Here is a 72,089-nt window from a genome sequence, read left to right as displayed (position 1 = left end):
TGCACGATGCTGTGGCCCACCAACCAAATGCGCAGTCTCGTGGGTTCTGAAAAGCAAATAGAAAAGTGGGCGGAGGTCAGGGGTGCAACACGCAGTCACAAGTTGCTTCTCACATAGGCTTTGTACGCGTTAGATTTCCACCTCCCCAGGTCCTTAATCCTCTCCGTGGGGAGCCCCATATGTACTGCAGTGGTGGCTGCGCCAATACGAAAGGAGTGAGCAGCGAATTCTGATGCCGGGAAACCACAGGCCGACAATGCCGACCGCATAACCCTAGTGAACTGGTGTCTAGTAAGGCGGGATCCGTCCGCATGTATCAGCAGCGGACCAGGGCCGCTAGGCCTTAGGTAAAGAAAACGCCTCGTGTCCCGAACCGGACAAGGGCCCTTCCCGTGGGCTGCCGGCAGCTGGAGCAGGGCCCCCTTGCCTTGCTGATCTGTCTTTGAGCTCCGCACCCGCACTATGAGATCGGTTCTAGAAAGGGTCAGGTCGCTCATCAAAATTCCCCTCTGAGACTGGCTGGCATCCCCTTCACATACTACCTCGCCTACGCGTAGGGCGCCGAAGAAAGCAATGGAAAACGCTGTTGAGAATAAGCGCGCTTCGTGCTTTGACCAGCAAATTTCACGAAGAACTTTGTGAATCTTAAACAGAATTTCATAAGTTACAGGCCGCCTCCTGTCCGCACATGGGGGTTGCTGCCTACGCCATCCCTCCAGAGTTTTGCGCACGATGAAGGCTGCGCAGGGGTCCTTCTCGAAAAATGTTTTACAAAAGTACGAGATCCCTGCTGAGTGAATATTGAGTGTCTTAGGAGCCCGGCCTAACTCCCTCATGTGTGCCAAGTAGCGGAGGACCTCCCTGGTTGAGGGGGTGGTGTGACTACTAGAGCCAGGGATGCGTGCGCGAAATCTTAAAAAATCGACCCAAGCCTTCTTATACGATCTCATTGTGGACGGGGCCACTGCACCGAATACTCCCTTCATTATATCTCGCTCCCAATCCTCCAGAGATGCTCCGGGAAAGGCATCGATGATTGGTCCGCTTCTGGCGCTAACGAGCGGAAGCGCTCCATCTGAAAACGAGATAAAGCGTCCGCGATGTCATTATTAATGCCAGGCACGAATTTGGCCGAAAAGTAAATATTCTGTTCTAAACACAGAAGGACAAAAGCACGCAATAGGTTTCCCACTCTGGTGGACCGAGCAGATTGCCTGGCAAGGACCGCTACTACTGATTGATTGTCGGTGTTGAAGCAAACCCTGCGATTACGAAATTGATCCGCCCACAAATGCACGGCTACGACAATCGGGAAGAACTCCAAGAAGGTAAGGTCCCTGGTAATGGGCTGACCTTGCCACTCCGCGGGCCACCTTTTGGCACACCACTGACCGCGAAAATAAACACCGAAACCTGAGGACCCGGCTGCATCTGATTGAACTTGGAGGTCAGCATTAAGTAGCAGGGTATCCTGCCATAATGAAATCCCGTTGTACTTTTCTAGGAATTGTAACCAAACCCCCAGGTCAGCTTTTACCTGTTTTGAGAGGCGCACCCTGTGTTGCGGAGCTCTGAGGCCCGCTGCCAATCGAGCCAGACGGCCGCAAAATGGCCGCCCTGGGGCAACAACCCTGCACGCGAAATTCAAATGGCCTAGCAGGGACTGGATCTGTCTCAATGTTATTTTCTTTAGGGGTAAGAGCTGTTGTATGAGTGTCTTGAGCGCCACCAATTTTTCCATGGGTAAGCGGGAAGTTTGGGCCACGGTGTCCAACTCGATACCCAAATAGACTAAGGATGTGGCTGGGCCCTCTGTCTTGCCAGCGGCTAGGGGTACCCCTAATTCGCCGGCTAGGGATGTAAAAGCCTTTAGCATAGAGGAGCACCGTGATTTACTGTCTGCGGCCAAAATAAAATCGTCAAGATAGTGTGATACGCCAAAAGACCCTGTTCTGTTGCGTAGAGCCCAGTCCAGGAATGTGCTGAAAGATTCAAAGGCTGCACATGCAACGGAGCAGCCCATGGGCATAGCCTTGTCAATGAAATACGCGCCGTCAAATTTAAAGCCCAGCCATTTAAAGTCATCCGGGTGAACCGGAAGAAGGCGGAAGGCGGACTCGATGTCGCATTTTGCTAGAAACGCCCCCTGACCGAATCGACGGATCATCTTTACAGCCTGATCGAAGGAGGCGTATTTCACTGTACAAAGCTCCTGAGGAATTGCATCATTAACAGAACCCCCTCTCGGGTAAGAGAGGTTGTGAATCATGCGGAATTCCCCCGGGGCCTTCTTTGGCACGATGCCCAGCGGGGAAAGGTGAAGCCCCTGAAAAGGCGGTTCAAGAAAGGGACCTGCGACCCTGCCTGCCCTGATTTCTTTCTCTATTTTCTTTCTGACTATGTCGGGCCGTTCCCTAACAGATTTTTGGTTATCCGTCTCCCTGGAGTTGGGTGGGGTGGCCACCGGGATCCTAAATCCCGTGGAAAACCCCTCCCAGAGGTATTTTCCCGCGGTTTCATCTGGGTATTGTTCCAATAGGACTTTGAGGGGCTGCAGGCGAATAGGGGAGAATGCCAAACCTAGGTCAGTGTTACTGGCGATTGCCTGGACCTTGACGGGATGCGCCGGGGGCACCTCTGGGATTGTTATGGAAGTACCCCCTGCCCCCCCGAAAGGGCTGAGGCTTGTTTTTGAAGCAAGCGGAAGCAGGGTGATTACCCCAGCATTGCTCGCATTCATGCAGATACTTACAAAAGGGGCGAGAGCACACGCCCCTGTTGAACTCCCAGCATTGTCGACGCTTCTTTGGCTCAATCTTACCCACTTTTGCAGCCTCCTGACTCTTCTTCTCGATGTAAGGGTTTACATCCTCGCCCCAGTAGTTAGGATCTGTGAGGTCCCATCGAGTGGTGGGGTGGAGAGAGGCATTCCTCCGGAAGTTCTCGTCGTACGTCAATGCAGCGTTTTCACCTGCCAGGGCCCGAGCTCGCCTCACATGAGCCTGATAAGCCACTAAATCCATGGCCCGGTGGGGGTAAGCTGCGCAAACTACACCCATGAAGACCTGGTACCCGTCCAACCAGTTCTCAAATGTGCGCTCCGCCCTGGGCGATCTATACTTCCTTCTACCATAAGAGCGTCTTTTCTCACCTTTTCCTGTCATTTTGGTTGGGGGGAGCAGGGTAAACATATCCACGTAATCCCCGTTGAGGATCTTATTCCTCTTCCTATGTGACAAGTGGTTTCCCAAAATGAAGTCTGTGGGCTGATTGGTCGCAACCTTAACGTCCTCTACCAATGTCCCATCCTTCCAATACAGCACCCCGTTAAAAACCTTACGGTGGGAATTGGCCCTCCTTTCATGAGCCCATAGGGGGATCCCATGATTGGACTCGCCAATACCCCAATAGCCATCCATTGGCCCTTCAGAATCGGAATCTGAAGAGGACGTACCTGATTCCTCCTCCTCGGTGTCTGAATGCCTGCTCCTCTTCTTCTTGGCCGATGTGTGCTTCTTTTTGGACTTCCTCTTACCCCCTTGCGGCACACTGGCAGTGGCGTCGGCCGCTGGTAGAGATGGCTGATTCACACCCGTTTCCCCTTCGGAGCCAGAACCCGCGCTGTCCTCGGTGGAACTGTGCGTCTGCTGCTCCTGAAAGGCACTTGGGATACCTATCGCTTGAGAGATGGTGTTACTGCCGTTCCCTTTCTTGGGTGCCTTCCCCTTACCTTTGCCCTTTGCTGGGGCCTTGGCTTTACTGGTAGCTTGCGTTGCCTTTTTTGGGCGGGCAGACTGCGCCCGCGTACTGGGTCGGCCACTAGCTGTGACGGCGGCCTGAGTACTGGCTGCCGATGCAGCCGCCTGGGCACCGGCTGCCGATGCGACCGATTGCGCTCCAGCCGTCGCTGCAGCCGATGAATCTGACAGCCCTTGGTTGGGGGGGGAGTGTCGGGTATTACGTCCTGCGATGGCTCCAGCGCGGGCAGCGCCGAGGACCCAGGTCTACATTGCCTATAAAGAGTTTCGAACATCCTGAAAAACTGATGTAAAGTTTGAGGATCACAAGGTAAGGCTGTAGCCTGTGCGCCACCATTACTTGTGGAGGGGACCGGCTGGTCGCCGCCAGTGGAGGACTGCTGGTTTCCACCGGAATCCATGACTGCTGAGCAAATTTAGGATGCGTAAGCAAATGAGACACTACCCGCAAAACCTGAGGGTGTATACGGCTGCAGGGATATTATTAACTAACTGCCTCCCCGCAGATGGGAGTCAGTCAAGTTCAGTACGTTCTACACTGGCTGGAGCTCGGGAGAAGGGATCCGACTTCTAAACAATTGCGACTTGTCTCTTTATTTATTTATTTATCAAAATCTTTATTTATTTATTTATTTATTTATTTATTTATTTATATATTTAATTATTTATTTCCTTTTTTAATTTTATTTTATTTTAATCTATATATGTATGTTATTTATTTATTTATTTTTATTTGTTATTTATCTGTTAATCTCTCAATTTATTTATATTATTTCCCAAATTGAGACCACATCGGACCCTGCTTAGCTTTGCAAATGTGCTAGCAGTTTTCTTGATGCACCACCAGGGGGACTCTCCAAACTTGAGGGAAACAGGAGCTTAACTTCCAAGAGGTAACAAAAGCTTAGCTAGTATTTAAGCTGCTAAAGCCAATATACTATCTAGCACTACTAGGCAAATAAGCAAACCTGATAGGTACACAACCACAGAATAAAATAACTAGGAATTAAATCACAAGCTGCTGCCAAATTAAAGGAATAAAATAACTAGGAATTAAGTAATTAAAGGAACAAAATAACTAGGCAAATAAGCAACCTGATAAGCACACGACCACAGGCTGCTGCTGAATTAAAGGAATAAAATAACTAGGAATTAAGTAATATAGGGAACAAAATAACAAGGCAAATAAGTGACCTGATAAGCACGCAATTACAGGCTGCTGCCGAATTAAGGAACACAATAACTAGGAATTAAATCACGGGCTGCTGCCGAATTAAAGGAATAAATTAACTTAGAATTAGGTAATCAAAGGAACAAAATAACTAGGCAAAGAAGCAACCTGATAAGCAAACAATCACAGGCTGCAGGCAAATTAAAGGCATAAACATAACCTTCCAAAAAAGCTGCTAATATCACTCCTGCCGCTAGATGGCGATGTTCACCAGGAGTTTGCGTGCAAACGCTGGAAGAAAAGCTTACAAACGCTCCTCAAATTGAAAATAAATGTGCAGCCCTACGATAACCGGCAGCATCCCATGAAGCTGCAATACCCAATGAAAATATCTATAAGTTCTGAGGAATAGGAAGGCAAGAATTTAATGATCAAAGTAATTGCCAGGCCCTTGCCCTTAAACAAAATGGCTGCCCCTGTCCTCACACGTGGTTTACCCAAAATGGCCTCCACACGTGTCCCTTCCCAAGATGGCGACCGTGATCTCTTCCCCTTCCCTCAACAAAGATGGCCGCTCGCACTACCACCACGTGCGCCCACAAAGATGGCGCCTGTTCTCCGCCCTTAACAGGTCCATCTGATGCTCTGAAAATGCACCAGGTGTTGCGAAGCACCTCCAGGTGGCTCTCCTCTAGCTGGGTCAGGTCTAGCTGGCACAACCTCCCTTCCACCTGCTTTCCATGGGTATAAGACTTCATGTGAACCCCCCCTACACCTAGACTTGATTTCTGACTGGGTGAACAGTAAAACATTGGTCCAAAAGCTTTGTTGAAAAGGTATCTATTTCCACCCCTTGCTCTTCCTTTGCTCCATGAAGTCTTTGTTTTGGGAAAGGCTCTGTAAATTCTTGGGTTGCTATTGTGGCATCACATTAAATGGACATGACCACTAAACTCAAAGTGCATTCCAGCTTGCGGTGGCGTGAACAGAAATCCTCTAAGTAAATTATCAGCTGGTGCTTTAGTTTCAGACCTGCCACCTTGACTTTGAAGAGGTCTGCTCACAATTCTGGTGAATAATTCAGCGCTCTGCTGTAATTTAATTGTGAGAAGAAGCCAAGATCATCACTACTGTTGGCTTTATGACACCCTGTGAAATCCCACAGCTACACAAATTTTTTTGAAAACCCTGAATTTTCAGCTCTTTTCTGCATGAAAAGAATGGATTTTCAATTGGCTGGTATGGGGAGAGGAGAGAGTGAGTGATCAAACATTTACCACACAGGAAGAAGCTGATAAGAAACAGAACGTGAACCTGAAGGCAGCATGTTAGGATTTTAGATGCACAACTAAGACGAACAAACCTGAAAAGAGTGTGTGGGAGGTGCAGAAGATATAGCATGTAATGAAAGGTGTGTTGAAATTGCCTTTTCAGTGTTTGGAAGCTCAGCAGTTCAGCTGTCGGGGCCTATTTTTCTTCAGACAAGGTAAATAAACAGCAACTCAAATGTACTGCTGTTTATTTTTGAGATAAACAAATATAAACTGGATTATCTCATCTGTCACTGCAGGTGCTTTCAGACTGTTGTTATATTTGGGTGGCCTTGAATCACATACCAGCACATTCAGGTTTAAACGATTAAAGGTGATTTGGAGCTCTTGTGCAACACACCCATTTCCCCCAAAGACCAGACTTCTTTGTAAAAAAAGAAGTAGTGGTGATGGGAAAATGCAGTGAAAAGTGCAGAAACACCTTTGCTTTGATGAAAGGTCTATCCATATAGACTGAATATTGATGTGGGTTTTAATCTGTTTTTAGTTCATTGCTGATTTTGATTCTTTTGATTTTTACTGATTCTTTTTTTTTTGTAAACCACTTTGAGGTTGGGTGTTTTGTTTTGCTTTGAACAATCAAGTGATGTATAAATTTTAAGAAATAAATAAATGTCATTTAGACTCCCCACTAACAAATCAGCATGATTGCTCATTAAGTAGCCAGCTGTTGCAAACAAATCAGGATGAACGCTCAGTAATGCTCATTTTCAGAGTTGAGACATTACTGTTATAGGCAATATGGGGTTGAGGGGAAAGAGAAGTGGGAGGGGGGAGGAAAGGGGGAGACAGTAACATTTCACTCTTTTACGTAATATATGAGCAAAGCTTTTGTGTCAGCATCACGTAAACAGGTACTTTATTTTTGCTGGCAGTGTGAGAGTCCTGAGGGTCCAAGGCGTGGTTGGTTGCAGACAGTTGGTTGCTGTGTGTTTTGTTTCTGTGTGCCAGGGGTGTGTGTTGCTGGAGCTGCCTGACTTTGACTTCTCTTGCATTCCAATCCTGTTTCCATCCTTTGAGTGGATACTGTCTTTGCCTGTCCATCCCCTGCTCTTGTTCCAGACTGCTACCTGACCTGTTTTCTCCAGAGTCCACTGGGCTCATATGTGCCATGTTTGGACAGATGGGGGAATGGGGTATCTGCTCAGCCAACCCCAGGAGTACAGATGGCTGCATTCCTAAGGCACTGCAGAGAAAGAAATGAAGCTGGTAGTGCTGTGAACTTCAAAGGGAAGGATGATCAAAATTAAAATAATGGAGAAGTTTTGCCAAGAAAAATCAATTCACAAAAGCACTTCCATAAAATAAAGGCATATTATTAAGACAGCTCATTATATCAAAGAATGTTTTTTCAATAATACAATGGGGGGAGGGAACTATTAATGATTAAGAAAAAATAAATAGTGAAAGTAGAAATAAGTGTGTAACTGCTTTGCCAGTGTAACTGTTATTTTTAAAATAATATATCATATACATATGCTACCAAAAAAGAAACTTTTAAATACTGTACTTTAAAATATTCTTCCTGTAAGCAATGAATTGAAGATAATATCAATATTCCAAACAGACTGTTGTATTTAATTTGCAGTTAAAAACAAAAAAGGTATTTCCATTATAATAAAAAAGGTAGGAGCAAAATGTGCTAACCTTGACCCTTGAACATATGTATTGTTTGTAAATAACTATTACTGATGTATATATTGTCTCTTTTTTTGTCTTCTGTTAGCTGTTTCCAAGGCTACAAATCATTACTTTTCCAGCTCAATATATAGTAGCATTTTGCTGAGACAAACATAAAACAATCAGATACAGTGTTTAATTCTCCTGGTCCCGCATTGCCTGTCCTACAAGAAAGGGCAGCACGAGACTCGGAAAATATTAGCATAGATAAATGAGCCATAAGAAGACATGTAACTATATATAATAGTTAGCAAAACAAATTCTTTGTGGTCTTAAGGATTTACTGGCCTCTCCCATAACACGGGTGGCGCTGTGGGTAAAACCTCAGTGCCTAGGACTTGCCGATCTCATGGTCGGCGGTTCGAATCCCCGCGGCGGGGTGCGCTCCCGTCGTTCGGTCCCAGCGCCTGCCCACCTAGCAGTTCGAAAGCACCCCCGGGTGCAAGTAGATAAATAGGGACCGCTTTATAGCGGGAAGGTAAACGGCGTTCCGTGTGCTGCGCTGGCTCGCCAGATGCAGCTTGTCACGCTGGCCACGTGACTCGGAAGTGTCTGCGGACAGCGCTGGCTCCCGGCCTATAGAGTGAGATGAGCGCACAACCCTAGAGTCTGGCAAGACTGGCCCGAACGGGCAGGGGTACCTTACCTTACCCATAACATGTAAGTTGTGTACTGAGTTGACTCATAATTTGGTATACCTCAGCGGTGTTAAATATAAACCATGGCTGAAACTCTTTACATGCTTATATGGGTATAGGTCCCATTAAATCACTGGATTTATTTCTGAGTATACATGCACAGTATTGTGCTTAGTTGCATTTTTACACTAGTTCATGTTACATCCAGATGTGGTGGGTCATTCTTAGGCGGCTTCAAATATTGCAATAATTGCTTTTTTGAAAGGGTGCATGAGTGAATCTGCATTTCTGATCTTTCCACCATATATGTAGCACGCAGCAGGTGATTCCTTTAAAGGAAAGGACTTCTTTTTCCCAATGACCAGTAGGCAGATGTGCTTCCAGTATAGTGACAGTGGCAGCATCATTTTTCAGTAATGGAGATTGAACTACAACCTTGTTTACAGGCCTTTCATTGGCTGGAAATCAGGGATGGGGAACCCATGACTCTTTGGGTGATATTGGACTCTGACTCCCATCAGCCCCAGTTAGTATAGTCAATGGTAAAAAATGAAGGAAGTGGTAGTCTAGCAATATCTGGAGGGTTACATGTTTCCAGTCCCTGTTGCAAAGGATACTTTTGATTTAGAAAATTGTGGGGAAATCTGTGAAATTGAAGATCTCCTTGACAACAAGAGGATCTTGAGACAGGGTATGGTGAGCTGTAATACTGACATGACAAAGTCAGCTCAACATGGCAACTTGGCATGTGAAATAATGTCACACAAATATCACAATACGATACTGCATGATGACACAAAGCCCTATTTTCTTATGATTCATAAAAAGATTACCCTTCAGTTTAGTTCTCTGTAAGGCACCAAAACTTGTATTTGACTGTAACAAAGGTTTAGTCAGCAAATATGAGGAGTTAGATGCACCATATCACAACTCCCTTGAGCAAGCAATGGCAGCAATGTCAGCCTGACATAGATTGCCCTTTCAAATAATTCCTTCCCCAAGCTCCCACAAGGCATCATCTTTAAATTAAAGTTCTGCTAGGTTGTCTCTAACCTCTTGCTCTTTTAACAGGATATAAAATCACCTTGCTAGGTTTAAAACCTCTTAAATAGTGCACTGAAGTGAATGGAACTAAAGCTGCAATTAAATGGATACTTACCTGGGAGTAATTCCCAAACAACCCAGTGGAACTTTTTTCTGAGTGAACATGCTGAGGATTGTGCTGTTTGCCTGCTAAACTGTTTCCTGAAGTCTCAGTGGAGCAAAGCAGCTGTCATACTAGTATTTTTTAAAATTCAGCTTTTAATGATAAGAAAAATTATAACAAAGAATATAATAGACAAAAAATGTAGCACAACAGTCATTGTCAGATCTAATCATTACACTTCTTTTCACAGGGATTCAAAAATGGAGCAGAGAGTTCCAGAGACAACACTTCATTGATCTCAAATATCCAGTCATGTATTACGCATTCCACAAGCTTGCCTATCTTGCTGTGGTGTCTGAGGCTGCTACCTCTTCACTGAACCACTTTGAAGGTTTTGGATTTTATTTTTCTTACAGTTAAGCGGTATATACATTTTATGAAACAAATAATAATTTTATATATTTAATAAAGTTGAATCAGACTGGATAAATGTGTATTTTTGACAACCCTTTATGAAAATAGATTTTCCGAGTTACCTTTCTCCACATGGACAGAAAGCATACTTTGCTATACCACTGTTCCAATGTGGCTTTCTCCATGTATTTCCCAAACAGTGCAGTGGTTAGTCTAGCCGTCAGCAACAGAGAACATATTTATTCTTTATTCTTACGGTCTATCTTTTGCTCATCCCAGACATTTAAAATTGCCCCGGAGGAAACTGCAAGCACGTATTGATTCGTACTGTTTTGTTTACTCTAATATACAGCACCAGAAAACTGCCACTTTCAGACATGTGCACCAGAGGCAGAAATATGTGCCCTTCACATCTCCACAACTCTAGCTTTTCTGAGATAATGTGTGTGCAATCTATGACAATATAACTGGATGAAACTGAGAGGGGGAAGTGGCCATTTTAAGCAAGTAGGTTTCAGCAGAGGTGACATGTGTGAAAGTGTGTGACAGTTTGAGCAGGGCAAGAAGGGAGTTGGGAAAGTCTCTGTTGTGTCAGCTATTTGGTGTTTGCTTCTGTGTGGTACATTTTTCCTTGTAAAAACTGGCTTAGAAAGCAATCCTCAGAATCTCTCCATCCCTGCTTTACTCAGACTTTTGCTCTTGTTTCAGCCTAGCAAGAATGGAGGAGCATGGGCTGTTTTAAACTTGCCCCTCTTATTCCTCAGCACATCATGTGAGAGAGAGATAAAGGATGTTGAGCCCTCAAAACATTTCACAGTACCTCCCCACAATGTATTTTATTCCTGGTACTATATGTTATCTTCAGCATAGTAGTAGTCATGTGGTAATTTATAAGATGTATTTTATAAACAAGCAAACACCTACAGAGGTGCAACGTCTATCAAGAGAACTGAACCTTTTCTAACTGAACATGTAAACTGACAGGCTTGCTCTTAAGATTCTATTCACCTTGAAGATACATATCAGCATGGGGTGTGTACAAAGGGGGTGCAGAACAGAAGGGAGAAGTGTTAAAATGGGGGTGGTCTCTGTGGAAAGGAAAGGTGAATGAAGATGATAATGATGTGTGCGTCCTGAGTTGGGCTGCACAGTCAGAAAGCCTAAGGCACAGATATGGGTTGATCTGTGTGCAAGGGATAGCTGAGGAAAGTGAGGAGGGTGGAGGGAAAGGAGAGTAAAGGTGAAAATGGGGGTGCAGGGAGGAGTAGGAAGCATGAGAATGGGGTGAAGTTGAAAGCAGGAGCATGAAAGGATCTGAGGAATAGGAGGGGATGGTGGCTTCATAATTGGGTGGGTGGTGAAAAAGGTGCTTAGTAATCTGTGGGAGGAGGAAGACGGAGGTTGCCGTGGGGGGTAGTTTCGTGCTGGGACTGGTATTCAGAAGCATTACTGCCTCCAGTTATGGAATCAGATCATTATCTTCCTTGAATTTGTCTGATCCTCTTCAAAAGCCATCCAAGTTGGTGAGTATTTTGCATCTTTCTACTTGAAAACATCCTTTTGAGCCTTGGCTTTGCATGGGGTGGTGGCAACTGCCTGTCTCAGAAGAGCCATTCCCACCCTGTGTGTTCACATACCTTGTGATTTACATAGCCAACAACAAGGCTTTAATGATGTTCTCATTAAAAGACATCAAGCAAACTAGGCTACTCCTGCTGCTGTATAAATGGGTGTGAGTGTTTGTGTACGTGTATCAGGCTGCATCTATGCTTGTATCTGTGATGGGGAGCAAGGGAATGAGACAGCATTTACCATTCCCATTTACCTGGGAAAAATGAGACAGCCTGCAAACTCTCCCTACTTTGTGCGAAGGTACATGCTCCCCAAAAAGTCCAGCTTTGGTTTGACCCTGTTTGGTGCAAGAGTGGTCACTGCTCACACCATACCTGATTCAGTTAGGCGCGGATATGTCTGGTTGCTCAGCTTGCATGGCTCAGTTTGCCTCAGGAAGGTTTCCAGCAAAGGAGCAGAGCGGTAAAGTAATTACAGATTCATTTGCTTTTATTGATAACTTTACTTAATTAATACTGTGAGGATGTCCAGGGACAGCCCTTTTCAAATGACAGCCACAGCAGCTCTTAAGGCAGACATAGATGATCCCTCACCTGCAAATTTAATTGGAAGTTATTAATCCCAGATTAATAATCTCAGATTTGACCAAACTGCGGGAGGCAGTGGAAGACAGAAGTGCCTGGCGTGCTCTGGTCCATGGGGTCACGAAGAGTCGGACACGACTAAACAACAACAATCCCAGATTCCTCCCACTAACATGCTCTTATAACTCAGCCTCTCTGGTGTTGTTCATTGGGTGGCATTATGCCCTACACTCCTACTAGCACAATGGAATACAATGAACTCCTTGGTCAGAGGATTTTTAAAAAGAGTAAGTTGCCCTCCACTCGGAAGATGCATTAGAGTACTTCTTTAAGCATCCCAGGATGCTGAAAGATGAGCAGGCACTGGCTGAGGAAGGAGAGGAGTTAATGAATCATGCATGTATTTGGCGAGTTGGGGCCATGTGTGTCAGCCACATTCCCAGCACAAGAGGATTTGCTCAAACTTTGATTGGCTCCTTTCCCTCCCTTCTCATTACCACACCATTAATGACTCATAACTCTGTAATGGACGCTATTTCACTTGGGAACCTAAGCCTTCTTGTTGTTGTTTCTTTACAGTGATTCTGAAAGGATCAGGTGATTACTGTTAGGACCGTCTTATTTCTGAGCAATCAAAACAAAACAAAAAATCAAAACAAAAGGGAGGATGGCTGGAGGAAAACTTGGACAAATCAGACCAAGCACAGGCCAAATATTCTGTGGCCAAAAAATATAAAAAGAGCCCTGCCAGAACAGACCAAAGGCCCATCTTAATCCAGAATCCTGTTCTCCCAGTGGCCACCCAGAGGCCTTTGACAAAACTACATGCAGGAGCTGAGGGCAACAACATTCTCCCCACTGGTATTGAGAAGCATCCTGCCTCCAACACTGGAATATTTTCCATGGATTTGCCTAACCTCCTTTTAAAACAATCCAAGTTGGTGGCAAATTCCACAGCAGGGATGACACGGAAGGGAACTTAATTTTGTCACCCTTGTGTTTGCTTGTTGCTGTCCAGCAGACTTCTTCTTCTTTTTGCTGCTGCAGTGGCATAATGCTGGCTTTCCTCTGGGATAAAACCCAGTTAATCCGCTGTGGCTCAATCGCTCTGCATTTTGCTGATAAAAGCACTGGCATTTTCTCTGGCTTAGATGCCACACTGGCGTAACTCAGCCTTATAGTTATTGCTAGAGATGAGTTCAGGTTTTGCAGCCTGGGGATGTAGACGTGTTTATAATAATATAATAATAATTTAATATTTATACCCCGCCCATCTGGCTGAGTTTCCCCAGCCACTCTGGGCGGCTTCCAATCGAGTGTTAAAAACAATAAAGCATTAAATATAAAAAACTTCCCTAGACAGGGCTGCCTTCAGAGGTCTTTTAAAAATAGGATAGCTGCTTATTTCCTTACATCTGATGGGAGGGCGCCACTACCGAGAAGGCCCTCTGCAGCCTGCCCTCTGTTGTGTCTGGGCACCAGTGAGTAATCTGCAGCCCAAAGAATGAATGCACGTGGCCCTTGACCTTCTTTCAGGTGGTTGGCAAGGAAGTGGAGGCAGGGTAGAGGTGGCAGAAAGAGAGGAGCCTCACATACTTTGGGCTCTATCCCTGCCCACTATTGCCAGCCCCACACACCCCAGCTCCAGACCTGCCTACTGCCAGTATGCACCTTCCAAACTATTTCCCTTCAGGAAATGTGTCCCTTTATAGAAAAATGGTTCCCCAACCCCCAGCATTGATGACTAGTTCAGCCTGATTAGGTAGGAGAGGCAATGTCAGTATAGAACAATGACATTGGATAAATCAAATATTCTTCATGTTTTGCTTTATAATGGAGTGCATTAGGTTGTGGTTTGAAGGGTGTGGGGTTTCTTTTTTGCCTTTGGCTAACCAGCATTAGTGTGCTCAGTAAAGGCCAGATGTTGACTCCCCGATACAAATCAAGCTTTCTGTCATGACATTGCGGCCTGAAGCTGTTTCTGGGTCCATATCTGTATTTGATGGCAAAATAAACATGGTACAAAGAAAGCAGAGCAAGTTGGCACGTCATAGATCATTAGATTCTGACCTGAGACAGCAAACAAAAGAGCACAGACTGAAGTTTGGCCCTGGGTATCATGTTTTATTTTCATATTTTCTGGAGATTTTGGCCAGTCATATATGCACTTAGGTGGGAATAAAGCCCATTAAGCCCAGTTGGGCTTACTTCTGGGTAGACATGTATAGGATTGGATTGTGCATATATACCTTTAGCACATATTTAAATGCTCCTTTCCTTCTTTTCCTCAATTACAAAACAGTAACAGCGCTACTTCATCACAGGGATGTTGAAAACACACACAAATCGTTTCACTACTTTGGAAGGCTTTAAAATTTACGCTCTGCGGGATTTTAATTTGCCTGGTGACATTCAATATTTTGAACTTGCTTGATACCAGCTTTATTGTTTTATAATGATACTTTATGCAATTCTTTGTTGCTTTTATATTGGACTTCGATTCTTTTTAAAAAAATGAAATCAACACGGAAATTATTAAAATAAACACCCAGGGAGGAATATGGAAAAGCAGAGCGAAACTCAGTATCTTAATGCCCAGGCTGCTGTATATCTCAGATACTTCTCAGATAAAGGTAGGTAGCCGTGTTGGTCTGCCGTAGTTGAAACAAAATTTTAAAAAATCCTTCCAGTAGCACCTTAGAGACCAACTAAGTTTGTTATTGGTATGAGCTTTTGTGTGCATGCACACTTCTTCAGATACCACGTGTGCATGCACACGAAAGCTTATACCAATAACAAACTTAGTTGGTCTCTAAGGTGCTACTGGAAGGATTTTTTAAATTTTGTTTATACTTATCAGAGCTACACTGAGTTCAAATCTATATTCCTATGGAATATGAATTCATAGAATCATAGAATTGTTTAGTTGGAAGGGAACATGAGGGCCATCTAGTCCAATTCCCTGCTATGCAGGAATCTTGTTGAACGTGGGGCTTGAACCCACAACCCTTTCATGCTCTACCAACCAAGCTAACATAATTCAAGTCACTTAGGAACAATAGCTTTGGAAAGGGGAAAACCATTGATTCTTGAGAGCATAGGCTTGTTAGCAATGCACATTGCATTCTTCAGGTGCAAAGTCCCCCCCCCCCCCGCCGCCCCTGCAAATGTCCATTAAAATGCATGAAGTAGATGGAATCTTATTTTGAGAGTTTTGCAGAAAAGGTTTGGTAGAGCTCACTGGGAATTCAAAGAGTGTGTTATGTGGCCCTAAAAAGGTAGCGCATGCAGTGACAGTGCAGCATTGCATCTGTTTTGCTAAAGTATTTGTTTATCACTAGACAAGAGGAAGAAAAATGGGAGACCTGTGTACAGACCTAGGCGCTTTGGTCTTTAATATGGTACTTAAGATTTCTTGGCCCCGAACTGCTTTAGAGCTTTAAAATGGATAACTAGGACATCACATTTTGTGCCAAAATGAACCAGCTGCCGGTGAAGATGATACAAGTGTGGAACGACATGTTCCATCACTAGGTTTCAGTTAAAACTGCACAATTTGTTGCTGCCACTTTTATTTCGAATAAGATGAACACACAATGATATGGAGAATACTTACACAGTGAAGGAAAATGCACCATTTGTTCTTCTTTCCTAAATTGGTATGTGATTTATCATTTGCAAGCATCATTGCGTTCAGCAGAACTCGCTCAAAGTGCCAAGTATACTGGGGTGTATTATAACCTTCCATTCACACATGCAGTAATTTCTAGAAAATTTGATGCTTAAATTTTATCACCAGAAAAGTGTTACTACCCAGTCTGTTGTGTCCTTGCCAGAGATGGTAACAAGCTTGAAATACAAACAATGGTTTGATGCTCCCTCTAGTGGCGCTTTTGTAGCATTGCCACTTGCAGTTTGTAAGCTGACTAATAAGGTACGCTTTCATTGCTTGTGGCATGGCATCGTTTCCCAGAAAAAGAAAAGTCACCATTCGGAATGCTATATTTCATGGATACATCTAACTCACTTCTGGTGCTGAAAGGTAAGAGGCTTAAGCAAGCTATAGTCCACATTGCAAGGACTGATATACAGTGGTGCCTCGCAAGACGAAAATAATCCGTTCCACGAGTCTCTTCGTCTAGCGGTTTTTTTGTCTTGCGAAGCAAGCCCATTGAAGGATTAGCGCTATTAGCGGCTTAGTGGCTTAGAAAAAGGGGGGGAAAGCGAAAAAAATCGCAAGACTCGCAAGACGTTTTCGTCTTGCGAAGCAAGCCCATAGGGAAATTCGTCTTGCGAAGCGCATCGAAAAACGGAAAACCCTTTCGTCTCCTTAGGGTAGTGATAAAGTGGGATATCACATCCAAACTCCTCCCCCTCCTCTTCTTCTTCTTCACCACAGGCTTCTGGCTGGCCACTGAGAGAACAGGATGCTGGACTAGATGGGCCACTGGCTTGATCCAGTAGGCTATTCTTTTGTTTTGCAGACCGAACAATACCCCTAACTCCAATCTGTTTTCCCGCAAATGTAAAGTCCAAGAACAGGCTTCCTCAACCTCGGCCATCCAGATGTCTTTGGCCTACAACTCCCATGATCCCTAGCTAGCAGGACCAGTGGTCAGGGATGATGGGAATTGTAGTCTCAAAACTACAAGGTTGAGGAAGCCTGCCCAAGAATATGTGACCTTTGACAGAAAAGAGTCCCCATCCCTCACCTACATCATGGTTCAAAGTAGGGCTTGTTAACCTTTCTGAGTTTATTGACACATCTACAAACAAGAGAAAATGCAGGCTCCAAACCACTTCGGGAGACAGCAGGATGGTGGTGATCCCTCTGTCCCCCGACCTTGTGGGGCTGGCACTGGGGCTCTCCTGAAGCCTGGAGAGCGAGAGGGGTCGGTGCGCACCAACCCCTCTCGCTCTCCAGGCTTCAGCGAAAGCCTGCATTCGCCCCATAGGACGCACACAGATTTCCCCTTCATTTTTGGAGTGCATCCTATAGGGCGAAAAATACGGTATTTGCAAGCCAGCTACCATCAAGGAAGAGAGTGATTTTTCTTCCCTTAATATTTTCTGTTCACACAGAATGAAAAGAAAATGAATAGAGACAGACAGCACTGAGAAACAATTGGCAAGCGACAGCTTAAAAATAAAAACATGAAAGGCCATGATTATCCCAGCCATGATTGCTTCTCTGTCTCAGGCCAACAGGCTTCATTTGGCAGCTGCAAAACAAATAAACAAGCACATCCAACCAAGAACTCCTTGGTATTCTTCTTGGGCCTTTGTTTGTTTATTGGCTGGAGGAGTATTTGACAACTGCTCAATAGCCATGCAGAAAACAAATGTTTATGGGAAGCTTATGTAAAATGTATGTGCAGGTGACACTGAAGCTTTCATGATGACCTCTGTATCACTTGGACATATAGTCTAGAATAGACTACTGACATCCCTGCTTGCTTATATCAACAAGCTCTACTAGGTGCTCTTTAGTTACATGTATACTTTACTGCTTTTGCTTGTGTAATTAAAGTCTGCAAACATATTAGTTTCTCTTGTTATAATTAAATATAGGATGGATCAATTTGAAGACAGGAACGTGGCAGAAGTTAAACAGCATTTTTTAAATTGTGCAGCAAATACAAAATAGAACCAATTATGAACAATTACATATAATTATATACCTATAATGAACAACCACAGAACAATAACCAGTCTTCAGCAACCACGTTCCTTTCAGAGGTTTTAGACTACAACTCCCATCAGCCCCAGTCAAGCATGACTACATTGACTGGGGATGATGGGAATTGTAGTTCAAAACACCTGAAGGGCACCAAGTTGCCAAATGGTTATCTCTAAATCAAGACATGGAACTTACAGCACACTCCAGTGCTTTAAAATTAATGATAATTTTTTTAGTAAGAAAAAGTGAAAAAGCTTGTCAAAGTGGGGCAATGGGATAGAAGGACTGTTTTTTAATCAGCTTTCCCCAATCAGATGCACTCATATACTTGCTTAAACCTATCTATTATTTGCTGTCTTGCCTTGCCCTCAAATCCCATGTTATTTAACTCAGTATTGCCAGTTTACACAATGTGATCATAAACTACACCTTAAGCAACATTTTTAGCAGGCACAAGAGTAACACAAAGGCTGCCTTGCAAAAACACACCGAGACATGAGTGGGACGGAATAGATCCCACAAGGGTAGTTTTCTGCATATGCAGCGATATGACAGCTCTGTAGATGACAGTCTGTATAGGAAAATCACGCACACGGGGAACTGAAAGACAACTGTAACAGAGTTGGGAATCTTGATATGCACATGAACACACACACACACACACACACACAAACCATTTCTGGAAGTAGCAAATGTGAGATGTGTGTAGTGGGGAAATAAGGCAAGACAAAGGAAGGACAAATATCTTCATTGGTCCCTTCCTGCACACAAACACTGACACACACCTGTGTTTTCATAAATACACAGCAGAATCCTCCCATTTTTAAACACGGCATAGCATGCCTCACAGTCACACACAACTTTCCTCCCTGATGTGGGCATACACTCCTCCCTTGCTTGGGCAGGATGACATATCACTCCCTCACTATCTGCCCTGAGCACACTCAGTCCAAGAGGACAACTGGCAGGTAGGTAGTTTAATTCTTTATTGATAAGCAGGAATTTACAGTAGCTCCTGAGGTGCACTCAACATGTACACCTGTGCTTCTGGTGGCTAGGTAGCTGGCACCTTTCCCTGGGCCTGGTAGAGCCACAGGCTCTTTGCAAGCCCTTCATGGTTCTCTGAAGTTCCAACTTCAGGACTTCAAAGTGCTAAATCCCCTGTGACATCAGGTTTACTGACTGGTGGGTGGCCTGCACATCAAATGTGGCCTGCAAGGCTAAATCTGAGAAGGATTTGGCCTGTGAAGTCATAAAGGTTCCCACTTCTAGTCTAAAATGTTGTCTATGGAGCACTGAAGAGTTCTGAACTGTTAAAATGAAGGATTTTTTTAGAATAAAAAACTAAATTTAAGTTTTTAAAGAATCCTATATTGCTCTGCTTTAACAAAACCCAGAGCTCTTCAGAACTCTGCACATAGCATTCTAGACAGCCTCACATTGTAAGCCCTACTGAAGACCTATATAGCTTACTGGGGGACTCCAGTAATGACCAGAAAGAAAGGCTAGTGTGATGCCTTCAAGTTATTTTTTTTTAATGCAGAGGCAAGAATACACATCACTTGGCCACCTCTGAATTTCTTTAAAGTTAGAAAGACGGGAAAACCCACTCTTCCTGTAAGGGATTATTATTTAGGAAAGTGAATCCTTTTTACTTTCCCACCACCCCTGGATCTATTTGTCTACTATTTGGGAGACTTAATCCACACTATAGGGATTCTTGTGCCAGCAAATTTCATCCAGTTTGGCCCAAAGGGAAGTTATTGCGTTCAGATTCCCTGTTATAGCGCATGAGGAATCAGAGTTTGTTTTATACAGAATAGCTCATTAGCTGAATTCAGATTGGAAAAAGAACATAGAGTGACTCAGAAACAGACCAGAATTGTGAATCTTGGGGCCCAAATGTTTGCATTTTTAACCAAAAGAGACTGTATCCTTTTACGTTCTCTTTAAATGAAAGCTGAGGGAAAATAAAATATAGATCAAATGTTACATAATAGCACCTTCAGCTCTACAAAGCAACACCCTCTATTCACAGTGGCCTAATTTCTAATTAGGTAACCTCATGCCTCAGCACAGCACTAATTTATTCAGCTAAATTGGTAGCTGTAGATTGTGGACCCTTTGGTCAGGGACCCTTGTTGCTTGAGGCTGCAAGGCTAACCATATATATTTAGAAGCAAGTACTGTACCATTGAATTCAATGGAGCTTACTCCCAGCTAAGTGGGTTTAGAATTGCAGTCCTGGAGTCTTACAGGAAGGTATTCACATGCTGAATGGTAGCAATGGGGAGTGTAAAAATATTTTCCCCTGTCCACAAAATTTCCCCCTCTTTCTTATACCCTTGGTTTCTACATTGGCGCTAACAGTCATGGGAAAAAGAAAGGGCATCTTCTTTGAATTCTCTGGTTTTGTGAAGACATAAAAACAATCTCCTGTTCTTTAGCAGGACTCAAAATTAGATAAATACAACCTCAGATGGACAACAACACATGACGTTTACGTCGAGTCACCGCCCAACTACGCTTCTGCTCCTGGTAAAGTCCCCATTTCCTTTCCTTTCCTTCGGGGGTGGGGAGGTGAGGAGGGACAATTTCCCTCTTCAAAAACCGACCCTTCCAGCATTTGGAAGGGGAAACTATATGGACCTCCCCTTCTTAGCAGAGGAGGAAGTTTCCGTGCCACTCTATTCCCCGAGTCACCGCCTCTCTCTATGGTTCCTCCTCCTCCCCCCTCCAGGTCCTCCGGTTTGTGCCTTACCCAGCGTGCACCGCGGCGGAAGAGAGTGACGACAATAACAAACAGCGGCGGCGAGGGCTGCGCGTAAAGCGAGCGGGGGGCCCTGCGAAGAAGCGCCCGGAATCCCCGGCTGTGTGGCTTCCCTTCCCCTCGCGCCACCTCCGCGTCTCTCTCCCTCCCTGCTCCTGTCAGGGAGCCCCGCCGGCGCCTCCCCTCCGCTCTTGTCCTCCGGGCGGCGGCGCCTGAGGTTGCCCTGTGGAGCCGCAGCGAAGGGGAGGAGGAGGAGCTTCCGCGGCCGCCGGTCACCGGCGCGGGATGGTGCGCGGGGCCGCCCAGCTGTTGCTGCCGCTGGCGCCGCCGCCGCTGCTGCTTGGCTCTCCTTCGGGTACGTCGGGAAAAGGGCGCGGTGGGGGAGCGAGGCGGCCGCGGCAGTTGCTGCTGTCGCCGGGGCGACCAAGGCCCGCCTTCCTCCTCCTCCCTTCGGCAGGGAGGGGCGAGGACCCTCTTTTCGTGACGGGGGGTGGGCGCACCCGCTTGCGAGGGCGGAGCCGCCGCCACCCCCTCAGTTGAGGTGGGCTGGGGAGTTATCTCCGTCCGTGGGCTAAAGAACCTCGCGGTTTGGGGGCTGAGAGCTGGGGCTCTCCCCGTCTCCCTCCCCGCCTCTGGCCCGCGCAGCTCGGAAGGGGGACCGGCTCGTCCTGAAGTTAACTCTGAGGGGGGATGACTCAGCCCATCTGCGCTTCTCGCAGCCCCGCCCACAGCACCTTGTTGCGAAAAGGGAGGCAGCGTGCTCCGAGGGGGTGGCTGGGGTGGTTTTGTTTTCTTCTTTCCTCACCCAGGACAGCAGGCTTATTGCCTAAAGCCTTCATTCGCACGGATGCTAGCGAAGGATTTCTAGTTTTTTTTAAAAAAATTGCTCCATCTTCTCCACCCCCAACTTTCTCTCCTCCTCTTCCTTTTGCGCTGAAGGCCCTGTGTGAATGCCAAGTCACATTGGGTCGGAATGGTCTTCTAAGTTAGGTGGGCTTGGCCCAAATTGACTGACTGTGTGGGTGGGTGTCACTGATTCGGTGATATTCACACAAACCAGGTAATTGCCTCTTTGTAGGCTTCGCTTATGTTGTAGGTTTGATCTTGTTGACAAAATACACATAAGCATGCTGTTACAAGATGAAATTGTTTGGGACAATTAAATGGCTGTTTGGTAGATAAGCATAATAGAACATTGTATTTCATTGACACCATCATGTATTTCATTGACACTGGGTCACGTGAAGGTAGATTGGTTTAAGTGATATGTAGGTTATGCTGAACATGTTATGAAAAGTTGGTGTGTAGTAAATCACTGTACTTTTTTTACCATGAATACTACAAAAAGTATTTAATTTTTCTACTGTGAAGTTAAAGCTATTGGAACATCTATCAGTGTGAGTAGCATTGCAACTGCTTTTATTTTTAACTTCGGACACTGGCTTCTAACTTCAGACACTGACTTTGCAAAATTTGCTGGTATTTCTTTGTGTCCTTAAGTTTTGAAGCTTTGAGGTGCATTGTAGGTCTTTGCCAAAGTAGAATGTGAAGAATAATAGCCTTCCCAATCAGCGTTAACAGCAAGCGCAGCAATCCAACACCCCCTCCTCTTTATGCTGGGTGGGGGTTGCATTAGGTGGAGGTGTTCCTCTGCCCACCTCTTAGACCTGCTGAGCGGGTGGCAAGCTGTTGCTCAGTGGTGTCAGGCCCAGTTGTTGTGTCCCCACTTTCCACTGTGTCCACTGAGAGTGGCAGGGCTTCCATTGTGGCAGTGGCTCCACTGCTCTGCAAAACCCCAGTGGCAGGAGATGGGAGTTTGGATTGCACTCTTTAAATTTAGTTTTATGAACCTGTGAAGCATAGTGTTGTGTTCACATGAGTTCCAATGATTGGTGTTTCTTTTTGTAAAACTGTGTTTAGTTGACAAAATATTTAAGTCATTGGCAGTGTGGACTTCATTTTTTTTTATTTAGAGAGAAATCATCTTTCCTCCTGTATATAATATTAGATATTTATTTAAGTTTAAACCTACAGTAGGACTGGGCAATATCTGGTTTTGAGCACCATGATACATCCACCAGCTAAACATAGCAATATATTGATATATCATGATGTCTGAAATAAAGATGGAACTATGTAAAGGCAAATAGTCCTACAATGTATTTGAGAAATCAAGAGTTTAATGTGAACTGTCATAAGAAAAGTTCCCTGTCACAGTATTGTCTTAATGTAACATAGAACAGTACATAGTTACATAACCAACTACTGCTGTAGTACTAGCAGTTAGTGAATCTTAGGTGTATTAATAGGGCAAGGGCTGCATTCAAGTATTTCTTGGATTTATTTATTTTTTAGGGGAAGGAACTTGCTTGTACCTGTGTGCTTATAGTTTATTGATCAGACATTTTAGTCTAGCGCTGAGGTAGAAAGTATTTAATATGTTGGTATTAAAGTATTCCCATGATACAGGAACACACCAGACAATGACATACCGTATTTTTCGCCCTATAAGACGCACTTTTCCCCCTCCAAAAATGAAGGGGAAATGTGGGTGCGTCTTATGGGGCGAATGCAGGCTTTCGCTGAAGCCTGGAGAGCGAGAGCGGTAGGTGCGCACCGACCCCTCTCGCTCTCCAGGCTTCACGGACCTCTCCCCAAGCAGCGGGAACGCTCCCGCTGCTTGGGGAGAGTTGCCGGCATCCCGAAGCCTGCGCGCGCTGATCCCAGCGCCTGCAGGCTTAGCGGATCTCTCCGCAAGCAGCGGGAACGTTCCCGCTGCTTGGGGAGAGTTGCCGGCATCCCGAAGCCTGCGCGCGCTGATCCCAGCGCCTGCAGGCTTCGCGGATCTCTCCGCAAGCAGCGGGAACGTTCCCGCTGCTTGGGGAGAGTTGCCGGCATCCCGAAGCCTGCGCGCGCTGATCCCAGCGCCTGCAGGCTTCGCGGATCTGTCCGCAAGCAGCGGGAACGTTCCCGCTGCTTGGGGAGAGTTGCAGGCATCCCGAAGCCTGCCCGCGCTGATCCCAGCGCCGGCAGGCTTCGCGGATCTCTCCGCAAGCAGCGGGAACGTTCCCGCTGCTTGGGGAGAGTTGCCGGCATCCCGAAGCCTGCGCGCGCTGATCCCAGCGCCTGCAGGCTTCGCGGATCTCTCCGCAAGCAGCGGGAACGTTCCCGCTGCTTGGGGAGAGTTGCCGGCATCCCGAAGCCTGCGCGCGCTGATCCCAGCGCCTGCAGGCTTCGCGGATCTCTCCGCAAGCAGCGGGAACGTTCCCGCTGCTTGGGGAGAGTTGCAGGCATCCCGAAGCCTGCCCGCGCTGATCCCAGCGCCTGCAGGCTTCGCGGATCTCTCCGCAAGCAGCGGGAACGTTCCCGCTGCTTGGGGAGAGTTGCCGGCATCCCGAAGCCTGCGCGCGCTGATCCCAGCGCCTGCAGGCTTCGCGGATCTCTCCGCAAGCAGCGGGAACGTTCCCGCTGCTTGGGGAGAGTTGCAGGCATCCCGAAGCCTGCCCGCGCTGATCCCAGCGCCTGCAGGCTTCGCGGATCTCTCCGCAAGCAGCGGGAACGGTCCCGCTGCTTGGGGAGAGTTGCAGGCATCCCGAAGCCTGCCCGCGCTGATCCCAGCGCGTGCAGGCTTCGCGGATCTCTCCGCAAGCAGCGGGAACCACCGCTGGGCTCCCACGGCTTGCAGAGAGCTGCCTGTTTGCGGGCTGGGGTCGGGGGAAGCTCGGGCTGCCCCAGCCCCGCGCCTGTGGGGGAAATAATTTTTTCCCTTTATTTTCCCCCCCCAAAAAACTAGGTGCGTCTTATGGGCCGGAGCGTCTTATGGGGCGCAAAATACGGTAGCCTGCATGAAATTATTTCACAGTTGTGCCATGCTATAGACTCCATTGACCTCATAGTTTACATTAACTGTACTGATAGAGGGGTATAGGTATCATAGTTGTGAAGTATTTCACCTTAATTTGTGATGTACTTGTTTTTGAACAGCTCCAGTATATCCTTATGAGTAGCTAATGCTCCATGTAAGGTGTTTTGTCCTATGTATTCTCTACTGGTTTTATTCTCATTAGGAATCTTCATGGACACCCTATGTGGGTCTCCTTTATGGGGGTCTTATTGAGCAACCCTATAGATACTTTCCTGAGAGTAAATCCCAGCACAACACTGACTTCTAAGTAGATGTATAGGATTGCTCTACTGGTTTAATTTCAGTATGGATGAAGAGATGTTTTCATCCAACGTGTATCTGTCTTGATCCATAACTGCTTTGGTGATTTTTAAAATAATGGTTATTATCAATGAAATTTCATGATGCTTACATTTTAAAGTTAAAATAAGTTTACTGGTTGCAGTAGGAGAGTTTGGGATTACATGTAAATTAACTGTTAAAGAATTTAAACTCTGTTGGCATGGGGGATTGAAGAGATTGTATCTATAAATCTTAAGAATCCATGCAAATGTGAATTGTAACTTGACAGAATACCTTATTTGTATAGTGTGGGTTTGCCAACTTTTTTCGACCACCAGGCACGTTTGAATTTTAAGAGTTCTGGGGACACTAGTCACCAAATAGCTGTTAGTAATGCAAAATGGCTGCATGGCATAACACTAAATTAGAGAAACAGTGACCCCCAACAACCTTATGTTTACCATGGGAAGTCAGCTATGTCCTGCTGGTCCTGATTGTTGAGATTGTACAATATCAATTTTACACACACACTGATAGTGTTGTTTCCTAATAGAAATGGGAGCATTCCTCAGTACCAGGAAAAATATACAAGGTGGCCACACCATACTGGACATTTTGCCTCATAACTTTCTTTCTAGGAGGGCTAGATACTTACTTTACTTACTTTCTATAGTGAATTAGCATTCCAAACTCTCCTCACAACAGTTTTGCATATAGGCTGTTGTGTGCAAAATGCAGGCAAAGATCACAGATGATCATGTTGTGACTTGCTTGAGGTCAGTGAATAAATTCATAGCCTAGTCACAATTTCAAATTTAGTTTCCCAGCTCCAGTCTTATGCATTCACCCACGTCCACCCTGTCTAACAACACTATTTTTTTGGAATCTGTGCAGTTTTTTGTGTTCCACACAGCAAAGCAATACTCATAGCATATTTCATATTTTACGGTTGGGGGTAATGAAATTCCTGGGCTCCAGCTTTTAAAAATACTTTGGCGCCTGGGATTTTTCCAGTTTTCTTTGAGTTTTTCTTGCTTCTGTTTAGACACGCCCTTGGTTAGAATGGTACAGACACTGTCCTGGACCATACAACATAATAAGCGAAATGATAGCTTACTTACTGAAACTGCCCAAATGTGGGCTCCGAGAGAGGAGTATGCAGCTGCTTTTCTTCTCCTTTTTCCTGCTGTCCTGTGTTGAGCTAAGCCATGGTTTGTCATCAAACCAGGATTTGTGAGTTACACTCTCCTTGCTAACCACAAGCTGTAACCAATATTTTGTTTTTTGTTTTTATTTCACTTACGAATCACTCCCATAAGGAATCCTTGGAGGACCTTACTGCTTATTTTCCTTCCTTGTAAAAAAAATGTCTCTTCCAGCCATTTTGTCCTTTTACCTGTTTTCAACCTGTAAGAGTACCCCTTGATCTTGTTTCTTGGCTGCTCAGTTTGCTCAGAAGCACTTGAATAGTGTATAAAAAGCTCTGTGGATGTTCCAGGTACATAAAATTTAGCTGATTACCCCAATCTATATATTTGTGACACTCTGAAATAGAAGTGGCAAGTTAGAAGCTCTTTGAAGAAGCCATGCTGACTTGTCTTTAACAAGACTTATGCTTTTAGGTGTTTTAATGTCCTAGCTTTAATCATGCTTTCTTCTAATTACTTAGAACATCATGTAGGCCTACTGGTCTGTAATTTGCTAAATTCCCTTTAAATACTGGCATTAATTACACTGATAGCCTTCTAACCCTCTGATTCTGGTTTTAATAAGTTGCATTCTTTGTGAAAATTTGGCACTTTTCACATTTGAGTTTGTAAAGAAGCCTTGGCTCTGGCATAGACAAACTCGGCCCTCCAGATGTTTTGGGACTACAACTCCCATCATCCCTGACCTCTGGTCCTGTTAGCTAGGGATGATGGGAGTTGTAGTCCCAAAACATCTGGAGGGCCAAGTTTGCCTATGCCTGTCTTGGATGAATGCTATCTTGCTCCAGTGATCTGTTAAACTTCTAATGTGACATTTAGCTTTATAATGAGATTGCTTAGCAGCTTTATTTGGCATGGCTCTTTCTTCCCCGAAAGGAGTGGTTTGACTGGAACTCTCATCAGCATTTTTTACAATGAAAACTAGTGGAAACAACACATTTTGTTTTGCTGCAGTCTCCAATCTTCTTACAGTTGTTCTTTCACCCATTTGCTATCCAAGGTTCTTACTGCCTCTTTACTGGTTTCCTGCACTTAATATCTTAACTTAAGTGTTTGTGGGGTTTTTTTAAATACCCTTGTTCATCTTTTTTGCTTGCTTCAACTTGTATTTGCCACAGTAAGCAGTCTGGTTAATTTACCTCTTTTGAACAGTGCTTCCATTTTTCTAAAAAAGACTCGTTGCAGTTTACGGTGTTCTTGACATTTAACCACATAGTCTCTTGGATTTGTTCCTTTCCTATCCTTTCTATTTTATGTACTTATTTTATTGGATTTTTATTAAAGTGGTTTGAATAACCTCGAAGCTTTCTGGGACAATCTGGGCCTTCGTTATATCTCCAAACTGAGTTACTTTAAACAAATCATCTCCCATTTGGAGGGCTGCCTCTTCTGAAATGAAGTATAACTGTGCTGGACTTGCTAGGAAGTTTTCTGCTCATGTGCATGTTGAATATGATAGAGTTGTAATTGCTCTTCAGAAGAAGTTTGGCAACACATCCTTGATCTGATTCAGGGCACTGCTCAGGATTCAGGCCTCATCTACACTATACATTTAAAACATACTACTTTAAACAGTCCCAAAGAATCCTGGGAAGAGTAGTTTGTTAAGGGTGCTAAGAGTTGCTAGGAGACCCCATTCACTTCCAAAGCTACACTTTCAGTAGTTTAACGCTGGGTGCTTCTTCCCAGGGAACTCTGGGAACCGATGGAAATGAGTTGGGTGGAATGTGGTTGAAGGAGAGAGAAACTTGTTTGATTGGATGCAACTCAGTCTCCAAACAACGTTCATAATAAACCCGTGATCTGATTATGTTTGGATGTGCCCTGATTTTTTTTGTTCATCTCAGTATCATCATCAGAACTTTGATCTGGACCAGGTTAGGGCAAGAATATATAGTATTTGTACTGCATTTCAAACGAAGCCTCTCAAAGTATATTGCACTTGTTTTTCTTCCCACAGTGGTTCTGGATAGGATGACAACTAAGGACTATGCTTTGTTCAGTTGTAAATAACAAAGCCTGGTCACTGGTGGTAATTTAGTCTCTCCTCTGGGCAACTAGACAGGGAAGCGTTTGTAAATTACAGAACAGCTGCTTTTCCTCCTTCTTAGAATCATAGAACTGTAGAGTTGGACCCCAAGGGTCATCTAGCCCAACCCCTGCAATGCAGAAATCTTTTGTCCAATGTGGAGCTCAAACCCACGGAGCTGAGATTAAGAGTTGCATGCTCTACTGACTGAGCTATCCCACTATACACCAAATAACTATCATAGATATGTGTGAGCTGGTGGTATTCATGAGTCTGAGTTGTCTGTTTCAGCTTAGATGAAATTGTTGTGTTCATGCTGTACAGAAATAATTTAAATGAGGTTTTTCAGTATTAATCAGTCTCACATTTCTTTTCTCTACAATCACCTAGTTTTCCCCACCTAATGTTTATTGTAAACCTTCTATGGCAATTTTGTTTTTTGTTCTGTTTAGCACAAAGTATACAATTGGCATGAAAAAAGTGCTTTAATAGTAGTTTTTGAAGTGCAGCATTGTCATGAACATTTGAATAGTCATTGTTAACTTGCTTCCTGTTGCACAAATATTCACCCTTCATTCCCTCTCACCCCCCATTACTTTTTAGGTCTTTGATGCTCTGTGTTTAATAGAAACTTCATTCTCTTGCCAAAGTCAAATGAGGAAAATAGGTGGTTTTGCAACCCAGCTGTTAAAGACGGTGGAACCTCCATGCAGTGCCTGAAGGTAACTGTTTCATCCCGGAGAGCAAATATTTCAAGTTTAAACTCATAACAAATTATTTGCTACAGTTTTTTTTTTTTGGAGAATTTGTTGCTAAGTGATTGGTGTCATCGTAAACAAATTAAAGTCGCCGGGTTTTGCTCTTTTAATTAATATATTATAATGATTCCTCCTGAACATCCAGGCACTGAAGTAATTCTAGCAGTTATGTAAACAATTCCTCTAAAGTCTTAAAAATATAGCCTATCTGGGTGCAGAACCTTTGTTGCCAGTGATGGTTGGGGCTAGAGGCAAAAGTGAGTGAAGCAATAAATGTACAGATTACCATTATACAGTAGGCTAGTAAAGCAGCCTGTTTCCTAGTTCCTTTGCAAAAATTCATGAAAAAGTATGTGTGAAAAATTTGGAATTCTCAGGATGTTACGGAGTGTCAGTCTCCTAGGGTACCACACACATGGGGTTGTATCCAGTGTTAGTCCTCCTCTAGAGAAGACTCATTGAAATGGGTGGATGAGACCAGCTTGGGAATGTTAATTTCAGTGGGTCTACTCTGAAATAATGTCACCTGCATGTCCCAGGAGGACGTACAATTATTGGGATCTGAGTTAGTTCTTGTGTTTAGGATCTTGGGGGGGGGGGCACGCAGGCAAGAGATGGTTGAAAGAGGCAGAATAGACTAGTAATACAGTGATACCCTGTATCATGTTACCATACCTTGGTTACTAATAGCCATGGGGTGGTCACTGACACAGTTGCTTCTGACCTCCCCCAAATCAACAAATCACAACAAATCAACCCCTGCTAAAGGCTACCACACATACATATGCTGTCATGGAATGATTCTCTTACGTCCTTGAACTGCTGCAGCATCAGTTCATAGCTATATGTTAGGATTTCCTACTATGAATGTGCCTCAAGTGTTGACACTGAAAACCTTTAATTTGAAAATAATTTTTATGTGTTATTATTAAGCTGATACTTGGGTTTCTTTTCAGCTTTTAAATAATAATAACAGAGTTGAAGCTATAAACTTCCGGATCCTAAAGAAGTCACCATGAAGTTATATGTATTTCTGGTCAACACTGGAACCACCCTTACCTTTGACACAGAACTTGCCGTACAGAAGTAAGTAAATCCTTCTGGTCTTCTGTGAGGAGTCTGTTGCTGGACTGTTCGTAGCAAAGTCATTTCTTGATTCACAGTATGTGTTTTGCTTGGGAGTGAGAGTTAAAGCAAAACTGCTATTAGAATGAACCTTTAGTGTTCCAGCTTTTCTGAGACATTTAGAGAATTTAATAAATACTCTCTTATTAATGTGGTTTTTGTGCCTTTACATGAACCTTGCTGGACCTCACCCCCTTCGTCCTTGTTTGAGATCCTTCCTCCTTTGCCAGTCACTCTAAATTAAGAGAGCTTGTGCTGGATATATGGCATGGTCACTGCAGCAGGGCTAACTTAAGTTGCCTGTTCTGTCCTTAAACAGTTGGGATGGTTTCTCATATAAAATGCCATTAGTGATGGATTGACAAAGGGCAGTTACTCCTAACCTCTATCATTGTCCTAGTGTAGGAAGTAACAGTTTAATAATGGAACTTTGGCATTATCTATATTAAGTCTTTAACATTTAGAGTACTCTGTAAATGTATAATTCTTAAGGATCTGTGGAAGATACTGAAACTTTTTTTTGTCATTTTAATCAGTGTGGCAGACCTTAAACAAGCTATCCAAACTAAATACAAGATCGCTATTCAACATCAAGTATTGGTTGTCAATGGAGGAGAGTGTATGGCAGCTGACAGGAAAGTCTGTAGTTATAGTGCTGGAACGGTAAATATTCACTTCTCTTTCCATTATTTCATTTAAAAAAAAGTCTGGAAGGAGAAGAAAGTAATACTTCTTATCTTAACACAGGATACAAACCCAATTTTTCTCTTCAATAAAGAAATGATCTTGTGTGAACGTCCTCCAGCTATTCCAAAAACAACATTTTCAGCAGAAAATGAGATGGAATTAAAAGTGGAAGAATCTCTTATGATGCCTGCAGTTTTTCACACGGTAGCTTCACGGACACAGCTTGCTGTGGTAAGCAATTTCAGACCCTTTAACAATTGGGCTGTGTTAAAGCATTGAGCACTCAGTAAACTCTCTCAAATTGAAGCAAGCTGGACATGTTGCTGCTTTCATGGTACAAAGTTTTACTTTTGGTACTCTTCTGTTTCATTTTGTGGGGGTGGAATAGTATCTTTTGGATTTTGACATACTGGATTAATCCAGGAGTCTGTAAACAAGTTTTGAAATGTCCTCCGTTTGTAGGAGGTTAGAAGTAATGATAAAGAAGGCTGGTATGGTATGGCAGGGTGAACTGGTATGGAATAAGGAAGGGATTGTGGCATGAAACAGAAATGTGTGATCCTATAGACTGTTTTAAAGCTTTTTAGAATCTTGGTAAATGCCCAGAAAACAATGCATTTGCACCTACCTTTAGTAGTACCATTTTCTCTTGAGTATTTTTCAAAATTACATTTTCTTTGAACGGAAGACCACCAACATGTTTGCAATATAAGTGGTATTTCTGATGCAAATGCACTTTATGCTATTTATGGACGTGCAAATAGATATGTGTGTTGCATGAAAATTACATGGGTTTTCATAACTTTCTGTAAAATGCTTTGAGGCTTTTTTAAAAGTTGGCATATAAATCTTATGGAATAAATATGATTACAATTAGGTATTTTAGATGGTTTGTTAAGAACAGATTTCATTTTGCCTTGATTGGGTGGATAAATCTTTTGATACTGTGGGATCCAGTACATTCCAAAAGTGCATCAAAAAGTGGTCAGTCAGATGTTTCAAAGAAGCTGAACAAGTAGCATGTGATGGACAAGGGTGATTTGATAGCTCAGTTTCTGCAGAAGATTCCAGGTTAAATGTGTGGCATCTTCAGTTAAAAGATCACCTAGCAGGAGGTTGGGAAAACACTTTCTGAAATCCTGGGTAGCCTCTCCAAGTCAAAGTAACTACTGGGTTAGATGGACAAATAGTCTGGTGGAGTTTCCTATGCTCCTTCATAGCCATATCATGTTTCTCCCTAACAGCTAGTAATCAAAGTTATGCTACCTCTGAACAAAGCAATTTGTCCTGCCAACATTTATTTAACCCTAGCATTCATGATATTCTGTGACAATGAATTTCATAAACTTCATTTACTATAGGAAAATGTACTTCTTCTTGCTAGTTAGTCCTGAGCCTGCTGCTGGTCATCTTCATTCAGTGACCCTGAGCTCTTTGAAAAGAGGATAATTTATCATATTTAATGAAGTTAGTTGGTTTTATTTCCAAAAAAATTTTGCCACCAACATTAGGAAATAAATTTAGCAATCAACAACATGAAGTGAATGAAATTTCATTCGGAAAACAAATACAAAATAAATTACAGGTCAGTATATCTGACTAATACATCAACTGATGAATACATCAACATCGGTGGATCACCCCTCGGACAGAAGTGAATAGATTTTGACAGGTGCCTAAATACCAATGTAATAGGTGCTTATCTGATGTTCGCTGGAAGTGCATTCCAAGGGACAGGTGCTTACCCAGAACTAACATCATAGCAGGAGTCAAACTTAGTTTATTGACCCTCACCCAGCTCACTTCAGCAGCACCACACCTGATTCACATGCTATGGAAAAGTAGTACTGGGTGTTATTGATGTACTGATGAGGGCCAATCAGAGAGGATCTTGGCGTTTTACACAGTCTGGAAGTAGGTAGGAAGTGCTTATTGGCACCTAGCCAGGACTTGGGAATATCTAAAAAAGATGGAGCATAGGCTGGAGGAGATTTTTCTCTTGCTCTTGCTAGATGCTTTCTTGCATATTAACAAAACATGCAGTGCCTATGTGTTGGCTGGCTTTGGAAATTGCACAACATATCACCTTGTTAGTTAAAAAAGGCAGACGACGGATCTGCAGGGGGTGAGGCATTTGAGCCTGTGTTGTTCTGAGCCTTCCAGGACAACTACCCTCACTCAGATTCCTTTTGCAGGGCCTTCTACTGCACATCTTGTCTTTGCACCAATGAATCATTTCCCTCCTAAGGAATATCTAATAAATGCTTTTAGTGTTTCATATATCTTAACTTGAAAATGTCAGAGTTTTTTGCATCATGTTTTGCAACAAGTTGATATGTATGTCTGGAGCACTAACACGTTAACGTTTATGTTGTTTTTGTACAGGAAATGTATGAGATTGCCAAGAAACTTTGTTCCTTCTGTGAAGGCCTAGTCCATGACGAACATCTTCAGCACCAAGGCTGGGCTGCCATAATGGCAAATTTGGAAGATTGCACATATTCTTACCAAAAGCTGCTTTTCAAGTTTGAAAATGCATATTCAAGTTACCTGCAGTCCATAGATGATATTAAGCTGAAACTTACACAGTAGGTTTGCCATTAGACTCCTCAGTAAGAAGCTACCTCTGCATAGTCGCTTTACTGAAAACTAAGGTTTTATGGAGTTTTTTTTACATTTACAGTAAATTAAATTTAATCCAGTTCCAGTCTCTTTGCACTAATTGAAATAATAAATAGTGCTAATGGTATTATTTATAGAGGTTTAATTTTGGAGTTAAGGCTATAAACCCAAACTTAAATCTCACTGAATTCTTACTTTTGAGTAGATATGTACTGGGATTGCACTGTAAAAAAAAATGTAAGTTTTCCTAACCTTTTTTTCTTCAACACTCCAATGCAAGACCGTGACTGGCTCAAGGACACCCAGGGAGCTTCACAGTTAAGGAGTAGTCCAACACTTGAACCATCACACTACACTGGCTCATCTGAAACCGTTTGCTAAATAGTGTTGCACATGCATACGTAAAAGTTTTAGCTCTAGTAAAAAATAATCCTATTCAAGAATTTAGGAATTGAATCCATGGAGTACCCACAGGGTTGTATGTGCCAGCCCTGCCCCTTCCCTGCTGCCCTTTCTGAAAGGGGCTTGTAATCACATTCAGCAAACCCCAGTTACAGAGGGTTCTCAGTCACATGGGAGACTGTACCCACATTCAGCTGGAGGCAGTTACAGTTTCCCGTCAGACTTTCCTTCATAATGTTGGATGGTTGAGTGGAGAGAGCAGGGTCACTGCAACCCCTCCATGGATACAATTAATGAACATCCGAATAAGGCTCAAGTCATAGTCCAATTCAGAATAGGTTTGAATATTTAATTTTATAAGGAAGCATTTCTTAATTGGAAAAAGTTGAAGAGTTGAGTATTAAATTGTATTGAAGACACCTTTGAGAGCATATTTTTAAATTATGTTTGCCACTGTACCTCAGTTTCTTTGTACTTAATAGATTTGTGTGTGTGTTCTTTTCTCAAGCTTAGGGGCTGCTGTTTCGATAATGGCCAAGATCCCACTCTTGGAAAGCTTAACCAGACACAGTTACCGGGAATGTTTAGAACGACTAGATTCTTCTGCTGAACGTGGTGGGACAGAAAGTGAAGACACTGAGAATGAGAAGTCAGCTGAAGTGGCACTTTCTCCTGACATGCTTAAAATGAACAAACAATCGCTGTTAGCATCATTTTGCAAATCGGTAGAGCATGCAATCCCAGATGGCACACCCTCCGAAAAAGTGGATGAAAACAGCCAAGCCAGTCAAAATCCTTCTGTTCAGGACAGTGATGCTTCAGTGGAACTTAAGGAGACTGATCTGCCTTCTTTCAATGTCTCACTTTTAGACTGGATAAATGTTCAAGATAGACCTAATGATGTTGAATCCTTGGTCAGAAAATGTTTTGATTCCATGAGCAGAGTAAGTTAATGCCTCAAATAATGCCATTGGGTTCTCTTCTAATATTTTTGCATTCTGGCTTTCCAGCTTGCTACAAGTTTAAGCATTCTTCATAGGAATACAGTGAGATGTTCTTACCAGGAGTTATGAATCAGATTTTAATAATAGTTGTACAATCCTCTTTCTTACTCCTACATTGCTTGATGATCTTGCTGTGGTTTGTGGTTGTGGTTTGAGCGAGGTTCCCACTGTTCATGAATGATATTGTTTTCACTCTAACATGGTCACTCCCTGTGGGAATTGTAATGAACAAATATTCTTTTCCTTGTATCAGCAGCCAGTCATCTTCTGGGAGGCTAGGGGTGGCCACTTGCTGCTATTGTCATTGTTAGAAAATGGAAATGAGCCTTGGGTCCACTTCAGAATTGACTAAATTATCACAATATGCCCATGATGTTAACTCTGAAATATATTTTAAGACTCTTTTATGGGAAAAGAGGCTCTCCCATTGTTAGCATTTCTTTTTTAAAAAAGTAGCATGGGGTCAGAATAGAAACTTGTGGGATACCTTAGGCATTAAGCAAGTGTCCCCAGGACTACCTTCTGAAATCTTCCATCTAGGAAGGACTGGAGCCACTGCAAAATGGTCCCACTCCATCTAGCAGTCCATAAGCACTTTGTAAGTGATGGTATCTGAAACTTCTAAGAGGTCTGCGAGAACCAACAGGGATGGTACTCTCTCTATTTAGTTCCCAGCAAAGATCGTCCACCAAGGTGACCAGAGTAGTCTTCTTCCTGAAACCAGATTGAAATGGAATTGTTTCAGAGGGAGCCCACTTTACCTTGGACAAGTCCCAAATCTCTCATAATCTGCCCAATTTAGTTCAGATTCGTCTGAACAATGCACATACCTGATGGATACATGGTACATGGGCTTGAAAGCTTTAGAGGCCTGATTTAAGAAAAAAGACCAAAAGAAGCATATTTTGGAGACTTTTTTTGTTCAAATGAAACAAGCTGCAATCCTGTGCACACTTTCTTGGGAGTAAGCTCCACTGAGCATAGTGAGACTTGCTTCCAAGTAAACATGCATTTGGATTGTGTTGTTAATCAGAAGGTTTAAAGAACTAATATTAGAGATGACATTTTCATCTGCAGTTTAAAATCTTTCAAGCTTTTGGTTTCTAAAGTTACATATGTGAAATTATCTTTCCATGATCCATTGATAGTATTTTTTGCACAAAAAGTGGTTATTCATGTCAACTGCCTTTTTGTTTTTCAGCTCGATCCAAGGATTATTCAGCCCTTTTTGGCAGACTGTCGACAAACAATTGCCAAATTAGATAATCAGAACATGAAAGCCATTAAGGGACTTGAGGACAGGCTTTATGCATTGGACCAGATGATAGCTAGTTGTAGCAGACTGGTAAATGAACAAAAAGAACTTGCTCAGGTAATGACTCAGTTTTTATGTGAGTGGCAGGTGGATGATATTGTTTCCCAAGGCTACTGTATTTCCCCCCCCCCCCAATAATGTCACTATTTTTAAAGTATCACAATTTTATAATTTAGTATTAAGCCCTAGATTAGTGCAACCGAGGCTAGGAAATGTGCTGTATTTTATCAGAACATGCATTTGGAAGCTAGCCTTCTGATGGAAGACACAGCTGTCTTTTGAAAGGTGATGAAGAGGGGAGCAGAGCTGGCTGTGCCTTTAGGCAAACTGAGGTGGCTGCCTCAGGTGACAGAAGCCCCCAAGGCAGAGCCCCATAGCTGCCCTGCCACATCTGTGCTGATGCAGTGGTACCTCTGGATACACACATCTCAGGTTGCATATCCTTCAGGATGCGAATGTGGCAAACCCAGAAGTATTTTTCTGGGTTTCGCCACACGTGCATGCACAGAAGTGGTCCCTCCAGTTGTTGAAACCTTGGGATCCGACCAGAGCTCTGGAACGGATCCTGTCCGCAACTGGAGGTACCATTGTACTGGCTAAAATAACATGAGATCTTGTGAGTGTGCAAGATCTCACGTGATTCAGTGAGATCTCCCCCAAAATATGTGTCAGGGTCAGGGCTGGCAGAGAAGCGGCAGTGAGAGAAGCTAGGCAGGTAAAGGTACTTCTTGTTTCATCTTAAGCAGCAAAATGGGTCTCAACATCTCGGGTGGAGGCAGAGTAACTCCAGGCACTCATGAATGAGACAGATTTTGTAGGCCAGTTCCAGGTTTTATTCAGGCCTGCTTGGGGACCAAACCAGCTCTAGTCACATGAGAGAGAAACCGGGGTGGGGATGGGTTACACTCTTGATTTTGTTAGATCTCTTGATGGCCTTTGATACCACCAGATCACCACTGTGGGTTTAGGAGTAGGGAGTGCTTCTTTGCAGAAGGTAGCATTGGGTGATGCCTTTCAGTCCCCTGGGAGTTCCATGGTATAAGGGGCCAGTGGGATCAAATGTCATTAGGAAGTATTGAAGCACAGCTCTATTTCTCGGTAACATCTGAATCAAGAGGTGCTGTGGAAGTCCTGAAACAGTTCATGGATTGAGGAACAGCAAACTGAAATGAAACACCAGCAAAGATAGAGGCCCTGTGTGTGAGTGGATACTGGATATGAAAACTGGTCCGTTGCCTCTTCTGGATGGGGTTGCACTCCCTCTGAATGAACAGGTGCATAACGTGGGGGGTTGATCCTTGATCCAGCATTGCCAGTGGAAGCACAAGCATCTAGAAATGCCTTTTACCAGTTTCAGCTGATAACACCAGCTGCAGCCATTTCTGGACAAGGGTAGTTTGGTGACAGTGGTACACACAATGGTACTATTAGATCGATAGTCCACTTTAAATGGGTCTGTCCTTCAATTTCATCTAGAGTTGCTGCTAGTATAAAAAGGCTGTTGCATGGTAGCTTTTCGAGGCAACGTATAAAGCTTCTGTTGAAAGTATTGCTCTGGCTGCCAATTTGCTGCTGAGCTACGTTCAAGTTCTTATTACTGGTGTAAAAAGCCTTTACAGTTCTGGACAAGGGTATATGAGAAGTCACCTCTTCCTCCTGTATCCTAGTCACTGAGATTTGTGGATAAAGATCTGTTGATGGTGCCATGTGCCCCTGCTGTAAAGCATGCTGTGGCGCCAGTTCTCTGCATTTCTCTTTCTTGGAAGTGAAGCAGGCTCCAGCACTGTTGCCATTATTTATTTTGTTTATTTCGTGTCCTTCACCCTAAGTTCCCAGGGCAGGTTACAATATTATAGCACAATTGGGATTCGAGTTTCTCACTCCCATAACCCCCACCTTTGTTGCTCCTGTAGCAACTGTAATTAATTGCTTGCTTTAAGCTACCTGATTTTACTCTTTGATAAACATTTCTCTGTCACAGTGACCCTGAGCCACATAGGTTTATTGTGAGAGGAGGGTGTGTTGAAGCTGCTGCCTCAAAGCAGGGAGAACGATTGGCTGTGAACTGGATTGGATCCTGTTTGTGGAACTGGGATCCATTAATAAATGCTGGCAATATTATTTTAATTTTCCACATAGCTGTGTGTGTTGTGCATGACATAGAGTGAAAATAAAAATAAGTTCTTGATTTTATAAATAAATTCATCCATTAGATTTTCATCAATATGGTCAGTAGGTGGCAATGCATAATAAGGCTACTTCCGCTCAACTCCTAAATCAAATGTAAAGCTGAAGAGATGTTTGTGCTACTTACTTTCATTTTGTTACTTTCATTTGGTTGTGTTTATTTCAATAATGCATATATCACATCTTTTATCTGAAAATGCCTTTCAGGTGGCATACATAAAAATTAAATGCAATATTGAAATAAACTTAAAAGTTGTGAAACAAAAATATAGGAAAATTGAGAGGAATAAACTACAGTGGTGCCTCACAAGACGAAATTAATTCGTTCTGCGAGTTTTTTCGTCTTGCGAATTTTTCGTCTTGCGAAGCACGGTTTCCCTGGGTATTAACGGTTTTAAGAAAAAGGAAACAAACTTGCAAGACGTTTTCGTCCTGCGAAGCAACTCAAAAAACGAAAAACTTTCGTCTTGCGAGGCATTCGTCTTGCGAGGTACCACTGTATTCAGCCAGTTAAAAGTACAGCAATTTAAAATCCCTGGGCAAATAAAAAGGTTGAAGCCTGTCACTAGAAAGAATACAGTGTTGATTGTTTGCTTTTCTTTGAAATCTTTGTATTATGAATATAAAGAGCTATATTTTATTCAAAATCCAGCCATTTTTATATGTAGAATACAATGCCTTTTCCCATATTTATGTAGAGACATCTGAAGTTCTGAAGGAGTCAAACGATCAGCTGGTTATGTGCTAGCAATCCTGCCATTGACAGCTGTGTCCACAGCTGACACACTCTTGTGTGTAGCTTTCAACAGCCACTATTTGTGTTAATTGAAATCACTATGTGGGACATAATTCTTGAAGACAAATATTCAGCTTCACCTCATAAATATAAAATGATTTCATATGTAGTTCCACATGTTTACTAGCTGTCCAATGTATTTTTTCAGTGGCGACTCCCACTTGATGGTGCAATGTTTTCCTTAAACATTTCATTACTGCCCACTTCACTACCTTTTGGCACTAAAAGAAGACAATAATATTTTCCTTAGTTTTTAATGGACAGTCTTATTCTTGTTGCTTTTATTGCTTTGTGGTTTAAAATTTTTATTGTTGGCTACCTTTGAAGCTAACCATGGATCATTATTATTTTTTAAAAAGCTACTTCATGTAAATAAGATGCAGAATTTTTGTAGTTTGCAATTTCATTATATAGCTGTGTCCACAGTCCTGTACATGCTTACCTGGGACTACCATTGAACTCAGTGGGGCTTATTTCTGAGTAGGCATAAGATTGCCCTGTAGCAGAAGTAAAAACATAATTGAAACTCTTTTAGTAATAATTCACTAAAATGGAGCAAGGTCCTTGAAACAGTAGGAAAAATATGTTTTAAAATTAGCAGTTTGCGTGACAAAACAGTATGGCTTGTTAGTCTTGTTGACCGATGTTCTATTTTAATGTCATGCAGTTATATAAGTAGGTTTTAACAAATGAGGTTTTTTACTCTAGGCCAGTAATTAAGTTATGGTTTGCAGAAGATGTGCCCATTTTGCATGGAGTACTAAATGATCTGAATAGTGTTCTTGTCCTTGGTTTGTGTATATGAAGCTGGCGCAGAACATTTGACAAGATAAATAAATAAATATGTATTAATTTCCATTTTTATACCACCCATCATCATTTCAGTGTCACAGCATGGGTTACAAATGAAACATCAAGCTCATAGAAATAGACAATTGTAGAGTTGGAAGGGATCCCAAGGGTCATCTAGTTCAAACCCCTGCAATGCAGGAATCTCAACAAAAGCAACCATGACTGATGGCCATCCAACCTCTGCTGAAAAACCTCCAAGGAAAGAGAGTCCACCACTTTCCGAGGGGATCTGTTCCACTGTCAAACAGCTTTTACCAGCAGAAAGTTTAGTCGGAATCTCCTTTTTTGTAACTTGAAGCCGTTGTTCGAGTCCTACTTTGTCTGTTGAATTGTGTTTCTTTATAAAATGCACAATATCTTGTTTTAAATGTGACAGCTCAAATAACTAACACTGTTTAGCTTGGTTTTGGTATATGCATGGATCTGGGCTATCAGGGAGCATTCAGATGTATTATAATTAAGTGATGTGCTGTGAAGACCACGCATAATAATAATAATAATAATATATTATTTATATCCTACCCATCTGGCTGGGTTTCCCCAGCCACTCTGGGCGGCTTCCAACAAAATATTAAAATACAATAGTCTATTAAACATTAAAAGCTTCCCTAAACAGGGCTGCCTTCAGATGTCTTATAAAAGGCAGTGTTTTTGTCCTGCTTTTGTTTTCATATCTTGCTATAACAATGAATTTTAAATCTGTTTTCTTATAGGGATTTTTGGCTAATCAGAAGAGAGCAGAGAACTTGAAAGATCCTTCTGTATTACCTGATTTGTGCTTGAGTCATGCAAATCAATTGATGATTATGTTAACTAACCACCGGAAACTTTTAGATATTAAACAGAAATGTACTACTGCCAAACAAGAACTTGCAAATAATCTACAAGTCCGGCTGAAGTAAGTGATGCTGCTGCAGTGCTATATGCTCCTCAACCATGTTTTGTTTTGTTTTGTTTTTTTGTCACCAGCCTGTCATGCATGCAACGCTTCTAAAATTATGTTTTTATGCAGGGATGGGAAGCCTCCACTTCGTAATGGTCAGTAACTAAATGGCCTGCTATGTCAAGCATAAAGATCTGTTATCACCAATCTAAGTACTAGGTGCTAAGATTGGAGATATCTGTAAAGTTCGCTCATCTCTTTTTGGGTGGGGGCTTGCTTTTAGTCTTGTGCAAGAAATATATTTAGTTCATATCTGACAGTCAAACCTGAATTTAGATTTAATTTTGTTAATGTGACTTATTGGGACAGTTCTGGGATCTTGAACTTGGTACGCGATGCCTAAATCAACTGTATGAGAATCTCGTGTTTTGTTTTTGTATTTTTACCATGCCATTGAAGCTTGACCAATATGCCGTATAAGCAAATATAGGTAGATTTGTAGAGATGGTTTTTGGCATTCTGTATTATATTCTGGTTTTTGGCAGAAAATGAACAGAGAACTTCTCTTTTGTTTACAAATGAGCAAACTGATACAATTCTGGAAACAGAGGTTCTGGTAGAAGCATCTGGTGGAGAAATTTTATTGCTCTTAACAATTCAGTATGCTACAGTGAAACTTTGCATTCCATAGGTGGTGCTGCTTTGTAATGCTTCATGCTGACCAGGATGGAGAGAAACTTCAAGCGTTGCTTCGTCTCGTAACAGAGCTGCTAGAAAGAGTGAAGATTGTAGAAAAGCTTAGTAATGTCCCTCAGATGTACTGCTTGGCTGTTGTTGAAGTTGTAAGGAGAAAGATGTTTGTAAAACACTACAGGGAGGTAAGCAACTTGAGTACAGGACCTAGATCTCAGATTGAAGACTAGAGGAGGGAACATGACTGTGTATGTATGTTTAATATAAATATATATTTTTTCTTATAGTGGGCTGCTGCTTTAATAAAAGATGGGAAACATCTTTATGATGCAGAAAAGGCCAAAAGGGAATCTTTTGGAAAGTTATTTAGTAAGTATTTTTTCTCTCTCTCACTCTCATTCTTAAACCTGTAACATTGATACACACACCACTTTTATCTCTGAATAATAATTAGGTCATACATTGTGGCTACCATGTAAAGACTATTTTAAATTGCAGCATTTTGTGACTGTTTCCTTATGTTGAACTAGTTGTGTGCAGATAAAAACTAGATCATTTCATGCTTTTGAAAACTACCACCATCCCTTCTCTTTCCTTTCTTCCCTTTGCTTTATTGCCCTAGGCCAGGTGTGAGGAACCTGTGGGCCTCCATCTGTGGCTGAACTACAGCTTGCATCACTTTTGGTCATGTTTGCTGGGGCAGATGGAAATTGTAGTTCAGCAACACCTGGAGGGCCAAAGATTCTTCACAGCTGCCCTTGGACCTTCTCTCCCACCCCTCACCTGAATTATACAATGAAATAACCTTTTATGTAAAAGTTGAAAAAAGGAGATCTATAGGTATACATGGAAAAAATAAAAGGAAATTGTCCCTGTTAAATTTGCACAAATAACTTGCAATGTAGTTCTATATTGTTCCTCTTAATAGTGTCCTGAGAAAGAACTGTTAGGAAATGCATTGGGCTCATTCCCCCCTCCCCCAAAAAATCCTCCCCCATTGTTGTTTGTTTTGTTGTGTGTACACACACACATAGAGACATACACATACATATACACATATGTGAATAAATGAAATAATATTTATTTCTCTGAACAGGGAAATCTTTTCTAAGAAATCGTTTGTTCAGGGGACTTGATGCCTGGCCCCCATCCTTTTGTGTGAGTATACCATACTTTTTATTTTTAATGAAGACTTTTGGCTTTTCCCAAACACTTTGAGGAATTAGTATAATTTGAATTTAGAAGGAAGTGTGTAGCTACTTTTTGTATTAACTGGCTTGTGAAGAAGGGGGTATTTAGATTCTTGGTGGCATAGAATGATTACTCTGCCTCTTGATTTAATATTATACTTTCCCTAGAATAATTGCTCTGGTAGCATAGATTAGTTATCTTTCATCAAGTGTAACCATTTCTGTGTATATTTTCATTTAAAAGTGTAGACAAATATTTCAGGCTTATAAATAGTCTCTACCCTGTCTGAGGCACAGAAGAAGCAACCAGGTTGGGAAGCTTCTCAAACCTTGAATACTATTTTCTTAGAAATATCTGCTCATTTGTTTAACAAATTTATTTGTGGGCAAGCTACTTTTGTAGATTTGTTTACAAGCCTCAGATGTTCCTACTTTCAGCTGCAGCTGTTTTAGTGATTAGGAGACGTTCAAGCTCCCTGCACAGTCTTTCAACTGATAAATGGAAATTAAAATATATCTCAATGGTCTTTATTTACGGGCTTAAAAAATATCTCAGTTGTCCAATCTATTTTGCTATTTATCGTGTTCTCATTGATTTGTTTTACATACAGACCCGAAAACCTCGCAGGTTTGATGGTGAACTTCCTGATATCTCATTATCCGATCTGCAATTTTTGCAGTCCTTTTGTCCTTCAGAAGTCCAACCATTACTCAGGTAAAATGAGTTCCTAAGCATGTGGGCAAGCAGAAAATAGATTGGGATCTACTGCTAGATCTCTGGGCAATTTGTAGTAGATTGGCAGTGGTTCCCATAACAATAAACTAGTAAAATTGTAGTAAGGTGGCTCAGAGAAAAAAATAATATCTGCCATAGCTAGCCTTGCTTTATAGTATTCATTTATTTCCTTTGGCCAGGTATTTGTATGGTTTGGTGACCTAGTTTTAGAGGCTATGTATTAGAATCCCTGATCTTTAGCAGTTAGGGTTCAAACTGAACACTTTTGTGGCAGCAGGACTTTTCATGATAGCACAGGATTGCCCTCCTTTGAATAACTGGTAAGACAGAGACAGTTGTGAACTTTTAAACATCTTTAAAATGTCTTTTGGGACTCTTGGCTCTTGATTTTTATGTATATTTTTGTTTTGTGCATGGTTTGGTTTTATCTGTGATAATACAGTTGTGTTTTGTCATTTTTAACTTAGAGTTTGGAAATTTTGTTGAATATTGTGTTGTTTTATGTAAATCATAGAATCATAGAACTGTAGAATTGGAAGGGATCACGAGGGTCATCTAGTCCAAACCCCTTGCAATGTTTGCCCAACGTGGGACTCACCCAACCCCATGACCGCTAAACTACTTAAAGATTTTGAATATGCTAAGTGGTATATTTTTATATATAAATATTCTTAAATGCAGTTAACACTTGTAATCTGTTAATATCTGTTTAATGTAATCTGTGTTAATTACTCTGTATTTTTAAGGGTTCCTATACTTTGTGATTTCGAACCTCTCCACCAGCATGTACTTGCTCTACATAATCTGGTCAAAGCAGCACAAAGTTTGGATGAAATGTCACAGACCATTACAGATCTGCTGAATGAACAAAAGGTACCATTGTATTATATGTGTGACTTTTATATATGGGTAAATTGTTGAATGCCAATCCTAAACACAATTACTTAGAAATTAACTAAGTTGTGAAGTGAATCGGTGAGGAATATTTCTGAGAAATGTATTTTGTGAACAAGAACAAAAAAAAGTTGCTTCTCAGTTTCCCGGCCTTTCCTGAGAGCACCCAACTTTCAGTAAATTTTTCTTGTGGAGTGTCTCTACAAGAAGGCAAACTGCCTGCAGTTGGCAGCTTATTGCCCATACTTTATATAATATCGCAGTCAACTGCCCTAAAATTTTTGATTGAGAAACTAGGAGGGTTTGATCCTTTAAATCTTGGCATTTTGCCAAACAACAGACCTTTTTAAATGCTTTCCTATTTTTTGTAAAGTTAACACAACTTATTGGACATACTGGAACAGTCAGCTAAAAGTTGCTTTCCCTAACCTCCAAAGATATTTTGTGGTGCTTAAGTGTTGGGTTTCTGAAGTACCTAGGACCTCTTATTCACAACATTTATTTGAAGTAACATACTTAATCACAAAACGTTTCAGGTTTAAACATAGTTAAGTGTCAGTTATGTATTTCTGAAAGCATCTGTTGCAAATCCGTGAGCTTGTCACCTCATCAGGGGTCCGTCCTTTGATTGTTTATTACACCACCCTTCTTGGAAAGGTAACATATGGAGAGACTTAAATCAAGGAGAAAATTTGTAAAATATTTATCTTGGTGTTCTTTTTCAGTGCATTGTTATAGGGGCTGCTTCTGTTCATATTTCTGATTCTCAGGAGATTTTTTCTTGGGAATTTACTATTGATATTAACTGGGAAGCATTTTGCTACAAGCCTAAATTAGGCTTGCATGGCTAATATTGGAAATATTTTTCTTTAAAATACTAATTGAATGGAAAGAAAATGTGATAATGAAGCAGAATCCACTTCTTAGTTATAGTGTGCTTTTTCTGAACTCAGTTTTTGCACCTTGTTTTGTCAACACAGCATAAAGCCTGAATAAACAATTAATTTAAGGAGATACAGCTTGAAAGAAACTAAGGTAGAAATTAGAGCGTGATCATGGCTAGATTCCATTCATATCTTTGTGTTATGTGATTCACTTATTAAATAAAATTGTACTTCTATAAATGCATGTAAACGGGCAAATCCCGGTAATTCAGAGTAATGTAATTTACCATCTGACAAGTGTTTCAGGACCTGTATCATACACTAATTATGACCAGTTTACTACATAATGTTCTAGCACAGGAGTGGGCAACGTTTTTTAATGTTGTGGGTTGCATGTTGGTAGTCGATGGAGCCAGAGACAAAAATGTTCTCAATTAACTGATTCAGAATAAAGGCTGCCCTGCCACAAATAGCATTATGGCTACCTCAGATTAGAATTCCTAGTCTTCTACAAGTCTACTCAGAAGTAAACCCCACTGGTTTTGATGTTAGTTCTCAATACATATAAAAACATTTATTTTTAGTACAACAAGCATATAGTTTCCAGGCCCTTTTTAGAAAGGAAGTAAAAATAGTTCCCATTTTACTTCGGCATACTATGCACACACATCCACGCAGAAATAGAGCATAAGCATACCAATTTATTTTTGGACAGTTTGGAAGGGGGGTTATTTTCTCCAAAGTATGCAAGCAGGAAAAAAGTTGTTTAGAAATTCCTTTATGTTTTATCAGATAAAATACTGTCCGTTTCAAATATTCTGAAACGATATAAAAGTGGAGAGGGGGGGAGAAAAATTAAGCTAGGAACAGTAAGGATGAAACAGAATGAAAGGAACTCTGATGGGATGCAAGAATGAGGCAGCTTCAGAAGATGCATCAAATGAGATTTGCTGGTGTGCCCTGGATTAACCATGGTTTTACTTTCTGCTACCTATAGCTGCCAGTAAGATGTCATAAGGTTTTATGAATTCCTGCTTCTCTAATGTGAAATCCTGCCACATGTATGGAGCCCGCTCGAGGCCTATCTTAGGAATTGTTTATGTTTATGGAACGATAGTATTTTAACTCTGGCCTGTGTTTTATACTTCTAGGCTTCCAACAGTCAAGCCTCACCACAGTCTGTCACTACACCAAGGATGGAAAGTACAACAATTGCTACCTCTCCTAGAACTCCTCCACCACTCAGTCTTCATGGTCCTTTGTGCCCTCCTGTGTGCCCCCCAGGTCCTTTAGAAGAATTGTCTCCAGACAGTATTGATGCTCATACATTTGATTTTGAAACGATTGCCCATCCAAGCATTGAACAAGCCCTTAAGCAAGGGTCATTAGACTTGGACTCACTGGCAGAAAGTCCAGAATCTGATTTTATGTCAGCGGTTAATGAGTTCATAATAGAAGAAAACCTAACGTCACCGAATGTGATAAGTGATCCTCAAAGTCCAGAAATGATGGTGGAGTCTCTCTATTCCTCAGTCATCAATGCAATTGACAGCAGGCGGATGCAAGATACAAATATATGTGCAAAAGCGGAAGCTTTAGAAAATTCTGCTTTAAATGTTTATATGGAAAAATGTAGAGATGTTGCCGAGGAATCTCGGTTAAATTTAATAAACATAAAAGAAGACCTTTGTCATTTTAGAACATTTGTAGAAAAAGAACAATGTGACCTTTCCAGTTCTTTAAAATGTACTTCAATAGAAATAAAGAATATTATAGAAAAAGTAAAATTTTCTCTTGAAAAAACGCTAAAAGATAAACACCAGAAAGAGCTGCAATTGGTAAAAACTGAATATGAAAGCAAAATGAATACTTTAGTTGAAGATGGTGAAGAGAACAAAAAAAAGATCACAAAATTAAAAGGTGACTTAAAAGGTCTTGAAGATGTTTTGCATGATAAAGATAATGAATTTGCAATAGTAAAGAATGAAAAGGAAGCAGTTGTGTTTTTACAAAATGAAAAGGAGCAAAAATTGCTTGAATTGGAAAGTCAAATGAAGAATCAGAGTTGTGAAATTAAAGAACTAAGAGAGTCACGTGAAAGGGTGATGGAGAGTTTGAAAAAACTTCATACTGAAAACGATGAAAAAATGCAGCTTCTGAGAGCAGAACTTCAGACTTTGGAGCAAGATCACTTAAAGGAACTGGAATCCAATCTACAGGAAAGACATACACAAGAATTTGATGAACTAATGGCTAAACACAATGATTGCTTAGAGGAGTTGAAAAAGGAGAATAAACTCCGACTTGAACAAATGCAAGAAACTCATGCTGCAAATGTCCATGAGAAAGAACAACAGATTGAGGAATTAAAGGTCAAGGTTTCTGAACTGTCTGACTTAAGATGCAAATTAGAGGTTGAACTTGCACTGAAAGAGGCAGAAACAGATGAAATGAAAATACTTTTAGAAGAAAACAAAACTCAACAGCAAGATAATCTAAAAAGTCTTATTGACAAGGAAACTGAAATGTTAAGAAAACAGATTGATAATTTGAACCATGTAATACAAATTAATAATGATGAATATCAGGTGGGTCTAGCAGAGCTAAGAACTTTAATGACAATTGAGAAAGATCAGTGCATTTCAGAATTAATTGATAGGCATGAAGAAGAAACAAATTTGCTTAGAACTGAATTAAGTAAAGTAACTTCTTTGCACCAACAAGCTCTTGAAGCAGAAAAAAGATTGGAAGAACAAATAACAGAGTTGCAAGGTAAGCTAGAATTGGAAGTCAGTGCCCTAGAAAAGCAAAAAGAAGAAAATTTGGTATTGTGTGAACAGCAAAAGAAATATGAAGCCACTATCAGTAAGTTTGCAGAAGAAAAAGAGCTACTATTAACTAACCATGAACAGGACAGGAAACTGCTTGTTCAAAAGCTCAACTGTGAAAAAGATGATGCAGTCCGAAATGCCCTTAAAGAATTTGAATTGCAAAGGGAAGCTGTTGAAAAAGAACTTTTGGGGAAAATCCAGCAACTAGAGATGCAAGTTAATCAGAGGTACTGTATGAATTAAGTTGCCCTCTAATGTATGAAATAAAATAAACCAACAGTGCTTAATATAATTTGTAGTCAGTTGAGTAAGTGCAATCTCAAACTATAGAAGGTTTTCTCTATTCTTGGATTAATGGTTCCTGCTCTTGCTCAGACGCATCTTGTCTCCTTAGATGTGTTTATCCTTTCCCCTCGCTCAAACCAATCCCTAATTCCATCATTATATGACTTATGCTCAGGAGCACGTAGTTCTTTTTCTATTGAACTTCTGTATTCAAGCTAGTAAGTATACATTGCAATTGCAAAAATGCTGAGCTTTTCTGCTTCTTTTTAGATAGTTCAAGCTCCTGAGTTGAGGACTTCATTCAAACCTCCTTAATACGGCTTTTCACATCATCCTGTTGGGTGTAGATCTTTTCTTTTTTATCTTCCAATGGATAGGTGGACCTAAATCAATCAATCACCCCATGAAATTGGAGTCCCTATGTTAAACACAAGCTGTGTGTAAGAAAGAATTTAAAAATTACCTTTCCCCTAGGGTGAAAAGTTGTTGGATAAGAGAAGCACCTTCACACAATCTTGCAGCATTACTTAAGCACAATGTGCATTATTTTAAAACTGTCACATCTAAATTCAAAATTCTTTTTGATTGATAGGGCAGAATCCCTCATTTTTCTAGTAAAGGAATTCTCCACATAGTGAAAGGGAACCTTTGGATCCAGCTCATAATGTTTATTGATCATGAAGGGGAGTTTGCACTGAATGCCAGATGGAAGTGATACATCTGTCCAAGCTGAGCAGACTGAATTCCTTAAGTGAATGATGGAAGAATATTTCTGTTTTTAAACATCAGTCATTGACAGCATAAAGTGATATTCATAACAATGTTTCTGGCTGCGCACAAATAGCTTTAAGAGTCACTGAGTTTTATCATTTGAGATTCTGGCTTTTTAAAATTTGATTTTAATGGAAAAGCAGCATGGGGGAGTTTTTAAAAATCAGTCTGGCAGTTTACCAAGGACAAAATACTACACAAAAGTGCTCTTAAAATATAACTATAGGGCTGCTTAAAAACCGTGGCACTTGTTTTTGTTCCTATTCACAGGACTCATTTATTCCCCAGATATCTTTTAGGAATTAGGTTTTTAAAAAAAGATTTTGAAGCTGCCCCATCCAAGAGTGAAATTGAACTTTTGATTGATGGATGGAATTTGAACACTCCACATAGGCCTGGTTCTCCCTCTCCACCCCTCTTGTTACCCATAAAAGGAGATCAAAAACTTCTGGTTTAAATTTAAACAGTATCTTCAGAACTCTTAAGAACTGTAATTTGTTTTAAACTTTGGTTAATGAAAATAAGCAAAGGTTAAACTGTGGCTTCTCAAGCTGTCATTTAAACAAACTACCTTTATTTGAGTTTGGATGTCACAGGGAACCACTGTTATTTTTGTTAGGGAGAGGAGAGTGTAGAAGCCCAAGCCTCAATACAGTCCATTTTTCAGCAACAAGCTGTGGTTTCTCGTTACTTCTAACAGAGCCATACAGTGAACTGTTCCTGAAGGGTTGCCATGTTAGTCAGATGGCAGACTCTGGTTCATGAAAACGAATACAACAGCAATATTAATAGTCTTTAAAGTGGCACAAAAATACGTTTGTTTACCTAAGCACAGTTCTAAGTACTGACCAGTGTTAAAATTGGAACATAAGATTCTAAGAACGTTCGTAGTGTGCATAATTTGCATTCAAGGAACGCAGTAACAGACTTTTTCCAGAAAATACTTCAGGCTTCATTTCCTACCCTTTGAAGCATATAGTTGCAAAATAATAGTGGTAACTGATTCAACTTTTCTATAAGTAAAGTGATTAGTGGAGCAGCTGATATTTTATTTCTGGGAGGCCTGAAGTGACTTCACGAAGATCACTGGAGACTACAATGTCACAACCAAAATAAAACCCAGATATTTGAAAAACTTAAGATGCTGAAAATCTGGCAAATGTATTCACTTCTACAGTTCAGAAGTAGCCTGAACTAAAATTATGTTCTAAACAGGTTCTTTGTACATATGACCTATGTTCTTTTCCTCAAATGAAATATCATGGGCCATCTTCAAATGTGATGTGATATAGAGCTAAGTATTTATACTTGTTATAATTATTAATTTTCAGTAGCGAAGATAAGTTGTTAAAAATCATGCAGTCTAATGATGTCCTATATTTATTTTATGGCTGTTACACCATTTATGATAGTCAATTTATATAAATTAGACATTTATGCTCATGCATTGAATACATGCAGTGCTCATGCCTGAAGGGGCATTCCTCAGGAAATAAGAAAGCGCTATGTACAATTGCTTACCTGCAACTGAAAGAGCTCTTCTGTTGTTCGCTTCATTAGATAGCATATAGAAGAGCAATTACATATATGTCTGTAAGTGGTAATCAGGCTTGTTAATGTTGATCACCTAGGGAGTGGGGATGTTGAGGGTCTAAATCCAGGCATGCTGATCTTCCAACAAGTGATCACTAGTAGCATGGTGATTATGTGGGGTGGCGGCAGTGGAAGAAGGAGAAGAAGAAACAGAAGTGTATGCATAGGTGTGTGATTTTTCCAACCAAGTTTCTCTGGACAGAAAAATTTGCTTGCAATGAATAAAAACATGAGCTACAAATCCAAGAAGCTGTTTTGGCTCATACAAGGGGCTTCTACTGGCTTAGTGGAAAACTCAACTGTGTTTTTTTTAAAACAGATGACCCATACAACCAAATGCAATACCACTGACTGCTTTTCAATGTTTTATTAATGGGGGAATAGAGAGAAGGGCTTTGGAGGAAAATATTAATGAGTGAACATGTTCACATGCGATCAGGCTATTCCTCAGACTGCAAGCCGTGTGTGGCTTTATAGGTTAAGTCAGCATTGTTGTTTTTTTAGTGGAGCTAGGGAAACTAGTTTAAACCAAAGAAATCTATTCTGCTCAATGGTCTTGGTGATCTATTTTGGAATAGTCAAGGTCCTCCAAGTAGTCTTCAGTTGCAGCCACATGTACACCACCTTGTAGTTTACACACTGGATGATATTAGAGCTTGAATTACCCAGTCTTTGTCCACCAAAGAGTCCCACCACTCACAACAGTAGTGATGTGGGGTGGTTATTTTTCCATGGCAAAAAATGCCTGTTTTGTAAGTTGTTTATTAACAATGAATTGATGCCAATTGAAAATAAATATTAGACAAGCTTGGCAGTTTCATTTTTTAGCTTTGTTTATGAAATACCAAAAAACAACAACCCACATCCACCAATGCAAAATTAGATCATATATCTTTGTTTTTTAAAATGCAGATTGCCCTAATTTTCATAGAAAAATCTTACAATTCAGTGGTATCTGGACAACCCACAAAATTGTGCAGCAGCCTCAGGTACTTTGTACCACAGATGTCACAGGCTGTTAAGTAAGTGGCAGATCTTAGAGCACTCCAAAGCTACAAAATGTGCCATAAGGAAAAGTGTAACCCAGTCCAGCACAGGTGGACAATGTATTCTACTCCAAAGAAAATCTCACAGGCTTCCACCCACCCAACCCAACTCGTATGGACCCTGCACTCACAACCTTGACATTATTAGCCCAACAACTCTGACCTACTCAGCTAGCTAGACTTTGACTTCCTCCATCTCCACTCAAAGTATTTTCTTCCATGAGTCAATAGTTTGTTCAACATGAATAATGAAAAGTAAGTCTAAGATAGCTTTATTAATGATCAACTACTTAGTTGGTTTCAAGGTTCTTTAGCTGATACTTTATATCTACTTTATGTTGGTTTTAGTATGGATTTAAGTTTTTTCTGTTGACAATGTAAGTCTTTTTGACCGTGTAAATTAAAGTATTATGGGTTAATGAAGTAAAGGTTTTTTAAAACCACAGCAGCAGCAACAACAACAAACTAGCAATCCAAGACATTATGTACTCAAAACTGTTACATGCAGGTCAAGTCAGACATAATGATTTTCTTTAGGCAGCCTGCATTTTTCTCTTTGTGTGGAACTTTTCACATAGTGCAGACTGGGCCATGGACTGCCACAGGAACTTTCTTCAATGATCTTGTTAGTAGTTGAGCCAGCTTTCTCCGTCTAGGGTGAAATTTCATGCAGTCATGCTCTGTATAGACACAAAGTGGCGGTTGGGGGGCGGGGGAGATATGAAAATGTCTTATTATTTCTGCACATGGGCAACCCCATGCCTTTTAATCAGCAAAGAGTGAGTTCAGAGTCCAGGGAGATAGGATAGATGCAAGGGAGATTTTATTTTATATAAATCTGTATATATCTGTTTATACTCTCTCTCTTTTACTCCGGGGGGGGGGGGAGAGAACTCTCTGTTCTTTTGCTCCATTCCAAGAGTACACAACTTTAGACCACTTGATGCAGGAGTAATCTGGGGTGCTTGCTAGGGATAAAGGCAATCCAAAGCTTTGGGGGCATGGTTGAGTGGAGCCAGTGCCCCCATGGCAAAGATCCTTGAGTATCTGTCTGCTCACCACTCCTCTTGGCCAGAGGAAAAGATTATTTGTCCCTATCTACAAGGATGTGCACCAACAAAATCAGGGACTAACATCACCAGGAAACCCTTGTAATACTTTGCTTAGAAGGTTAAAGCACTGTGCTCTGTAGAGATAGTCCAAGGCTATTGTTGGGGACAAATAGAGCAAGAAGAGAAGAAGCCAGGCTCAGGCAACTGTTAAGGTAAAGACTAACCTATCTGGGCATATGTATATATAGTTGGGTGCAGGAATGCCTTGGGGGGGGGGACAGGTGGGAATGTGGTGGGACAATACAGCTTCCAGTTTCTCTCATGTCTGCAACTGGGTGTGCTAAGCACTAGAAGCAAACAGTGGTGAACCATTGTTTGGTTAGAGGGTCAGATTAGGACTGAAAGGAGGCCGGTTCCAAGATCCCTGGCAGATCTTGAGTCCGTCTGACATACCTTACAGAGTTGTTATGAGGACAGAAAGGAACTATGCATGCTGGAGGAAGGGCAGGGTTTATTTTTAACCAGGATTCCTCGTTTGAACATAATGCTAGGCTGAGATTCTTTGAAAGTAACCTTGGCAGAAGTCCTGGAATTAGGAGAAAGGGGGGAGGCACATGGATTTTGTTTCTTATCTGGAAATAAACACAGAGCTGCAGCCTTATTTTGTAGATTAGAACTTTTTTTAAAAAAAAATCGAGCTTTATTATATTCTCAGGGGATTGTGGAAGGCATTCATTGGTATCAAAGTTTTAAAAGCAAAAATAATACATTTTCAGTTGTTGGGGATGAAGCCAGTTTGTGAGGCATGGCCACATCAAGACATAATGTGCTTAGTGCCAAGTTGTTTCATCATATTTAAAATTCTAAATGTAATTTTCATGAGTTGAGTTTGTTGAATTGTGTGGGAATTGTGTAATACTGGACTGAAGTGTTTCCGTACTATCATCTCAATAAACAGAGTTTTTACTGTGTAATTGAAATGACTTACTTAATACGTTACTTTACAAATAGAATGATTATCTGTCTTAACATGAGAAATGAATCTTGGAGACTATTTAAGAAAGACAGTATTGAAAGCAGATCCATTTCTTACAGAGTTTTTCCCATCTCCTTGTTAAAACAGAATATACATTGTGCTCCCTATGTGGCATGTCAAGACCACTGTGTGATGTGTCTGTAGCTGGATTATTTTGCATTTTAATAATGCTGGTGGTGTACCTGATTCACAAAGGCTCCCATGCTTGCTATTGTAGTAGGGTATATTTAGACAGCTATTAACTCTTGAATTTCTCTGACTTTAGAGCAGCAAATTGGTTGATAGTGAATTCCATCTTTGCAATCCCATTATAATGTAATATAGGGATTAATGCAAGTTTAGATCGAAACTGAATTTATTGTTCCTCCTATAACCAAGATTTAGTTTCATTTTTAGGTGTTTTGGTTTTTTTACTCTCCTATCTTTCCATGAACACACTGATTATTTGCACAACATCTGAACTTTCTCCTGCAAAGTCAAGCAAAAGAAGGCAAACACACCGTGCACTAAGAATCTTGCTGCTGTGTTTGTTTAAAAAAATAAGAAAAGCTTTTTCATACATTTATCAGGAATGTTTCCCCTTGACTAGTCAGAATTTTGAATTTCTTAACTAGGGAAACACCAGATAAAGTGATATTGAGGTTTAAGGTTTCCCTTTGTAGTTTGTTCGTACCATCCTGGGCTGGTCATTTAAATTTTCAATGTTTTCCTTTTCCTAGTTCGGTTGAATCATCTGCATCAAGCTTAGTTGCAGAACTTCAAGAAAAACTTCAGGAAGAAAAGGTGAAGTTTTTGGAGCAGCTTGAAGAACATGAGAAAAGAAAAAATGAGGAAATGCAAAACATTCGAACATCACTCACTGCAGAACAGCAGGTAGACGAGGCTGTTTCAAGATTTCAGATTAGATACACTTGTGAGGATGCTTTAAAGTAACTGGGAGCTCCATTGTTTTTCACAGCCTTCTTAGAAATTCTCATTCCTCAGAATTCCAGGACCTTTTGATGGTTTCCTTATGTCTTTAGCTTGCAAAGGGATTATTGCCTAGCATTTCAGGCTAGTACTGGTTTTCTGACATGTCACATACAGCCACTGCTTGTTCTTATACAATCCCTGTTCAATTGAGTGGAGTTTTCACTGGTGTCCCAAACAACTTCCATTGCATGTTTGGCAATTGTGCCACTACATCTCAAAGATGCTGGCGCAAAGAGACAAATGAGCAGCTTGGAGAACATCAAAATTGGATGCATTCTGGGCTTATGCTTCTAAAAAGTAAAATCAATCAATCAATCAATCAATCAATCACTATTAATTGTTATTTCCAAGAAAACATTTTTACCCTGCTTAGTCAAAGAAGGCTCAAAAAGCAGCTTACAAATTTTGATGATGATAAGACAGTCCCTGCAGCTCACAGTTTTAATGAGGTATAGCACAAAAAAGAAAAGGAATGGGGAAGGAGGTGGGGAAAGCAAGCTGGAACTAAAAAATACGAAGAAGCAGAGCCAAAAGTTCCCAGTCTTTCAGTCTTACCTCTCTCCCTCTCCTGTACCTGATGGAATGGCTTCTGATAGATGGCTGCTGAGGGAGGAGGCCAAAGCTGGTATGTTGTAGCCTCTTCAGAGATTGAAAAGTACCTATTTATTTTTTTCATGTCATGTATATGTACATTGTATTGCTTAAAATAATGCTGATTCTGTATTTTCAGACGACGTTTAACACTGTTCTAACAAGAGAAAAAATGAAAAAGGAAAACATAATAAATGATCTTAGTGACAAATTAAAAGCAATAATACAGCAGCAGGAAAGGGATAAGGGTAAGCAAATGTTTTGTACATGTAGTTTGAATCCAATTAATTGCTCTGCAGAATATCAGAATGTTGAATATTACTTATTGGCTGCCTTTTGCTCAGATCTGATTGAAAGTCTTTCTGAAGACCGAGCCTGTTTACTCGAAGAGAAGAAGAAACTTGAAGAAGAGGTTAATAAGCTGAGAAGTAGCAATTTTGTTCCACCAGCCTGTTTACCTCCTCCTTCAGAACCTCCCGGAGCTTGTGCAGCTGATTTTACAGCAGAAACTGAGCGATTAACGTCAGATACCACAGAAGAAGGAAAAATGGATTCCACGCTGGAAACAAGCATGATGGCTGTAAAGTTAGTACACAAATCTTGAAATAGATATGTATCTGAATGTCAGTAGGCATTGTTTTGAATTTTTTATTCTTATTTGAAATGTTTGAAAATGCCCCCCCCCAACTCCACTGTCATGTGAAGCAACTCAAATCTGAGGTGAATAGGCTGTGGGTGCAAGGCTTTTGGACAACCTGGAATTCTTGAGGGAATTTGTATTTATATTTTGATCTGATTTGATACATTTTTACATCTCCAAGCTCTTCAGGAATGGGAAAACACTAGGCAGAGAGACAGACAGAGAGAGGAGTATATAGTTTTGTGAATGACATCTTTATTTCTTTGGTTATCGGCATTCTCCTTTTCCTTCCAGTTACAGTGTTTATTTTGCTGTCAGGGATAAAACACATCCATCTACACCTTGTTCGGCTTTGGCAGCATGTGACTTTGGTGCAAATTTGAACAGAGAACAATATTCTTTTTTAAATGCCTCAAATAATTTTCTTTATTCATAACTCTAACCCGTCCACCATCCTTCTATAATTTTTGCAGGCACCATATACTGGCACCTTTTCCTCCTTTTTTCGTCATGTTCATGGAAATTGTTTGCAAAAGTACATAGGAAATCATTGGACCTCTTTTTAGAAAACAAAAACACCTCAGACTTTAAAGGGTCCAAAATCTGAGAGCTTCATTCCCTCAGAAGTGACTACTGTGCCTATAAATATACAATTCTGTCTAAAAAAATGAAAATTTAGACTATACTGTAGATGTCATAGGAGTTGTTGGTTTTTACCCTATGTCTTGGATCCAGAGTGAAACATCAAGTCAGTACAAGCCACTGACCCAAAGCAACCCCCTCTTCAAACCAGCCAGGAAGGTCCAGAATATTTCTTCTGGACATCCCTACTATATTAGCACATGGAAGTGTTTTCACTGAACTGTGTTATCATGTGAAAACTAAAAAGAGAACTCACCTGGTATAAAGACTCTCTCACCTCAAAAAATGGTTGCTGAACTGCCTTTGAAAATCCAAAAGAGCACAATAGAAATACCATGCATGTTTTCCAAGGCATTGTGATTAATTAATTTGCTTGGATTCCTCGTTCTTTTTGTCACCTGCTATTTAGGAGCGGGGAATATACAGCATGTCAGATACACTGGAGACACAATGTAGCATGTCAAGATGAATATAATATGGCTTATCTTCATTTTCTTGTGACATATTAATCTACTAAAACCCTCTATTTGACATATTTTCTCATTAATGAAGCTGCGCATCTTGTTAACCGTTTCTTATTTTATTTTTAGTGAAAATGTGCAGATTTTGTCAGAGGAAAAACAGAGGATAATGATGTTAGAAAAAGTGAGTAGTTTTTTGCTCTGGTTACCTATTTACTGCCTTCAAGAGAGATTAGGAACCTCTGTGTTCAGCTTCATGTATTAATGTATTGTCATATATTTGCTGAAATAAGGTGGGCTGGAACCACATGGGAGCTAACAAAAGCAAAAGTCCCAACTTTTTGTCCACTGTGATTGCCTTTTTTTCTTATGCATACCGCTACTGGTTATTTAGGGAACGTTTGCCTGTGATTTCAGGTTGTTGTAAGAATATTTGTAAGGGCTATCTATATCTAATGTAGTGCTAAGCAACTTGTTCCCTTAGTGCAAGTGTTTACTCTAGCACAATGGAACTCTACTCCCCTCCACCCTAAATCTGTTCTGGGAGTTTATCCCAGATTTGGGAAGGGTGTGGGTTGTGCTCAGGCAGAGGAGAGAGTTCCATTGCGTAAGCTTATATCCTTGTGTTAATGGAGTGAGTGCATTGGATGCCACCCTTGAACCCTCTGATTTTAAGATACTTGAAGATGCTTATTTGGAAGAAAGACAAATTCATCCATTGGTCCTATCCAGAGTCATACACAGCAGCTTTAATGACGCTGAATTCTATTTTGGATGCATGATGAGCCTGAGTTGCTATTTGACATAGCACAAACAGTTCCCAAAGCACTGACAAAAACTGTGTGTGCAGTTCGAAGTGCAAGATACAGAGATCCAGCCCAGGAACTGCATGTGCAGCACTTGTTTGCACATGTGGATCCTGGTCAGCCAGAGATCTGCTCACAGCAGCATGACCTTTGCTCACAGGAGCATGTTGTGTTTTTGTTTTTTGCATAAGCCTACCTTGCTACCATGTTTGCTGTTCATTGAGCAAACCTGTTACTGCATTATATGTAATCTGTAAAATCTGTAAGTTAATTGTCCTATTAATTCTTAACTAATGTAAATTCATTGTCCCATTCTTAAATCAAGTGAGTTCCATAGTTTTACTTTGACAAACATCTTTTTAACTATTAGGTATAGGTATAGGGACCCCTGACCATTAGGTCCAGTCATGGCCGACTCTGGGGTTGCAGCGCTCATCTCGCTTTATTGGCCAAGGGAGCCGGCGTACAGCTTCCGGGTCATGTGGCCAGCATGACTAAGCCGCTTCTGGCGAACCAGAGCAGCGCACGGAAACGCCGTTTACCTTCCCGCCGGAGTGGTACCTATTTATCTACTTGCACTTTGACATGCTTTCGAACTGCTAGGTTGGCAGGAGCAGGGACTGAGCAATGGGAGCTCACCCCGTCATGGGGATTCGAACCGCCGACCTTCTGATCGGCAAGTCCTAGGCTCTGTGGTTTAACCCACAGCGCCACCCGCGTCCCATTTTTTAAGTATTACTGAGTAGTAACACAACTATTAATGCTGCTATTCTGCAACTGGATGACTGAAAGCATTTCCTCATTTTAGCTGCTTAGAACTATTGGATCAGAGTCAATACTACCCTTTTATATTAGGACATTTAAACTGATTCCCGTTAAAACTAGAAACATAGGAATTATTGTGGTTACTTTGGCTTTCCAATTAATACACATTTCATAGGTTACTGAGAAAACTCAGGGATGTAACACATACTTTGTATCCAGAAAGCACCAGGTTTAATCCCTAACACCTGTAATTAAAAAGATGTCAAACAATGACTGGTTATAGATGTGTTGACTGGTTTTTAAACTTGTAATACAGATCTCGCCTACCCAGCCATATGCCAGTAAAAAAGGGAAGATGAGTACTTGGATCTCACCCACCTCCAGTCAAAGCTGGTGTGGTGCTGGTGGGAGAGCTCATCTGTAGAGATGACTGTTTTCAAATTCCTCCCCTGCCCTCAGACTGCAGGTCATAAATTGCAGTTGGGACGTGTCGTGGAAGCTCGGACACCATGGGCCAAATTAATTTAACAGCATCAAAGATTTGAGAATTTCTTCTATCATGCAACTTCTTTCCCAGCCAATGAGAGAAAATTTAACTTTCACGAAATCAAAGCTGAATTTCCGAGTTACAGTGGTGCCCCGCAAGACGAATGCCTCGCAAGACGGAAAACTCGCTAGACGAAAGAGTTTTCCGTTTTGGAGGTGCTTCGCAAAACGAATTTCCTATGGGCTTGCTTCGCAAGACGACAATGTCTTGCGAGTTCCTGCTGGTTTTTTTTCCTCCCCCCCTTTTTCTAAGCCGCTAAGCCTCTTATCAGCTGATCCGATCAGCAGATAAGCCGCTAATAGCGCTAATCCGCTAATCCGTCAATGGGCTTGCTTCGCAAGACGAAAAAAACGCTAGACGAAGAGAATCACAGAACGGATTCTTTTCGTCTTGCGAGGCACCACTGTATGTAACTACTTGGAAGAAAAATGATTCAGCTATGAACACCATTATTTGAGTTCATACTTAATAGAGGGCACAGCTGGTATGAATTTCTGTTTCAGTAGGCCAAATCTGATCTGAAACATATTCAAACCCACTAATGTGGCACAATAAATAAGTGTGGGTTATACACTTAGCTACGCGCACACACATACTTACATCTATAGTGTTTTTAAAAAATTGAGCCTCTAGCAACACAATCCTAAACATGTTTACTCAGAATTTAAGTCGCACTGAGATAAATGAGCCATCCTCTCCCACATAAGTATAGAATTGCAGTCTTAAAATATTGAAAACATGCATATGAAGTTATAAAACTAATATATGTAAAACTATATTTAAACAAAATGTTGAAAGGTTTGTGTTATGCTGTTTTATAGACGTTGCAGTTGAAAGAGGAGGAAAATAAGAGGCTTAATCAAAGATTGGTAAGCATATAACAAAATTATGTGTTTAGAAAACAAATGTGGTTAAACAGGTAGGTTTTTGCCACTCTTGGCTTGTGGCAATGAGACTTAGCTCAAGAGGGTATGCCTTTATAATACAGCGTTCAGCCAGGCTACATTTGGATGTGATGATCCTTGTAATTGAGAGGCCCAAGAAAACTGTTGAGGAGTAAAAAATAATAATTAAACCAATACTTTCAAAGTGGTGGGGAGAGCAAATATTCCTCCTTTTTGTTTATTTGATTTCTCTCTTTTTAAAAAAATCTAAGATATTTCAGAATTTGAGGATGGGAGTAGTTTTTCAAAGAAACAGGGGAAATTATTCATATGTATGTTCGTGTGTGTGTGTGTGTGTATTGCTTGAAAATAAAGCTAGCAATATATAGTGAGTAACAACCTTGCCAGAAGCAGTTCCATGGGAGTTGCTAGGAGCTGATCTAGTCCAAGATGTATGATCTAGAATTGTGATGCATTAGTCTAGAAGCATGATGTCATAACAGGAGAGATGTGGCTACATGGGGATCTGGAACACATAACACTCATGAAAGCTGCTGGTATTGCAGCATTGCGAGTGTTTATTAGATTTATTTATGTTTCTGTTTGTGATTTGTGTAAAGGACTTTGACTAGGTATGCAGTGGTGTTCATTTAGGGATGGTTGGCAGTAGACTTGATTGATCAATTGATTAAATCATTCTTGATTAAAGATTATTTCAAGAAGGCTTGTCCCTCATTGCTGAACCTTCCCCACAGTGTACAGCCATCAAGGAGTGCTGGGAGTATAGAGAACATGCCTTAGAATGGGTAACCTGCATAGCACCCTCCAGATGTAGTCGGTCAGGGATGATGAGTGTTGTAGTCAGTCAGCCATGTTGCCTGGGACTGATGGAAATGATAGTCCAGCAAAATCATGAGGAAATCACTTTGGCTACTCCTGCTATTGATGCATCCCCAAAGGCTCTGCAAAACAGAGAATATTCAGCAGGCAAGCTGGAGTCTTGCCTGGTTTCTTTAATGAGATTTTGTAACCACTTCATTGGAATAGAAGTATTATAGAAGGTTTCTAATTACTTTGTAACTAAGAATCAGTGATACAGTAATAGTTTTGCATAATAATGATGTTGAAGTGCAGTAAAAAAGTAGTTTTCACTGGAGATACTTTTCACTGGCATTCTAAAATACTATTGGTTGGATCCAACATAGTATTGCAGTAAACATTCCAACAGCAGAACAGAATGTTCTCTCCTTCTCTTCCCCTTGTATACCCCCTAAATCTGATCTGAGGCTCTCATAACCCTCATAGTCCCATTGTGTTAATGGTAATCCTTGTGTGAGTGCAGTTATTGAGTTGACTACCATCCTACGTAATCCTATCCATTTTTACTTGAAAAGTACGTCTCACTGATATAAATAACTTGCTTCTAAATGTTTGTAGCCAAACTTTCATTTAATGGCAAACTTTCCTTTTTCCCTCATGTGAAGTCTAATATATCTTATATTGAATTGTGTTCAGCTGAACATAACAAAGCTACAAGAGAGCATTTGGCAGTTGGATGTATGATTTAAAGACCGTTTTTTGTCAGTAACAGAAGTTTCACAAGGGGAAAACAGTAACTTAATTATTTCACAAGTAAGCACGAATAATCTAAAGCTAGTTTTTGCCAGTCCATGGGTAATTATAGCTGCTACTTGGTTTTGAAGCAACTAATGTAGCAGCCAAGAGCATGACTGCATTTTTTCTTGATACTCCCAAGATTTTATCAGCAAATGCTTCCTTTCATTTACGTCATCATAAAGAAGAGATGTGAAGTACATTCTCTCAGCTCGGATGTACTGTGAGAGCAAGGATTTAAGTTCAGTTTTCCATTGATTGAGTGTTATTTTAGGACCCTCTTAGTATCGAGGTGCAGTAAGGAAACAGACCTCTTTCATCTAGTGTCACTGGAACATGTTATTTTTGTGACTGAGACTATGAAAAACCCTGAGTTTAAATGTCATAAAATAAAGGAAAGATTCTAAAAGGTGTGGGGTGACCGGACAAAAGCGTATATATTCAGCTTTTATTTTCCATATGGACAAAAAGTTACACTGTCAACATAGCAGAACACAAATTGATTGCCTCTTAATAGCCCTGTCGAGCATGTAGATCTTTGGATCCAGGCCAATATGTTGGAGAGAAAGCCTAACAGAGAAAACAGATGATAAAAGTAATTATTTTATATATTGAGACTTAAGACCAGATCTGGTGATGAGGCACACAGTTTTTAACAGCCTTGTTTAAAATTAGGATGAAATAAGAAAGCATGTTAATAAACTTATTGATGGTGTTTGGACCTGAAAATGCCATGAAAGATTTTTACAATACTGTATAAAAAAAGTGATCCCCCCCCCCCTACTTTCTGTTTGTTTCTTTGAAATGGTTGTGCACAGAATGGTCCTTGGAAAAACTATACTTTTAAGAGAAGTTTTATATTGTGTGGAAATGATTTTGATGCATCATTTAATATGGGTTTCAGTGTTTGATGTAAGTGTCCATGCTCTTTTGGTACCAATGAGCATAATTTGGTCAGCTTCTGAACGTTTTCTTTCCATTTGGGTGTGTGGGGAATAGTCCTGCTTGCAGTCTTTTCATAGGCATCTGGTGAGAACAGCATACTGAGCTAGTTGGACCTTTGGTTTGATACAGCAGGACTCTTGTTATATTCTTGCCCATTTGACTTAGAGTGAAGTACTCACTCCAAGCCCAAACAATAGGGGTGAGCAACCTTTTTGACCCCAAGGGGCTGTAGGCAGGATTGGCAGTAAGTTGAGGGCTGTGTGTTTACATGCATGTGTGTGTGCGTGCACATACATGCCCTACTGCCACACACATCCTCACACAGAAACCTTGTCACAACCTTCCCATCACACACTTTCTCATACAAATAATAGTAAAAAGAAACTTGCTGCTGCTGCTTCTGCCACCGCCATCCCAGTGCATTCACACATTTTTGTTTCATTACTGAGCCTCTGTCCTCATTGCCTTCCTTTTTAAAATTGAGTTTCACAGTGGCAGGTCAGTACAGTACCAGCTATTCAGTTAATGCCATTCAAAGTTAAATTCAGTACAGGTGAATGATCATCACCATATGCAGACTCCCAGTTGGAACTCCTGAGTGTAGCTGATCCCTGCAAAAAATCTAGCACCAATGCAAGATGTGCTTTTGGTAGGAATCTTTGTGGCCCCACTCATCTGTCAAAAATAGCCTGTGGAGAGTGAACCAGTTTTGCATCCAGGCTATTGGTTAAAGAGCTCTCCAGCTATGGCCCAGATAAAGAGCATTTCTTTAAAGCTTTCATACATACTGAAAGGATATCTTCCACTGGTGTCTGGTGGTGTCCCTAGGCAGTCTAATAAGTGGTAATAGAAATATGTTACAATAGTGACCCTATGGCCAGAATATGTCACACAAACCCTTCAGAAAAGGATAATAATAATGCTGTCTCATTTTTGCAGATGTCTCAAAGCATGTCTTCGGTGTCTCTAAGACATTCTGAGAAAATTGCAATCAGAGAGTAAGTATGGGTGTGTTAATAATGGTCAAGGAATTTTTTTTCTGTTTTATTGAATTCTTTTTTTAAAAAATTCCTCTTCTGGTAAATGCTTTTTAAAGTTCTAATTGAGTGCAGACTGAAAACAGTATATCTGAAAAGCTATTGAGTGAGTCAATTCCCTGCCTTGGTTTATTTAATTGTTCCTATTGTTTTAGGCAAGCATCTAATTGCCCCACCGCAGGTGTCTTAAAAAATAATAATGCATTGTTTGTGTTGGGATAGATAATATCCTAGAATTAAACTTGCCTTAGACAGTTTCTTTGAAAACAGCTTGCTTGTGAGACATAATAGGTGGGTGTGTAGAGAGGGGACATTTGCTGCCAAATACAAAAAACCTGGCTGATGTCATTCAAGTGATACTGGTCTGCATCCTTAAGGGAGTACTCTCCAGTAGAGGTTCCCCACACACAACTGTGCAACTGAAAGTGAGGATTTGAACCTGTCTTCCCACTTCTAGTCCAATGCTACCTACTGCACAGCACTGGCTGTATTTTTTAGAACAACAACCCACTACATATGTACTTTTGTTTTACAAAGTCATATGGAAACGCATAATAGGATGCAGTTTGTTTTATAAAGTTGTCCTGATCCACTGGCCCAAAGGAGGGCTTGTGGGACTGGTCAGATGCAGGGATACCAAAGAAGGATGTCAAAAACGCCAGAGTGACCAGTTCTGGTGCTTTATTTAAAAAAAGGTGGGGACTTGCAGCCAGCCAGCCTGCCGGATCTCCCAGCCTTTACAAAAGTGGGATGGACATCGCAGTAAGGAGGTGGCTTGTCCGCACCCAAGGAGACATGTACATCCTTTATGCACAAAGCAACATATGTGAGTTTACCCAGAACCTCCCATCACACCTGGCCAGTGAGGCCATAGGTGGCAACTGTCCAAAGTTTCTCCCTTCTCTGGGCCTAGAGCCCAGCACCCCAAAGCCCACAGATAAGCGCAGCATCAAAGCAAGCCAGTTAGCATATATCAAAAGCAAGTGATTATAAACATCTATGAGCTCATTCGTGCAACAACTGCCAATTAGTTTGGGGTTATCTTGACTACCAAGACAGTGTCTGCAGGCCTTCCAGAACATTTCACCTTTGGTTCAACACAAAAGTCCTCGATTCTGGCAGCATGTCCATACCTAGCTGGTGAAAGCAAAAACTACATAATGCCTCAAAAGCATATCACGGCACCAAAGTGTGTAAAGGGCATAATGACGCAGGCTGCAATCTTGTGGTCTCTTTCCTAGGAGGAAGCCCACTGAACTTAGTAGGGCTTTCCTCTGAGTAAACAAAAATACAATCGTGCTGCTTTTCTTCTGAGCCTTGTATTTTTTATCCAGTTTTCAGGTTGGCGATTTGGTTCTCATTATTTTGGATGAACGTCACGACAACTATGTATTATTTACTGTTAGCCCAACTTTGTATTTCTTACACTCAGAATCTCTTGCTGCACTGGATCTCAAACCAGGTGAGTGTGGTAAGTGTCATAACTCTGGAGAGAATGTTCTTCTGGTGCATTTAAATATTCAGTCTTGCAATAATCTGCTTAAAATTTATGTTTGAACATGTGAATGCATGTATTACATATACGTGTTGGGGCCAGTATATATATAACCGCTGGCTAGTGCATGATTCCCACGTATTATGAAAAATGTAAACATGAAGAGGGAATTGTGCACATTTCCCAGTCAATATACTTTCCAGCAGGACTTCTTGAATGCTTACAAGTTGATAGTATTTTGCACGCATATTTTCCATGCATTATCTCCAAAGGTATTTGAGTGGGGCATTGTATACAACCTAACTGCATTTTTTACATTTTCTGGGCAATGTGCACATTTGCCAGCCATTATGCATATGTACCAAGAAACATACCCTTTGTTTCTATCTGTAGTACAGAGGTGGTCAATCCCTTGCCACATACTACGTGCAGCCCACTGTTTTAATTTTATACAGCTTGTGGTGTCCTCTCCTGCCAATGAACTGAGCAGTGGGAGAATGAGGGTGTAGCCGCAGTCTTTTTTCTCCTGCTACTTAAGTGTTCTGTGCAGATTAGTTGAGCAGCATTGAGGATGGAGGTTTAATGCTTTGCTTCTCTAATGAGTAGCAGGGAAGCAATATCTGTGGGTGGGTGGATTTGAGGAAGGTGCATAGCTGTCAACTTTTCCCTTTTCTTGTGATGAATTCTATTCGGAATAAGGGAATTTCCCTTAAAAAAAGGGAAAAGTTGACAGCTGTGGGAAGGTGGAATGAAAAAGATGAAGAATCAAAGTATGCCCCACTAATTAATGTCCATGTAGCTTTAAAGTTGCCTAAGGAAGTTTTCTTTGGTGCTGGGTTGGGCAACTGAAGTGTAGCAGAGATGAAGGTGAGCTGCCTGCCTGCTTTTATCTTCTATTGCTCCTTGGTGAGAGTAGATCCCTCTTACGCACCATACAATAAACCAATATCTTTTGTCAGTACAGTCATACCTTGGGTTAAATATCTTCAGGTTGAGCGCTTTTGGGTTGCACTCCGCGGCGACCCGGAAGTAACGCAACGCGTTACTTCTGGGTTTCACCGCTTAAGCATGCGCAGACAGTCAATGACGTCATGCGCGGAAGCGGTGAATCGCGACCTGCAGACATGGGTTGCGTTCACTTCAGGATGCGAACGGGGATCCGGAACGGATCCCGTTCGTATCCAGAGGTACCACTGTATGTCGCAAAAAGATGACAATATGCCACTATAAACATTTTTGCCATTTAGGCTTTTTCAAATTCATTTACGCTTTTTCAAATTTAAATGCAAGATTGTGAGTTTAGAATATTGTACCAATTTGAGGTAACATTTTGTATATGGAAGTTTTTTATTCCGTCACATAGTTAAAATTAAGATTATAATGTGCCTGCTAGATAAATGGCCATGGACGTTTTTGTGCCTAAAGTAGTTTGGATATTATCATGCCACAAGTAATAAATATTCTCCTTCCAGCTTCAGGAGCATCTCGAAGACCCTGGGTGTTGGGAAAAGTGATGGAAAAGGAATATTGTCAGGCAAAAAAGGTAAGGATACATATTCAGTTTCAGCATGGCTCATTGAAAATAGTTGCAAGAGTTCCTTTTAGTTAAGAGGGAACTTTACCCTCATTCTTACTCATAACTCTGTTTTAAACTCAGTTAAAATAAAAAAAATATATCTTCCAGTAGCACCTTAAAGACCAACTAAGTTAGTTCTTGGTATGAGCTTTCGTGTGCATGCACACTTCTTCAGATAGGTATCTGAAGAAGTGTGCATGCACACGAAAGCTCATACCAAGAACTAACTTAGTTGGTCTTTAAGGTGCTACTGGAAGATATATTTTTTTTATTTTGACTATGGCAGACCAACACGGCTACCTATCTACTACTTAAACTCAGTTGTAGGAGTAATATTTAAAGTACCATATTTTTCAGTCTGTAAGATGCCCCCTATTTTGGGGGACTCAGATTTAAGAAAAAAAAGGGGGGAGATGTATCTCTGTATAAGACGCCCCCTAATTTTTGACATTATTTTTTAGGGGAAAAACCTAGTCTTATGCACAGAAAAATAAAGTAATTGTTAACTTTTTAATTCATCCCTCACATATCATAGCCATCAACACTATTTTTTATGAAAGTGCTCTGGATCAACTTCTTAAGTCTAAAAGCTTGGCTAACCATGAAATACTTTTAATTATCTTCGGGCAAGTACTTTAGTAATTTGCTGAGCTGCTGCCAATAGCTAATCAAGAAGCAAGTGCTTTGAGGTGTCACAAAATTACATTTTTTGCCCATAGCCCACTAGATGGTGAAATAGTAATTTACCTCAAAAGGAGATTCAGTTTCACTTAAATATCTTATTCTGTTAAATTGCGTAGATTTAGTTGCATTGCCCATTCACAGCGGAAATGCCATGCAGCTGCCAGCTCAACCACGTCTGCCAATAAATGAGATGAAAAAGTATTGTCTTCTGACTAGCTCTGGTATATTTCAAATAATTCTTTGCATATGTGTGTTTTTGTTTTTGCTTAGGCACAAAACAGATTTAAAGTTCCTTTGGGTACAAAATTCTACAGAGTAAAAGCAGTGCCATGGAACAAGAAAGTATAACACATGATGGAAACTCCTCATCACCATTTTTTTCTGGCCTGGCCTTCAGTGCTCATTCACCACTCCCAAGTAGCAGGCCATCATCTTTTTATACTGAGGTCCCATGACAATGCTCCACAATGTAATACTGTCCCCCCTCCCTTCTTCCTTTTTAATGTGTTACATTTTAGAAACAAGGATTTCATCACAACGTCTGGCCTAACTGTTCCAATTTTTTTACCTGGATAACTTTAGAAGTGTGGACCAAATGAGTTCATTTTCTGAAAGGGCAAATCTTACATATCATGGCTTATTTACTAGCCATGCTAATAGCCTGTTAAATATACATTAGTTCCTATTAGGTGTTAAATGTTAGCTACCATTATTACCAGCATATGACCTTTTGTGAAATCATTATCAAAATACTTGCACTCTTTAACAGATTCTTTATAATATGTATAAATTCATCAGTTATTTAAAGAGGAGTGTTCATTGCATGCAGATAATCATAAGTTTCTTCAACATGAGTTTGCCTCAGTAGATGAAAAGGTAACTACTGCAACTGGTGTTACAAAGCCCTTTAATAGAAGAGAGAGAGAGAAGAAAAATGTTGGACTGATACGAAACAGCAATAGGTAAAGCTTTTTCAAAGGATTGATCACAGAATTTTGAAGGGAAGCAGATGTGCTCTTGTATTTAAAAGAAGCACCTGAACCTTCCCAATCCACAGAGAAGTCGTGTATTAATCTATTTAGAAAAATCATATTGATAAAATTATATTTCATGGCTGAGGTTCAGGAAAAAAAGAATCCATTGTACATTAACTATGAAAAGGTCATTGAAGTAACAAATTATTGTATTGTAAAAGACACGTAGAATTTTCAAACAATAAAGATTTGAACCTGTAAATGTCTAAATGGTCTGCATGCTTTTTAAATGCCCGTGTGGTACGACAGTTCTATCCAAGACTGTTCTTGTAAATTTTAAATTTAAATGTATAAGATAATTTGTATGAATATAAAATGCCTGTATTATTTCAAAAGAAACAGCATTCTGAAACTTTCAGTGTATGGCAAAGCTCATAATTCTAATGAGAGTTCATGTTTGCACAGCAAAACATCTAAGTAAAATGGTTCAAATAAATTGCTTGGGACAAGGCAAAATAGTGTTTGTTCTAACCATTTTTCTTCATGCACAGTATCTTCCTAACTCTTCTTTGTAATTCCATAGAAGAATAATTGTAGAATTCAATCTACATTTAATGTCCAAGAGTTTCAAAACTTCTGGAAATCTTGTGAACTGTATGTAACCCTGAGCTCTTTGCTCTGGATATAGGGGCACTATAAATAGACACTCGATGACAAAGATACACATTACTGCACTTTTTCTTTTCACCACACAGAAGTAAAATAAGCAAAAATAGTAGTGGCCCTTTTCAAATGTTATCATTCCAGTCTGATGAACTGTGGGTCCGTGGGCAGGAACAAGCTGTTTCCTTGCATCCCTGGTTTCAGTGAAGATTTTTGTTGTTTCTTAAGCCCCCAGTTTCCGATGACACCCAAACTGAGTGACTGTGACTTGAGAGCTCTTGCCGAGCTATGATATGAAGCCAGGGTCAGATCCTATCTTCATACCTTGGTTTGTGGAGATATTTCCTTTTGCATATTCTGTGTAAGGCAGGCATGTCCAGAGTCTGTTTTGGGGGCCTAATCTGGCCCCCGTGGCAGTATATGTCCTGGGGTAAAATTCTAAAAAAAACAACTGAACAATTTTGGGGTAAACATTTTTTTAAAAGCGCAACAACTGTGGTCGGCCCTCACGCATGTTCACTTTGGTCCTCTTTGGAAAAAAGTTTGATCCTCTTTGAAAAAGTTTGGGCACCCCTGGACTGTAAGGTCTCAAAGTGGCGGGTGGGGTGGTATTTTGTGTGGAGAGGGAAACTATAACTAAAGTTGGACTTCCTCCTTGCAAAAAACCCTGTTAATTCAGGACACTGAAAATGAGAAGGCAGAAGCAGGTGCCACTTTGTGCATCCACCTATCAGCACTTCTCATAACATTTGAAGCCACTCCTCTTTTAAATTACTCAGAACGGAACGTACATTCCTGTAAATACTCATCCTGGGAAGAAGTTGTTCCTTGCTTACACCAGGCTCTCAGAAGAGCTATAAGAATATTAAGTCATAGATTTAGAATATAAACACCCAGTGATGGCCTTGGCTTTTCAGGAATATTTGTCATCTGTTTCATTTTATAATCTTTATGTGTGTCTAAAATGGAAATTCTGTCAAACAAAACCCTAACATATTCAGTAATGATTCTGAACAGTCAGCTGAAAAATATGCAGTTTACATACTTGTTGGATATCGCAGCCTGACTAGCTTATGGAAATATGAGTGCTATGCACTGCCACCTTGCTTCATCTAATTCCACAACAACAAACGTCATCTATATCTTCGTAATTTGAATAAACAGCACACGCACAGTGAGGAGGTGGTACTAAATTACTCAGTGGTTCCTTTCCATTTCTCATGTGCCATTTATATACGTTTTTCATTTCCGTTAGCTTCTTGTATCAGTCCTTGATGAGAAATTACTAGTATGCATTCTCTTGATCATAGAAAAAAATGTAGCTAATTGACTGTCCTTCATTAATGCTTTTCATTGCAGAACAGCAGTAGCAGAAAATGATTTTGTATACTCGGGGTCTTGGCTCAGTGGTAGAGCAAAAGGTCTCTGGTTCTGGCTCTGGCATCTCCAGGAAGAGCTAGGAATATCCCGTCTAAATTTCTGGAGAACTACTGACTGTCATTGTGCACAATACTGAGCTAGTCTGTACAGTGGTACCTCGGGTTACAGACGCTTCAGGTTACAGACTCTGCTAACCCAGAAATAGTACCTCAGGTTAAGAACTTTGCTTCAGGATGAGAACAGAAATTGTGCTACGGCGGCAGCAGGAGACCCCATTAGCTAAAGTGGTACCTCAGGTTAGGAACAGTTTCAGGTTAAGAACGGACCTCCAGAACAAATTAAGTTCTTAACCCGAGGTACCGCTGTATAAGACATCTTTAGGGTGTAACATGTGAAAGCAAGCTGTAGTGAGAAACCGTGTTGTTCCTTCCCAGTCTATATAGTACATTTTGGCAGTTTCATGAGCAAGCCTAGTAGCTAAGTCAGGAGTCATATCATTATAGTGTCAAGGTAAAGAAAAGGAGCCGATGAAGTCGAGTGAGGAGCCAAAATGACTGAAGTTAAGATTGCTGCGCACATCACAGCTGCAAGACAAAGGCTGCTTCACATCACGTAGCATTTGTCTCTGTGGTAAACTGTTGGCATGTAACGGCTCACCACAGAAAATCAAGGCCATTTTGAAAAGGAGACAATCTGTTCTATGTTGTGTCTCAAGCTCCAGGAGAAAGTACACTAGCAGCACCCTTGAAGAAAATCCAGCCCATGTATTGCATAAAAGCAAATGAAAATCATTAACTTATGTTATTGAACCAGTAGAATTTTCTCACCAACAGAATGCAAATAGCACTGTTAAGTGTCACAAGGAATACATTCCCTTGCATACACTACCTTTAAAGCCTCGGCTCTGAAATAAAAATTCATACCCATGAGGGTACAGTAGCTATTCTCATGTCACACTAATAGCCTCACAGTAAACTACAAACTATTTTAAATGCTTGGGGTAGTAGAAGTGCTGGCCTGCATGTGTGCCATTTCTATAGTGACATATGAAGGGCTATAACTTGCCAGTCATACCATTCCAGAGTTGGAAGGGATCCCAATGGCCATCTAGTCTAACCCCCAGCAATGCAAGAATCTCAACCAGATCATACATGATAGATAGCCATCCAGTCTCTGCTTATAAACCTCCAAGGAAAGAGTCTGCTGCCTCATACTGAGAGTACGTGAACTGGAGCAATGAGGCAGGGGAGGAGAGAATTTGATTGTACTGTTATTCAATGCACGGGATGCTGGTGGCGCTGTGGTCTAAACCACAGAGCCTAGGGCTTGCCTATCAGAAGGTTGGCGGTTCGAATCCCGTGACAGGGTGAGCTCGCGTTGCTCGGTCCATGCTCCTGCCACCTAGCAGTTTGAAAGCATGTCAAAGTGCAAGTAGATAAATAGGTACCACTCTGGCGGGAAAATAAACGGCATTTCCGTGCACTGCTGGCCACATGACCCGGAAGCTGAACACATGACCCAGAAGCTGTATGCGGACAAATGCCAGCTCCCTCGGCCAGTAAAGCGAGATGACCAGTGCAACCCCAGAGTCATCCGCAACTGG

At 41.1% G+C, this 72,089-nt stretch overlaps 1 protein-coding gene across 2 annotated transcripts; it reads left to right on the top strand.

Moving 5' to 3' along the window:
- Positions 1 to 20,744: 20,744 nt before the first annotated feature.
- RB1CC1 (RB1 inducible coiled-coil 1) lies at positions 20,745 to 68,705 on the top strand. 2 transcript variants are annotated; one of them, XM_081204334.1, is made up of 24 exons: positions 20,745 to 21,100; positions 28,772 to 28,890; positions 29,883 to 30,012; positions 30,588 to 30,714; positions 30,799 to 30,969; positions 33,124 to 33,326; positions 34,271 to 34,706; positions 35,968 to 36,138; positions 40,630 to 40,814; positions 41,491 to 41,677; positions 41,780 to 41,861; positions 42,589 to 42,650; positions 43,294 to 43,397; positions 44,165 to 44,291; positions 46,348 to 48,254; positions 54,530 to 54,683; positions 55,513 to 55,621; positions 55,718 to 55,958; positions 57,246 to 57,300; positions 60,056 to 60,103; positions 63,617 to 63,675; positions 65,049 to 65,185; positions 66,682 to 66,752; positions 67,740 to 68,705. In XM_081204334.1, the coding sequence occupies exons 3-24, from the start codon at positions 29,942 to 29,944 to the stop codon at positions 67,815 to 67,817; spliced, it is 4,785 nt and encodes a 1,594-aa protein (XP_081060460.1). In that variant the 5' UTR covers positions 20,745 to 21,100; positions 28,772 to 28,890; positions 29,883 to 29,941; the 3' UTR covers positions 67,818 to 68,705. The 2 variants fall into 2 exon arrangements, with proteins under 2 accessions (XP_081060460.1, XP_081060461.1); XM_081204335.1 differs by having other exon boundaries at positions 20,746 to 21,100; positions 65,049 to 65,176.
- The last annotated feature ends 3,384 nt before the right edge of the window (positions 68,706 to 72,089 follow it).

This window comes from Podarcis bocagei (assembly GCF_964188305.1).
Source record: "Podarcis bocagei genome assembly, chromosome: 8".
NCBI lineage: Eukaryota > Metazoa > Chordata > Lepidosauria > Squamata > Lacertidae > Podarcis > Podarcis bocagei.
Note: the sequence above shows the minus strand (reverse complement) of the source record. Positions and strands in the feature narration are given on the sequence as shown.

Bases quoted from the DNA above. Each gene is read 5' to 3' on its own strand.
- RB1CC1 (XM_081204334.1), top strand. From the start codon at position 29,942: ATGAAGTTATATGTATTTCTGGTCAACACTGGAACCACCCTTACCTTT. The intron at 34,707-35,967 runs GTAAGTTAATGC...TTTGTTTTTCAG, and splicing joins GTTTTGATTCCATGAGCAGA to CTCGATCCAAGGATTATTCA. The intron at 43,398-44,164 runs GTAAAATGAGTT...TGTATTTTTAAG, and splicing joins GAAGTCCAACCATTACTCAG to GGTTCCTATACTTTGTGATT.